The sequence below is a fragment of the Apium graveolens genome, chromosome 3 (assembly GCF_009905375.1).
Source record: "Apium graveolens cultivar Ventura chromosome 3, ASM990537v1, whole genome shotgun sequence".
NCBI lineage: Eukaryota > Viridiplantae > Streptophyta > Magnoliopsida > Apiales > Apiaceae > Apium > Apium graveolens.
In genome coordinates, this window is record NC_133649.1 from 39,323,272 (window position 1) to 39,395,360 (window position 72,089).

At 35.5% G+C, this 72,089-nt stretch overlaps 3 protein-coding genes across 3 annotated transcripts; 1 reads left to right on the plus strand and 2 right to left on the minus strand.

Moving 5' to 3' along the window:
* Window positions 1–30,294: 30,294 nt before the first annotated feature.
* Window positions 30,295–35,927, plus strand: LOC141712160 (kinesin-like protein NACK1). The gene is made up of 15 exons (XM_074514985.1): window positions 30,295–30,428; window positions 30,807–31,215; window positions 31,299–31,388; window positions 31,490–31,590; window positions 31,885–32,001; window positions 32,089–32,170; window positions 32,261–32,328; window positions 32,411–32,470; window positions 32,549–32,673; window positions 33,237–33,435; window positions 33,551–33,658; window positions 33,772–33,864; window positions 33,968–34,909; window positions 35,001–35,326; window positions 35,448–35,927. Exons 2-15 carry the CDS (start codon window positions 30,975–30,977, stop codon window positions 35,776–35,778), a joined length of 2,883 nt encoding a protein of 960 aa, XP_074371086.1. The 5' UTR covers window positions 30,295–30,428; window positions 30,807–30,974; the 3' UTR covers window positions 35,779–35,927.
* Window positions 35,928–36,046: 119 nt separating this feature from the next.
* Window positions 36,047–36,598, minus strand: LOC141712161 (non-specific lipid-transfer protein 2). Its single transcript, XM_074514986.1, has one exon. The coding sequence runs from the start codon at window positions 36,499–36,501 to the stop codon at window positions 36,220–36,222; it is 282 nt and encodes a 93-aa protein (XP_074371087.1). The 5' UTR covers window positions 36,502–36,598; the 3' UTR covers window positions 36,047–36,219.
* A 13,037-nt stretch (window positions 36,599–49,635) lies between these two features.
* LOC141714141 (uncharacterized) lies at window positions 49,636–50,631 on the minus strand. Its single transcript, XM_074517678.1, has 2 exons — window positions 50,125–50,631; window positions 49,636–50,046 (listed from the first exon to the last, which is right to left on the minus strand). Exons 1-2 carry the CDS (start codon window positions 50,629–50,631, stop codon window positions 49,636–49,638), a joined length of 918 nt encoding a protein of 305 aa, XP_074373779.1.
* Between the last annotated feature and the right edge of the window lie 21,458 nt (window positions 50,632–72,089).

Below are 72,089 nucleotides of genomic sequence, written 5' to 3' on the forward strand. Positions count from 1 at the left end.
GGAATCAACTATTTGACTATAGGATAACTGTTGACAAAATTCCAATATTTTGTGACAATACAAGTGCCATTTCCATTACTGAAAATCCAGTGCAGCACTCAAGAACCAAGCACATTGACATCAAGTACCACTTCATAAGGGAACATGTGATGAATGGTACAGTGGAACTTCATTTTGTTCCAAGTGAAAAGCAGATTGCAGACATATTTACCAAGTCACTTGATGAATCAACATTCACAAGATCAGTAAGTGAGCTAGGTATGCTTAATTATTCATAAATTCATGTCTTTATTATAATCTGTATTGGAGCCTGAAATGAATTTGCTGCAAGAACAAAGTTGGCTTTTAGTAAAGATTATTCTATCAATGGATATTCCCTATCCGTTGAAATCCAAAATTGTTCTATCAACGGATGTTCATTATCCGTTGAAAGACAAATACATTTCTGGTAATTTTATCCTTCAACGGATAAATCTGTGTTAATCTTCAACGGATAACTATTTACCTCATCCGCTGAAGTGTCACATCAGTTGTTTTGAGTAAGTCACAACCGTTGATGCTTTTACTTAACCGTTGATACATATATATACACAGTTGTATGTATTTGTATTAAAGGCAGTTTTTAGAATACATACAGTTTTCTTTATTCTCAAACGGCTGTAATTTACTTAAAAGTATTATTTAATCATTCTTCTTACGTTTTAATTCGAGAAAGTATAAAAGCCTTTTGAATTCTTATTTTCACTTTACGCTTTCTTGCAATCTTTCAAAAGCTTTTACTCTCTTTCTCTCCCAAAACACCCAACTTTTCTCTGCAACCTCTACTCACTACAATGGCACCAGTAGTAAAGATAATATCCCAGTCTGGATTTGTCTATGAGAAGAACAATTTCGTAGCCTTGGTGGAAAAGAATGAAGCTCACTCAGATTATCACAAGATGATGGACTTCATCGAAAATTGCAAACTAAGCTATGCAATGCTGGAAGCCCCAACTATTTACTGTGAGGTAATTGAGGAGATTTGGACAACTGCAGAGTTCAATCCCACAGATATTACCATCACTTTCTCTCTCAAAGGTAAAGATTAATGTATTAACTGTGATGATATACAGTCTTATTTCAAACTACCTGAGAACAATACCATGACAACACACTGATAATGATGTATCTAGCATGTTAGATTCCATAGGCTATTCTTTTGATTCTGCTAGTTTAGGGAGCATTAGAAAAAAAGGCCTTAGGAAATAATGGAGTTTTCTTGGTGATGCCTTTATCAAGGTTTTCTCGGGGAAAATTAGTAATTTCGATGCAATAACTTCATCTCTAGTTAATATGCTCTATATGCTAGTTTCTGATAGGTATTTTAATTTTAGCAACTATGTCATGCTAGAATTAGGTACTAGGCTAGGTAACAAAGCTAATAGACCCCATAACATCTACTATGCTAGATTCTTTATGTTATTGGCTAACCATGTTGCTGAAGGATTGGGCATAACCAATGAGAGTAACAAACTCAAATGCTGGGCACAAGAGAAAAGGGTTCTTTCAGACCTTTTGAGAATAAACCTCAACAATCAGGTGCCATTGGTTTATTTGCCAATAATGAATGCACCTCAGGTAAGTAAGGTAAATTCTTCTTCAACTCCTACTACTTTTAACCCCATTATTTCTTTGCCTTCAAGTGTGGCCATGGAATCTGTGTCTTTGTCACAACAGATTCCTACCAAAGCCACCAAACCTAAAGTTTCAAGAACAAGTCAAAGAAAGCCACCTCTGTTGTGTCTCAAAAGACAACAGTTGTAACAACTACCATAAACCCTGAGGGGAGTGAACAGGGTGTGAGTGGTGAGGGGAGGGGTGAACATCAAGAAACCCCCCAGGATAAGGTAGGAGAGGTGAGTGGTACCCCAACTATCCAAGCCACAGTTTCTCAAAAGACTGTGGTGGTTGAACAGGATTCAAACTCATCCCTAGTTGCATCCTCCCAAAAGGGTGCAGCTATTGAAAATAGTCCTCAACCAGGGACACAGAACAAAAAAGGGAGGGACACTGAAGCCACACACTCACCTGTAAAAGCCTTCACAAGAAGAAAGAAGGTTAAAACCTTAGTTTCCACACAGGGTGCACACACTGCATAGATACACCCACCTGTATCTATGTCTTCTCAAATTCAGCTTGATGTGACTCCAACAAAAATGGAGTCACAGCCCCATTCTCTCAAAATAGACACACATCAATCACCAAATTCTCCATCACCATCTCTGAATGTGGACATGATATTCACATCAATTCCTGATTCTCCCTCTTTACAACTCAGGGAGGAGCCCCACTCAAATACTGGTGATCATCATCTCTTAGATGATTTGTTGGGTCATCAGCCAATTCTTTCAGATTTGGTTGAAGAATCTGTGTCCCCTAAATTAAAATCAGTCCACACAGATTCAACAATCATGTCACTTTCAATTTCTACTTCTTTTCCTTCTTCAACGGATATTTCTCATATGTTGACAAGTGGTTGTTCTTCGACGGATAATCTTAACAGCAGTTATCCGTTGATATCATCAGTTCCTACTTCAATGGATACTCCCTATCCGTTGATAGTCTCTACACAAATAACTGAATCAATTCCAAGTGTAGAAGACATGGTTACTGTACAATCACTTCTAGGATTGAGGGAAGGGAGTGAAAATTTGAGTGAGAGGTTGGGTTACTCCCAGGCAAAAGGAGAGCTTGAGAGTCTAAATATGCATTCTATTTCTTCCAGCATGGCAAAAGAAAGTGAGAGGAGTGCCACCTCAGTAGGTGAGGGTGAGGGTGTGAGGTGTGTGAGCCAGGGGGAGCCCCTGATGCAAGAATATAGATAAATTGAGAGAAAAGCAGGTACAGGAGGTATAAGGGTAAATCCAGCCATTGCTAATGAGTCAATGATTGTGGATGATGCTGATAAGGAAAGATAATTTCAGCAACATTACAAAGCTGTAATTGATAACATTTCCTTGGATGCTGAAACTTTTACTCATCCTGTGTCAGCCTATCAACTGTTGGCTGCTCAGGGCAATGTGGAGGCAGAACAGACTTTGAACCTAGTACACACTTCAGAATCTCTATAAAGAGATAAAACTGCTGTCAATAGGATGCCTTCTCAAGCTGGTGAGCCATCTAAAGAATTTGGAGTACATTCTAATGATGATGACTCTGTCTCATTTGATGGAAGTATGAACTTAGGGGGAGATGAAGGCCCTAGTTCAATTCCAGATTTACCTGAATTGGCCTTGACTAAGGAATCTACACCAGGGCATTTCAATGTCTCCTTGGTCAAACAAGTTATGGTTATTCAAAAGGCCCTTAAGGAAACTTCAGATGCTGGTACCAAGGCTATTCTTCAAGCCCACCTAGATTCTCTACATCTCATAAAACTACAGCAACTAAGACAGAATCTGAGTGTGAATGAACTCAAGAAGAATATAGCAGACTTGAAGTCCTACAATTCTGAGAAGCTGGATTCAGTCATGCCCTATGGTACCATACAGGACTTGTTACTGAGATTAAGAAGAGAATCAGATGCTGAAAAGAGGCTGGCCAAGTTGGAAGACAGAGTTCAAGTCATTGAAAATTCTGTGGTCACTATTCTTCAAAATCATCAGTCTCAAACAAGTCTACTTATGCAGCTAGCAAAAGCACAAGGCTTGACCCCTCTCCTTGATGATAAAAAAAGGGGGAGAATAGAAGGGAAGGGGAAGGAGAGCCATCTACAAACATTCAAATATCCAAAGTACTAGTTCCTGCCATCACTAGTTCTCCAACACCTCAAATCAAAGGAAAACTTGATGGAATTGATCTAATCCAGCTAGCAGCAGCTGAGATGCAGGTAAAAGAGCAACGGAGGATAATTGATGAAAGGATGTAACAAGTGTTTGGCTCTACAACAACAAAATCCTTATCTGTGAAACATAGCACAAAGGTTGAGCCAATCACTATGGAATACAAGCCAGTAAGGAGGAATAAAGTTGGAGAAACTTCCTTCAAGAACTTCAAGCCTGTGGTACTCAAGCCCAACACTAGACTTAACAAGGACTCTACAAAGAATCCCCTTAACTTTGCTCAATTGAAAGAAGTGGAGTTTCCTCTTCCAAAGTCTGATGAAGACAAAGTTTTGGGTGGCAGCATCATAAAGCACAAAGAGACCAATGATGTACTGGAAAGAATGAATATGGCTATCATTTATAGAGAGGGAAATAGTATCAATTTGGTGCAAGGATATCCCAAATTCTTAAAAGCCAAGAGGGAAGAGACCAAAAGGCTGAAGGAAGAAGCTGAAAAGCTAAGGGCTGACAAAAGAGCACAAGCAAAGCTTAAAAAATAGCTAAAGTCAAGTCAAATTGAAGAAAAGAAAGAAATTAAAGACAAAGGTGAAGATGAAGGTATGGGGAACATGGTTAGTGAGGATGTGGAAGAAAGAAGTGAGGAAATAAAGGGATGGCAGAAAGGGAACAGAAGGAAGGCCAATGCAAAAAGGAAGATTGTAGATAACACTGAAGAAACCCAATCAAAATTCAAACCACTACCTTCTATTCCTGAACCCATTGTGCCTGATCCCTATTTAAATATCCATGGTGAAACAATCATTCCTAAGGAGGAACCCATTGATTGGGACACCATCAAATTGCCCACCTTCTTAAATACTTCTCCACCACCAAAGAAATAGAAAAGAAAAACCAAATCAACACATCCCCTAACCTCAAGAAAATTCACTCAGAAACCTAAGCCTAAGCCACAAGCCTCAAAGGATGATTATGTTCACATTTGTGACATAAAGGAACAGACAGACATTGAACTCTACGTGGATGAGCTGGAGGAAGTAAGGGGAATAGATGCCTACAGACAACTACCAGAAAGATTAGTGTTCAAGTACAAAGGAAATGGGGAAAGGACTTGGCCCCTTTATAGAATTCTGGATGAAAGCTATTCTACCTTGATTAGAGTCTACTCAACTATAAAAAGGGATTCTGGCTTTACCAGGACTGCCAAAACTGAGATTCTCAACAAGATTGCCAGCATAAGAAAAACTTGATGGGAGCCCAATTCCTTGCCTAGAACATTACTCATCCCTGAGCATGGAATTACAATTCATAAATCACCTCATTGGCTGATGGAGTTCAGAGACAATAAAGGAGTCAGAAGATTCTTCAGACTTGAAGACCAGCTTAAAATTGCCAGTAATGAAACTCTCAAGGACATGCAATCTAAGTTGGATATCAGTGAAGAAGATGAAGCTGAATTCTACAGACAACTTCAACTCCAAGTAGAGAAAAATGACAGGAGGCTAGGGAAGAAAACAAGGGATCAAAGGAAAAGAAATTAATCTGCTAAGCCTAAAAGAGCATCCTTAGAAACAATATAATCCTTCAGTTCTATCTCAGTACATACACTTTTGCAGCACTTTTGAATTTCTACTTGATTTCAATTCATATATTTGTTAAGTGTTTTTTTATCAAGTTAAACCCAAATTTATGCCTACAATTCTAGTAGATATAAATAGGGGGAGATTGTTAGGAATATGTGTATTAGTTTGATGATAAGTTAAACAAAACACTTAAGTAGGAATCCAGTGTCTGTAGCCTCAACGGATAAGACCATTCTGGCTACCCATTGATGGAGTAGGGGAGATTGTTAGGAATATGTGTATTAGGAAATAAGTTTAGTATTGTAGCACATTTCAGTTTCTGTATTCAAGTTATGATTCTTAGATATTGTGGGAAATTATAAGTCATGTTGACTACTAGTGGATATGCAAATAGGAGGGCTAACTGTAAATATTTCATGCCTTGTAATTTTGTATAAGTGAAGTAGTATCAACTGATAGGTTAAAGGCCTTCAACGGATAAGAAAAAAAGCTTCAACGGATGTCTCTAAAGCTTCAACGGATAACATCCATCAACGGATGAGTGCATCAACGGATGAAGCTTCAACTGCTAATGCATCAACGGATAAAGCCATCAACGGATGAAAGCTTTAATGGATGCTAAGTTCAATAGCAGTTGACAGTGACAATTCATAAGCTGACAGAGGCACATGGGTTGACAGAGATAATTGGAATGTGGCAGCCTCTTGGAGGAATCAAGAAAATGCAGCATTTCCATTCTGGTGCAAACAAGAAAGTATTCAAAGATTCACAGATTATCCTAGATTGCATTGGATAGAGAAATGAAGAAGAAACATGTGAAGAATCTTTTCAATTATATTTTATATTTTTGTCTTCACTTGTAAACTTGGTGATATATAAATCAAGTTACAGCTAGTAATTAGAGTGTGAATTTTCCAGAGCTGTTTAGAAAAACATTGAGAGAAAATCATCTAGTTTGTACAAGGATGCAGCTGTGATCAATTCTTTGAATCATAGATTTTCTGAAATAACGCATCTCTGGTGGAACAACAAATCCACCAGAAAAGTTTTTAAGTCTTTTGTGCTCTTTACATTTGTGTTTGAATATATATTTGTCTGCATTAGCTCAAAGCAATTCACACACACTTGTTCATCAAAACACATAGCCTTTGAAACTGCTCAAAACTTGAAAAAGTTTTGAGATTTAAATTCAACCCCCTTCTGTAAATCTCATTATTAGTTCCTTGGGAATAATAATTGGTATCAGAGCAAGCTCTTAACTTACAAAGAGTTTAAAGATCTATTCTACTAACATCATGAGTAAGAAGGATATTGGTGTAAAGATTCCAATCCTGGAAAGAGATAATTATCATCACTGGAAAATGAAGATGCATCTACATCTTCTCTCTCAAGATGAAAGCTACATCAACTGCATTGAAAATGGTCCTCACATCCCTCACAAGGTGGCTACAACTGCAACTGCCACAGTTGCTATTGGACAGTCTATTCCCAAGCCAAAAGCAGAATGGACTGATGAAGATATTGAAGAGGTTCACAAGGACAAGAAAGCCATGAACATTCTATTCAATGGTTTAGATCAAGATATGTTTGATAATGTCATTAACAGCCAAACTGCTAAGGAAATTTGGGATACTGTGCAACTTATCTATGAAGGTACTGAACAAGTTAGAGAAAACAAAATGCAGCTTCTCATTCAACAGTATGAGTACTTTCACTTTGAAGAAGGAGAATCACTGAATGATACCTTCAATAGATTTCAGAAACTGTTGAATGGATTGAAGCTGTATAGCAGAGTGTACCAAGTCAAGGACTCCAACTTAAAATTTCTGAGTTATCCAACTCATGTGTGTCTGAGTTAGTCTCAGTTGCTTTCACAACTTTGACTGGAACTTTCAACACACTTGACTTGGAAACAACCTTCTCATTAGCATGATCTTCAGCACGTATTTCTTCCTGAATAACAGAAGAGGTCGCATCAAATGGTTCAGCAATTGATGGTTTATAGAGGGGTTCATCAACACCCTTAAGCACATGTGGTACTTCCCTCCCTTTAGCACAGACACGAGGAGGGGAGTTTATGCCTAATTCTCCAATAGCAACATTGTAATCATAACCTATTCCAGATGTTTGATTAACAGATTGCTTATTGTAGAACTCTTTATCCTTCGAACAAGAATTGAAGTAGGCTCTAACCTTAGTCTCAAGACCGGTGATCTTGTCTTTGAGAATAGTTTCGAGTTTTCTATAACAGTCAACTCTATTCTCTAGAAAAGATACTTGTTCTTTTAATTTGTCTTGATTAATGTGCATAAGTCTTAATTCATTGACCTCTTTCTCAAGGTATGTGATCTGTAAACTTAACAGTTCATTATCACGACGTGCACAATCTAAGTTACCTCTTAGATGATAAACCATTTCAGCATCAGAAAGTTTTACCTCTATTCTTGACGATGAAGCTTTTCCATCAATAGCCATAAGAGCAAGATTTCCTTCAACTTCATCTTCACTGTCAGTATCATCCCAGCTTCTTCCCTTTGCCAGATAAGCCCTTTCAAAGTTCTTTCTTACTTGCTTTGGCTTCCTACATTCTATGGCAAAGTGTCCCAACTCATTGCAGTTATAGCATCTGATGGTGCTCCGATCAACCATCCCTGTTTTGTATCCACCACTACTGGTGTTAGAGGATGAAGATCCACCTGTCTGGAATCTGTTGTAGTTGGACTTGTACTTGAACTTGGGATTTCTCTTGAATCTGACATTGGAGAATCTCTTGACAATTTGGGCCATTGACTCGTCTTCCAATTGCTCCAGCTCTTCCAAGGAATAAAAATCATCACTTGATTGATTTGTAGTAGGAGGATCATATTCTGCTACTAACATATTTTCCTCAGCCTTGGAACACTGTACCATTCTCTCCAATTGTTGAGATTGCTGTTGTTGTTGACCTTCAGCTACAAGTGCAGTAGATGTGCTGACCATTCTATCCTTCCCGTAGACTTCCTTCTGTTGAATCTGCTCCAATTCATAGGTTTTTAACACTCCATAGAGCCTGTCCAAAGAAATCTCACTCAGATCTCTAGCTTCTCTAATGGCAGTGATTCTATGTTCAAGATGAGTTGGCAGTGTTAAAAGGAACTTTTTGTTGACCTCCCTGATTGAATAATATTTCCCATTTATGTTCAGGTTGTTGATCAACGCATTGTACCTCTCAAACACTTCAGTAATTCCTTCTCCTTGATTTGATTTAAAATATTCATACTCAGAGGTTAGGATCTCCAACTTGTTCTCCCTAACTTCCTCTGTGCCTTCATTAATCACCTCAATAGTTTCCCACATGTGTTTGGAATTTTTACAGTTCATCACATGTCTGTTCATCAAGGGATCAAGGGAATCAATTAATATTAATTGAAGGCTTGCATCCAAGGAGGCTTCTTCCTTCTCAGCAGGAGTAAAATCTTCAGGCTCTTTTGGATATGTTCTAGCTTTGGTAATCACAACATCATCTACTATCACCTCTGGTTCAATAACCATCGGAGTTTTTATCCCCTTCTTTAACAAGTTTGAATATTTGGGATTTGCCACTTGTAAAAATAAGAGCATCTTTTTCTTCCACATAATATAATTCTCTTTATCAAATTGTGGAATTTTAACGGTTCCAACTTTTTGTGAAGTCATTATGAATTTTTGAATGAATAAAAATTCAAGGAGTTGAAAAATCACAAAACTCTAGGATCTTGATTTGTTCGTTAATCAGAAGGCTCTGATACCAATTGTTAGGTCCCAATGTGTTTGTAGAAGGGGGGTTGAATACAAACAGTACCGAATAATCGAATTAAATGCGGAATAAAAAATGTGAAACAAAATTCAAGTTAAATAAAAATATTATTAAACTTGAAAGGTGTTACAACAACTGTATCGATTACAAGGAATTAATCTCAAATTAATTATCACAAATCTAGAATAAATTCGACATGAACTTTTTCTATTTTTGTAATAAAAAGATTCAAATGCTAAACGCAATTTGAGATTAAGTTCTAGGGATTTTGATCCGCTAGATTGTTACACAAGAACAAGATAAAGATTTCTAGTTGATTGGATTTAACTTTACAATCTAGAAATTGATCTTGAAGTTGCAGATGAGATGAAATATTTGTGTCTGCTTCTTTTTCTTTGTTCTCGAGTTCTGTGTTCTTGATTGGATGATTATTTTTCTTTTTGCTGCTTCTATGTCTTTTTAATTCATTCAACAGAATTGAATTGAACTGGAATGACAATCCTATAGCTGGCAAGACTTTCGGTAGGACAATGGATTGAACTAGCAAGACAATCTGATTGAACTACAATGACTTTTGGTATGACAATCAGTTGAACTAGCAAGACTATCTCCTTCCTAGTAGAACTTTCGGTAGGACAATTGAAATGACTTGGCATGACAATCGGTATGACAATCCTGATTGTCATGCTAGTTCATTTTCAATTGTCTTGCTGATTTAAGACTGTTTTTAATCCAATTTAAATTCTGAAAATCCTTAATATTAATTCTGATTAATTAATCAATTAATTTAATTAATCAAATAAATTAATCTTTGCAGATATAATTTATTTTCTTAATTAAATTATATGACTTAATTAATTAATAGAGAATTAATACTAACCCTGAGCAGCAACCAATCTTCTGAATATCTTCTGAAAATCACTGAGAATTATGAATCAATTCCACCACTTCAACATTGACACTCGATGTACTGTCTGGTTCATGAGTGACTAACTTCCGTGACGTTTCTTCATGTCTTGACTTTGATACTTTGATTTTCTTCAGATTAAATCCTTATAATTAATGATACTCTGACGAGATCTCTGTCACTTGATTAAATCCACACTCTTGATTTATATCACTAAGGCATGATCAATTTCTTGAACTTCTTCCAGTGAATTAATTCCTCAAGTTTGTAGATGAACCTTGTTTCTGAATACTTTGACAGATATTACTCTATGAGATCTCTTTTGACGGTAGATCCACTATTTACTTATTACATTCTTATTTGAGTTGAGTTGAATCCTCGAATATACAAATAGGCTATGACATATGACATACATGTAAGGTAATTGAGCTTGAAAAGATTAAAATCAAATGCTTAACTATTGAGAGTGAACTAGAAGAATCTGTTAAGAAAGTAGAAATTCTTTCTAAACAACTAGAACGTGAGCAAGAGGTAATCAAGGCCTGGAAAACATCTAGGGATGTGAGTGCTCAGATTGTCAAGGTTCAGGGAATTGAATCACTCTGTGAGAATGCCTGGAAGAGAAACAAAAAGGAAGTAGAATTAATTGATGGATTATCAACGGATGTGGAATCAACGGATGATGAAAGTTATCAGTTCAAGGAAGAAAAGGAGCATCCGTTGAAGGCTCATCAATTAAAACAGGCAACTGATTCTAAAAAGAACAATTTGAAAAATCTCAATAAGAAGTTTGGTTCAACTTCCAAGAACTTTGTCAAAGAAGAAGCTAGCACATCCAAAGATGCCAGTAAGGTGAATATAGGACACATGACTTTAGATCAGTTGAAAAATAGGCTTAAGATGGTTGAGGATAAAAAGGAAACTAAAAGAAAATCAAATAGAAATGGGAAGGTAGGGATTAACAAACACAACAACTACACACCTGATAAATTTTCTCCTAGAAAAAGTTGTGTGCATTGCAAAAGTGTTAATCATCTATCTGCTAACTACAAGTCAGTTAAGAATGCTCCCATGCCTTTAACTCCTTCCATGCCAAACATGTCTATGTCACCTCTGCATGCTATGTCTGTTGTGTCTCAACAGAATCCTCATGCACATTTTGCAAACATGTCATATGTTAATAATCCTTATTTTGCTGCATTCAGTATGCCTCAAATGCCATACAATATGCCTATATGGAATAATATGTTTGCACAATCTATGCCTTATCATATTTAACCAAATGTGCTAAATGATTCTGTAACTAACCCTACACTTCAACCAACTACATCTGAGACCAAGGTTGACCCAAAGATACCTAAGTCAAAAGATGCATGAGGTATGAAGTCTAGGAAAAAGACTAACAAGGCTGGACCCAAGGAAACTTGGGTACCAAAATCAACTTGATTGATTTTGTTGTGTGCAGGGAAAAAGAAGGAATCTATGGTACTTGGACAGTGGTTGTTCAAGGAACATGACATGAGATTTCACCCTGCTCACAGAGTTCAAGGAGAGAGCTGGCCCTAGCATAACCTTTGGAGATGACAGCAAAGGGTTCACTATGGGATATGGCTTGATTTCAAAAGAAAATGTCATCATTGATGAAGTTGCATTAGTTGATGGTCTCAAACACAATCTATTGAGCATCAGTCAACTATGTGACAGAGGGAATACTGTTTCCTTCTATTGTGAAGCCTGTGTTGTCACAAGTAAGAAGGACGACAAAGTGGTTCTAACTGGAGTTAGAAAAGGAAATGTGTACTTGGCTGACTTCAACTCTACAGATGCAGAATTAATTACTTATCTTTTCAGCAAAGCAAGTCCAGATGAAAGTTGGCTATGGCACAAGAAGTTGTCCCATTTGAATTTCAAGACAATGAATGATCTAGTCAAAAAGGACTTAGTTAAAGGAATGCCTCTAGTGGAATTCTCAAGGGATGGACTGTGTGATGCCTGTCAAAAAGGAAAGCAAAAGAGAGCATCATTCAGTAAGAAGCTTGAATCAGTAATTGATGAACCATTACAACTGCTACACATGGATCTTTTTGGACCAGTCAATGTATTGTCAATTTCAAGGAAAAGATATTGCCTAGTGATTGTAGATGATTTCTCAAAGTTTTCATGGACCTACTTTCTTGGATCAAAGGATGAAGCTAGTGAAATCATCATCAATAATATCAAGCAAGTCAACAATCATCCAGATTTCAAGGTAAGGAATATCAGGAGTGACAATGGAATTGAGTTCAGGAATTCTACCATGAGGTTGTTCTGTGAAGAAAATGGGATCATGCATGAGTTCTCGGCTCCAAGGACTCCACAATAGAATGGTGTGGTGGAAAGGAAAAATAGATCATTAATTGAAGCTGCAGGAACAATGCTTGAAGAGTCAAAACTCCCAACATACTTTTGGGCTGAGGCTGTTAACTGTGCATGTTACACTCAGAATATTTCTCTAATCAATCAGGCAAAAGGCATGAATCCCTATCAATTGTTCAAGAGAAGAAAACCAACTTTAAACTTTCTTCATGTCTTTGGTTGCAAATGCTACATTCTAAGGAATCAACCTGATCACAAAGGGAAGTTTGATACAAAGGCTGATGAAGGAATATTTGTTGGTTATTCTGCTGGAAAATCATATAGGGTCTACAATCTAACAACCAACATTGTCATGGAATCTGTGCATGTTGTGTTTGATGATAAAAAGATTGAGAATCATGAAGGACTCAAATTTGACAACATTGAGATATATTGTGATGATAGTGAAGATGAGAATGATGGAGAAGGCACCTCGAAAAGAATTCAAAATCTGCCTTTGGATAATGCACAAAGTGCTGCATCAGTTGAAAGTCACAATTCAGCATCCGTTGAAAGAAGTACTGCAGTATCCGTTGAAAGACAAAGTGCATCATCCGTTGAAGTACATAATGAAGCATCTGTTGATCATAGTCTGTCAACGGATAATCAATTCACTTCATCAGTTGATAGAACTCCTAGTTCCTTTCAAAGGTTCAGTAACTCAGGGGGAGTTTCAGCCAATCAACACTCTATCTCACATCATGACAATACTGAGGCAACCTAAACTAGAGCTAATCTACCACCTCAAAGGAAATGGACCAAGAATCACCTTTTTAAATTGATCATTGGTGATGCAACATCTAAAGTGCAAACTAGAAGGGCTACTCAAGATGAATGTCTATATAGTAGTTTTCTATCACAGGAGGAACCTAAGAGAGTGGAAGAAGCTCTATTGGATCCAGATTGGATTTTAGCAATGCAAGAGGAGCTAAACCAATTTGAGAGGAACAAGGTATGGAAGCTGGTACCCAAGCCAAAGAACAAGAGCTCTATTGACACAAAATGGGTATTCAAGAACAAGATGGATGAAAATGGCATTGTCATAAGGAATAAAACCAGATTGGTTGCCAAGGGCTATTCTCAACAAGAGAGAATAGATTTTGATGAGACTTTTGCTCCAGTTGCAAGACTTGAAGCCATCAGAATCTTTCTAGCCTATGCAGCCCATGCCAATTTCAAAGTCTATCAAATGGATGTCAAGACTGCATTTCTGAATGGAGAATTGGAGGAAGAAGTTTATGTAAGCCAACCTCCAGGATTTGAAGATCCAAATTTTCCAGACTATGTATATTATCTGTTGAAAGCACTCTATGGACTGAAGCAAGCACCTAGAGCCTGGTATGAGACTTTGTCAAAATTTCTTCTAGATAATCACTTCACAAGAGGTACTGTTGACAAAACTTTTTTCTTTAGAAATGTTAATGGCTCTACAATACTTGTTCAAATCTATGTAGATGATATTATATTTGGCTCTACAGATGATAAGCTTTGTAAAAAGTTCGCTAAGTTAATGTAAAGTAATTATGAAATGAGCATGATGGGAGAGCTAACTTATTTTCTTGGTTTACAAGTTAAACAAGTTAGTGGTGGAATTTTCATTAGTCAAACTAAATATATTTATGATCTTTTTAAGAAGTTTGACTTAATGGATTGTTCATCTGCAAAAACTCCCATGGCCACTGCCACCAAGCTTGAATTAAACAAGGCTGAAAAGTCTGTGGATATTACAAGCTATAGAGACATGGTTGGCTCACTTCTATATTTAACTGCTAGTAGACCTGATATAATGTTTTCTACATGTCTCTGTGCTAGATTTCAAGCTGACCCTAAAGAATCTCACTTAGTGGCTATTAAAAGAATTTTCAGATATCTCAAAGGGACTCCAAATCTAGGAATTTGGTATCCTAGAGAGTCTGGTTTTGATCTAATTGGCTACTCAGATACAGATTATGCAGGTTGCAAAATAGACAGGAAAAGTACAACTGGCACCTATCAATTTCTAAGGAATAAGCTTGTGTCATGGTTCAGCAAGAAGCAAAATTCTGTTTCTACATCAACAGCTGAAGCAGAGTACATTGCTGCTGGTGGTTGCTGTGCACAGATACTTTGGATGAGGAATCAACTATTTGACTATGGGATAACTGTTGATAAAATTCCAATATTCTGTGACAACACAAGTGCCATTGCCATTACTGAAAATCCAGTGCAACACTCAAGAATGAGGCACATTGACATTAAGTACCGCTTCATAAGGGAACATGTGATGAATGGTATAGTGGAACTTCATTTTGTTCCAAGTGAAAAGCAGATTGCAGACATATTTACCAAGCCACTTGATGAATCAACATTCACAAGATTAGTAAGTGAGCTAGGTATGCTTCATTATTCATAAATTCATGTCCTTATTATAATCTGTTTTGAAGCCTGAAATGAATTTGCTGCAAGAACAAAGTTGGCTTTAAGTAAAGATTATTCTATCAATGGATATTCCCTATCCTTTGAAAGCCAAAATTGTTCTATCAACGGATGTTCATTATCCGTTGACAGACAAATACATTTCTGGTAATTTTATCCTTCAACGGATAAAACTGTGTTAATCTTCAACGGATAACTATTTACCTTATCCGTTGAAGTATCACATCAGTTGTTTTAAGTAAGTCACAACCGTTGATTCTTTTACTTAACCGTTGATACATATATATATACACAGTTGTATGTATTTGTATTAAAGGCAGTTTTTAGAATACATACAGTTTTCTTTATTCTCAAACGGCTATAATTTACTTAAAAATATTATTTAATCATTCTTCTTACGTTTTAATTCGAGAAAGTATAAAAGCCTTTTGAATTCTTATTTTCACTTTACGCTTTCTTGCAATCTTTCAAAAGCTTTTACTCTCTTTCTCTCCCAAAACTCTCAACTTCTCTCTGCAACCTCTACTCACTACAATGGCACCAGTAGTAAAGATAATGTCCTAGTCTGGATTTGTCTATGAGAAAAATAATTTCGTAGCTTTGGTGGAAAAGAATGAAGCCCACTCAGATTATCACAAGATGATGAACTTCATCAAAAACTGCAAACTAAGCTATGCAATGTTGGAAGCCCCAACTATTTACTGTGAGGTAATTGAGGAGATTTGGACAACTGCAGAGTTCAATCCCACAGATATTACCATCACTTTCTCTCTCAAAGGTAAAGATTAATGTATTAACTGTGATGATATACAGTCTTGTTTCAAACTACCTGAGAACAATACCATGACACAACACATTGATATTGATGTATCTAGCATGTTAGATTCCATAGGCTATTCTATTGATTCTGCTAGTTTAGGGAGCATTAGAAGAAAAGGCCTTAGGAAAGAATGGAGTTTTCTTGGTGATGCCTTTATCAAGGTTTTCTCTGGGAAAATTAGTAATTTTGATGCCATAACTTCATCTCTTGTTAATATGCTCTATATGCTAGTTTCTGATAGGTACTTTAATTTTAGCAACTATGTCATGCTAGAATTAAGTTCCAGGTTAGGTAACAAAGCTAATAGACCTCATAACATCTACTATGTTATATTCTTTATGTTATTGGCTAACCATGTTGCTGAAGGTTTGGTGATAAACAATGGGAGTAATAAACTCAAGTGCTAGGCATAAGAGAAAAGGGTCCTTGCAGACCTTTTGAGAATTAACCTCAACAGTCAGGTGCCATTGGTATATTAGCCAATAATGAATGCACCTCAGGTAAGTGAGGTAAATACTTCTTCAACTCCCGCTACTTCCAACCCCATTATTTCTTTGCCTTCAAGTGTGGCCATGGAATCTGTGTCTTTGTCCCAACAGATTCCTACCAAAGCCATCAAACCTAAAGTTTCAAGAACAAAGTCAAAGAAAGCCACCTCTGTTGTTTCTCAAAAGATAACAGTTGTAACAACTACCATCAACCCTGAGGGGAGTGAACGGGGTGTGAGTGGTGAGGGGAGGGGTGAACATCAAGAAACCCCCCAGGATAAGGGAGGAGAGGTGAGTGGTACCCCAGCTAGCCAAGCCACAGTTTCTCAAAAGACTGTGGTGGTTGAAAGGATTCAAACTCATCCCTAGTTGCATCCTCTCAAAAGGGTGCAGCTATTGAAAATAGTCCCCAACCAGGGACACAGAACAAAAGAGGGAGGGACACTGAAGCCACACACTCATCTGTAAAAGCCTTTACAAGAAAAAAGAAGGTTAAAACCTTAATTTCCACACAGGGTGCACACACTGCACAGATACACCTACCTGTATCCATGCCTTCTCAAATTCAGCTTGATGTGACTCCAACAAATGTGGATTCACAGCCCCATTCTCTCAAAATTGACACACATCAATCACCAAATTCTCCATCACCATATCTGGATGTGGACTTGATATTCACATCAATTCCTGATTTTCCCTCTTTACAACTCAGGGAGGAGCCCCACTCAAATACTGGTGATCATCATCTTTTAGATGATTTGTTAGATCATCAGCCAATTCTTTCAGACTTGGTTGAAGAATCTGTGTCTCCTAAATTAAAATCAATCCACACAGATTCAACAATCATGTCCCTTTCAATTTCAACTTATTTTCCTTCATCAACGGATATTACACATCCGTTGACAAGTGGTTGTTCTTCGACGGATAAGCTTAACAGCAGTTATCCATTGATATCATCAGTTCCTACTTCAACTCCCTATCCGTTGATAGTCTCTACACAAATAACTGAATCAATTCCAAGTGTAGAAGACATGGTTACTGTACAATCACTTCTAGGATTGAGGGAAGGGAGTGAAAATTTGAGTGAGAGGCTGGGTTGTTCCCAGGCAAAAGGAGAGCTTAAGAGTCTAAATATGCATGCTATTTCTTCCAGCATGGCAAAAGAAAGTGAGAGGAGTGCCACCTTAGTAGGTGAGGGTGAGGGTGTGAGGTGTGTGAGCCAGGGGGAACCCCTGATGCAAGAATATAGAGAAATTGAGAGAAAAGCAGGTACAGAAGGTATAAGGGTGGATCCGGCCATTGCTAGTGAGTCAATGATTGTGGATGATGCTGAAAAGGAAAGACAATTTCAGCAACATTACAAAGCTGTAATTGATAACATTTCCTTGGATGCTGACACCTTTACTCATCCTGTGTTAGCCTATCAACTGTTGGCTGCTCAGGGCAATGTGGAGGCAGAACAGACTTTGAACCTAGTACACACTTCAGAATCTCTACAAAGGGATAAAGCTGCTGTCAATAGGATGACTTCTCAAGCTGGTGAGCCATCTGAAGAATTTGGAGTAAATTCTAATGATGATGACTCTATCTCATTTGATGGAAGCATAAACTTAGGGGGAGATGCAGGCCCTAGTTCAGTTCCAAATCTATCTGAATGGGTCTTGACTAAGGAATCTACACCGGGACAGTTCAGTGTCTCCTTGATCAAACAAGTTATGGTTATTCAAAAGGCCCTTCAGGAAACTTCAGATGCTGGTACCAAGGCTATTCTTCAAGCCCACCTAGATTCTCTACATCTCATGAAGCTACAGCAACTAAGACAGAATCTGAGTGTGGATGAATTCAAGAAGGATATAGCTGACTTGAAGTCTTACAATTCTGAGAAGCTGAATTCAGTCATGCCCTATGGTACCATGCAGGACTTGTTACTAAGATTGAGAAGAGAATCAGATGCTGAAAAGAGGCTGACCAAGTTGGAAGACAGAGTTCAAGTCATTGAAAACTCTGTGGTCACCATTCTTCAGAATCAACAGTCTCAAACAAGTCTACTCATGCAGCTGGCAAAAGCACAAGGCTTGACCCATCTCCTTGGTGATAACAAAAATGGGGAGAATAAAGGGGAAGGGGAAGGAGAGCCATCTACAAACATCCAAATATCCAAAGTGTTAGTTCCTGCCATCACTACTTCTCCAACACTTCAAATTAAAGGAAAGCTTGATGGAATTGATCTAATCTAGCTAGCAACAGCTGAGATGAAGGTTAAGGAGCAGAGGAGAAAAATTGATGAAAGGATGCAACAGGTGTTTGGCTCTACAACTTCAAAATCATTATCTGTGAAACATAGCACAAAGGTTGAGCCAATCATTATGGAGCACAAGTCAGTAAGGAGAATAAGGTTGGAGAGACTTACTTAAGGAATTTGAAACCCATGGTACTCAATCTATCCACTAGACTCAACAGGGACTCTACTAAGAACCCTCAAAATTTTAGTCAGTCAAAAGAAGTAGATTTTCCTCTTCCAAAACCTGATGAAGACAAAGTTTTGGGTGGCAGCATCATAAAGCACAAAGAGACCAATGATGTAGTGGAAAGAATGAATATGGCTATCATTTATAGAGAGGGAAAGAGTATCTGTGTGATGCAAGGACATCCCAAATTCTCTAAAGCCAAGAGGTAAGAAACCATGAGGTTAAAGGAAGAAGTTAAAAGGCTGAAGGCTGACAAAAGAGCACAAGCAAAGCTTGAAAAACAGCTAGAGTCAAGTCAGACTGAAGAAAGAGAGAAGATTGAAGACAAGAGTGAAGAAAGCAATATTGAAAGCAAAAATGTGGATATGGGGAATGTGGTAGGTGAGAGGGTAGAGGAAAGAAAGGAATGGCAGAAAGAGAACAGAAAGAAGGCCAATGCAAAAAGGAAGAGTGGAGATGACACTGAAGAAACCCAATCTAAATCTAAACCACTACCTTCTATTCCTGAACCCATTGTGCCTGATCCCTATTTAAATATCCATGGGGAAACAATCATTCCTAAGGAGGAACCCATTGATTGGGACACCATCAAATTGCCCACCTTCTTAAATACTTCTCCACCACCAAAGAAACAGAAAAGAAAAACCAAATCAACACCTCCCCTAACCTCAAGAAAATTCACTCAGAAACCCAAGCCTAAGCCACAAGCCTCAAAGGATGATTATGTTCACATTTGTGACATAAAGGAATAGATAGATATTGAACTCTACCTGGATGAGCTGGAGGAAGTAAAGGGAATAGATGCCTACAGATAGCTACCAGAAAGATTAGTGTTCAAGTACAAAGGAAATTGGGAAAGGACTTGGCCCCTTTACAGAATTCTGGATGAAGGCTATTCTACCTTGGTTAGAGTCTACTTAGCTATCAAAAGGGATTCTGGCTTTACCAGGATTGCCAAAACTGAGATTCTCAACAAGATTTCCAGCATAAGGAAAACTTGGTGGACGCCCAATTCCTTGCCTAGAACATTACTCATCCCTGAGCATCGAATTACAATTCACAAATCACCTCATTGGCTGATGGAGTTTAGAGACAATAAAGGAGTCAGAAGATTCTTCAGACTTGAAGACCAACTTAAAATTGCCAGTAATGAAACTCTCAAGGACATGCAATCTAAGTTGGACATCAGTGAAGAAGAAGAAGCTGAATTCTACACACAACTCCAACTCCAAGTAGAGGAAAATGACAGGAGGCTAGGGAAGAAAACAAGGGATCAAAGGAAAAGAAAATAATATGCTCAACCTAAAGGAGCATCCTTGGAAACAATGTATTCCTTCAATTATATCTCAGTACATACACTTTTGCAGCACTTTTGAATTTCTACTTGATTTCAATTCATATATTTGTTAAGTGTTTCGTTATCATCAAGTTAAACCCAAATTTATGCCTACAATTCTAGTAGACATAAATAGGGGGAGATTGTTAGGAATATGTGTATTAGTTTGATGATAAGTTAAACAAAACACTTAAGTAGAAATATGGTGTTTGTAGCCTCAACGGATAAGACCATTCTGGCTATCCGTTGATGGAGTAGCTTTACTTAGAAATATGTTTAGTATTGTAGCACATTTCAGTTTTGTATTCAAGTTATAATTCTTAGATATTGTGGGAAATTATAAGTCATGTTGACTACTAGTGGATATGCAAATAGGAGGGCTAACTGTAAATATTTCATGCCTTGTAATTCTGTATAAGTGAAGTAGTATCAACTGATAAGTTAAAGGTCTTCAACGGATAAGAAACAAAGCTTCAACGGATGTCTCTAAAGCTTCAACGGATAACATCCATCAACGGATGAGGGCATCAACGGATAAAGCTTCAACTGCTAATGCATCAACTGATAAAGCTTCAACTGCTAATGCATCAACGGATAAAGCCATCAACGGATGAAAGCTTCAATGGATGCTAAGTTCAATAGCAGTTGACAGTGACAATTCATAAGCTGACAGAGGCACATGGGTTGACAGAGACAATTGGAATGTGGCAGCCTCTTGGAGGAATCAAGAAAATGCAGCATTTCCATTCTGGTGCAAATAAGGAAGTATTCAAAGATTCACATATTATCCTAGATTGCATTGGATAGAGAAATGAAGAAGAAACATGTGAAGAATCTTTTCAATTGTATTTTATATTTTTGTCTTCACTTGTAAACTTGGTGATATATAAACCAAGTTGCAGCTAGTAATTAGAGTGTGAATTTTCCAGTGCTGTTTAGAAAAACATTGAGAGAAAATCATCTAGTTTGTACTAGGACGCAGCTGTGATCAATTCTTTGAATCACAGATTTTATGAAATAACACATCTCTGGTGGAATAACAAATCCATCAGAAAAGTTTTTAAGTCTTTTATGTTCTTTACATTTGTATTTGAATATATATCTGTCTGCATTAGCTCAAAGCAATTTACACACACTTGTTCATCAAAACACATAGCCTTTGAAACTGCTCAAAACTTGAAAAAGTTTTGAGATTTACATTCAACCCCCCTTCTGTAAATCTCATTGTTAGTTCCTTGAGAATAACAATTGGTATCAGAGCAAGCTCTTAACTTACAAAGAGTTTAAAGATCTATTCTACTAACATCATGAGTAAGAAGGATATTGGTGTAAAGATTCCAATCCTGGAAAGAGATAATTATCATCACTGGAAAGTGAAGATGCATCTACATCTTCTCTCTTAAGATGAAAGCTACATCAACTGCATTGAAAATGGTCCTCACATCCCTCACAAGGTGGCCACAGCTACAACTGCCATACTTGCTATTGGACATTCTATTCCCAAGCCAAAAGCAGAATGGACTGATGAAGATATTGAAGAGGTTCACAAGGACATGAAAGCCATGAACATTCTATTCAATGGTTTAGATCAAGATATGTTTGATAATGTCATTAACAGCCAAACTGCTAAGGAAATTTGGGATACTGTGCAACTTATCTGTGAAGGTACTGAACAAGTTAGAGAAAATGAAATGCAGCTTCTCATTCAATAGTATGAGTACTTTCACTTTGAAGAAGGAAAATCACTGAATGATGCCTTCAATAGATTTCAGAAACTGTTGAATGGATTGAAGTTGTATGGCAGAGTGTACCAAGTCAAGGACTCCAACTTAAAATTTCCGAGGTCTCTACCAAAGAAATGGAAGCCTATGACTGTTTCACTAAGGAATTCTCAAGATTATAAGGACTTCACACTTGAAAGATTATATGGAATTTTGAAGACCTATGAACTTGAGATGGAGCAAGATGAGTTGTGGGAAAAGGGAAGGAGAAAAGGTGGATCAGTTGCACTTGTAACTGACAATGAGAAGACTGAAGCCAGGAATGAAGAAAAGACAATGCCAAGTCTCAAAATTGGCACAAGCAAGTCAGAATCAAGTAAGGGAAAGGAGCAAGTAGCTGAGGTTGAAGATAATTCCAGTCAAGATGACTCTGATGATGTTGATGAACATCTGGCCTTTCTGTCCAGGAGGTTTGCAAAGATGAAATTCAAGAAAAATGTTAAATTCACTAAGTCAAACAAGAACATGGTGGACAAATCTAAGTTCAAATGTTATAACTGTGGCATAAGTGGACACTTTGCAAATGAGTGTAGAAAGCCAACCTCTGATAAGAAGAAATTTGAGCAAGTTGATTACAAAAAGAAATATTTCGATTTGCTCAAACAAAAGGAAAGAGCTTTTCTGACTCAAGATGACTGGGCAGCAGATGGAGCCAATGAAGATGATGATATGGAATATGTCAACCTAGCCCTGATGGCTAATTCTGATGAAAATGAAACTAGTTCATCAAGCAACCAGGTAATTACTACTAACCTCTCTCAGCTTTCTAAGATTGAATGCAATGAAGCCATAAATGATATGTCCAATGAATTATATCATTTGCGTGTTTCTCTTAAATCACTAGCTAAAGAAAACACGAGAATCAAAGAGAATAATCTGTTTTTAAGTGATAGGAATGTTGTGTTAGAGGGTAAGGTAATTGAGCTTGAAAAGATTAAAATCAAATGATTAACTGTTGAGAGTGAACTAGAAGAATCTGTTAAGAAAGTAGAAATTCTTTCGAAACAACTAGAACGTGAGCAAGAGGTAATCAAGGCCTGGAAAATATCTAGGGATGTGAGTGCTCAGATTGTCAAGGTTCAGGGAATTGAATCACTCTGTGAGAATGCCTGGAAGAGAAACAAAAAGGAAGTAGAATTAATTGATGGATTATCAACGGATGTGGAATCAACGGATGATGAAAGTTATCCGTTGAAGGAATCAAAGGAGCTCTGAATTTTCCAGAGCTGTTTAGAAAAATATTGAGAGAAAATCATCTAGTTTGTACTAGGAAGCAGCTGTGATCAATTTCTTGAATCACAGATTTTCTGAAATGACACATCTCTGGTGGAACAACAAATCCACCAGAAAAGTTCTTAAGTCTTTTGTGTTCCTTACATTTGTATTTGAATATATATCTGTCTGCACCAGCTCAAAGCAATTCACACACAATTGTTCATCAAAACACACAGCCTTTGAAACTGCTCAAAACTTGAAAAAGTTTTGAGATTTACATTCAACCCCCTTCTGTAAATCTCATTGTTAGTTCCTTGGGAATAACAAATATCAATAAGAGCCGCTAGGTTACAATGTATAATCTTCTCGATAATGATAACACATATAGTGTAATAACCCCAATTTTTGGAATTTTTGAAACCCTTATGAATAGTGATTTTGCTGATTATGCTGATTATGCTGAATAAGAAAACTTTTCATACCACACTATGTAGGGGTTCTTTTATTATTATTCTGAGATCTTATTAGCACTCTATATGATATATAAGTGTATGTAAAGATCTTCAGAATCCAAATTCAAACACTTTGATTTTTCCCGAAAATCCACCAGATACCGAAAGAATTGAGTATAAGGTAACAGGATAAAAAGGATTTAAATTCAAGGATATTAAGAGAGGATCATAAAAGGAATATAATTTATTGAGAAAGGTTAAGGAAACCCAAGTAATAAGATCCCAGGTATGATCCCTCAAACGATAAACGAAAACGAAAGTTAAGCGAACCGTATAACAGATCAGCGGTCATTAGCCAAGTAATTAGAAGCTAATCAAAGAGGTTAGTGAGGATGATGTCATCAAACCAATAAGAAGAGGACAAGTGTGGGAGGATGACATAACAAGGTGACATAAGCATGACAAAAAGGAAGTGTGTTGTTGGTTGATTCTTGGCCATGCAAAAGTTACCATGGTTAAAAGGTAATTAAGCAAAACAAAACAAAACAACCAAGCAAAACAAATCACAAATCACAAAACACAAAGTTGACTTCATTATTCAAGAAGAAGCTCTTGGCCTCTTTTCATTTTCAAAGGAAAGAAAAATCCAAAACCAAGATCCAAGCTTTGTTAAATCATGAGGTAATTATCCAAGGTTCCTTATGCATAGATATAGCTATCCTATAAGTTTGAGCTTCAAATTCATTCACAATCTCTTCCTAAAAATCATGGAAGAAGAGGGTGAATAGTGTTTTTCAAGAACTTAAATTTTTGTTCTTGAGTTTTTGTTTAGATTAAGCTTGGATAAGGACTTTTAAGGGTGATTCCAAGCTAATTACTTGATTCTCCACTCTCCAAGGAAGGTATAACCCCTCCAAACCCTAACTTTACTTTGAGTAATAGGTTTAGTTTTGTTGTTATGGTTCATGAGAAGCATGATTCTTGTAGACTTAGAGTGTGGTTGGTTTTGTAATGAGTTGGAGTTGTAATTCTTGGATTATTGATTAATGAACTTAAGTATAGTTTTAATTCATGTTTGATAATAATATAAATTGGAGAACTTGAGGTGTTGGGGCTGTTGTAGTATGATATGGATGGATTTTGGTTGTATGAATGAATTGTGGTTGATTGGTGGTTGGTTTGGAGTAGAATAAAAATTGGTAATCGCGTAAACATAGCCGTCGTAATGTCCGATTTACTTTAGACTGTTTTTGTTCTTAACATCAGGACCCGAGAACTCACTGCTAGGTTTTGACCATTGCGATTATTAGATAGTTCATGTTACGAGCTTCGTTTTGATATGTGGTTCGTTTGAATCCGATGTACGGTTTAGGAGAAACGACCGTTTTAAGTAACGGCGTTTCGCGACCGAACCATTACCCCTCGCCTTAATTTGAAACCTTGGTTGAGGACTTTAAATGACTAATTGGGGTATGAAACAATTAGGTTAAGTGGATTAGGCAGTTGGTAAGGTACTCGCGAAAGAATCGCTTTAAAATTCTTAATGGTTAATTTATTAAAAATGGTGGAGCCGAGGGTACTCGAGCGACGTAAGTGAATCGTTAAGCGCAAAAGCAAACGTTAGGGTTCAATTGGTTAAAGTCTAGTTTCTTAAGCGACCGGGGTTTAATTCCGACTTATGTTGTTGTTCATAGGTTATCGGACCCACTCTAAGCTTAAGTCTATCCGGGAGCACTCAGGCAAGTTTTCTACCCGTTATACTGTTGTTGTGATGTATACATATGTATATGCATTATCTTGTGATAGATGCATGATGGTTAATTAGCAAATATTGCGATATATTGGAGCATGTGATATGGTTTATATGCATGTCTGTTTTGTAATCTGGTTATCTATCTGTTGATTTCAATGCTTATAGTTGTGTAATACCTATGCTAGAAATAAGCAGTAGTTGCGTATACCCTTAGTATAGGGGACCCAAAGGTGAACATATTTTCTAAACCGGGAGTCGATGTTCCCGAGTATATTATATATATATATATATATATATATATATATATTGATATAGTTTCAAAACTATTAATCGAATAAGGTTTATTCGATAGCTTTATTTTATTTAATGAATATTAGTTTGAATATTCATTCGAGTACTTATGACTCGGTTTATTTTATTTAATGAATATTACTTTGAATATTCATTTGAGGACTTATGACTCCGCTTATTTATTAAATAATATTCTTTATTTTATTAAAGAATAATGTTTCGATAAACAAACTTATTTTCGATTATTCAAATAAAGATAGTACTTTCGTATAAGTATATCTTTGGTTATTTAATATTCATTTCAAGTATGAGTTGTAAAACTTCTACTTCAAATTATTTATATAGAGATTATCCTTATGGGAATATTATTTAAATAATAATATTCAGATATTTTCTAATATATCGGGACTGATTTATTTCATTAAATCAACATTACTCCAAACATTCTTAAAAATGTTTTCGAGTCTTCAAAATGATTTTTAAAAGTTAGAGCGGATCCCAAAACTCATTTATATATTTAAGATCTTCCTTTGGAAGGGGATTTAAATACTCGCTCAAAACCTGAGGGATCCGGCTCAGTGGTGTATTTTACATTCGCAATGAGGTTGCTGTTTTGAGAAACATCTTGATTATTTGCCCATCGTTCGGGAAGTAAGTTCATCTATTTGAGTCGGCATAAGCAACATGGGCTCAGTGGGCGTCCATGAAAGTGTAAGTGGCTCAGTGGGAGTCCATCAAATGCGTAAGTGGCTGAGTGGCAGTCCAGCATAAGGTCCTATTGTGGCCAGGGTGATGACCAATGGGGAATTCGTCCATCTACTAGTAGAAAAGGTTACTTATTGGTATTTTTTCCTGATCAGCAAGATATCAGGTTTATGCCAAGGTTTTCTCCTTTCCAAATTCATTGGATATTGCAACTCTGTTTATAATTTTCATAACAGAGGTTTTCAAGGAGTGTATGAAATGTATATATATAGGTGTATATATATATCGGGACTTAATGAAGTACCTCGTAACTTCATTATTTATAATGATATTCAAAAATTGAATCTATTCAAATCTTGTCTTGTAGTCTCATCAGTGTGATGAACTTTTGAAACTGATTATAACTTGAACGGTGGTAGTTCAAGTAGTATTTGGAAAAGATATAAGTATATTGGAGTATCTTGTAACTTCATCTTTTAAACTTATATCTGGTTAATGATTATCTTATGCATGACAAAGATTTTCACAAAAACGTTGAGACAAGGTTAGATATATGAGATCACCTTGCAGCGATATTTTTATACAGTTATAAACTGGAACTCTGTGTATATTAGGAATGGAAGAGGACTTCCAAGATTTTTAAAAGTATATAAGTATATATACTGAATATTTTGCGACTTCGTCGCATTAAGATATCAAACTTGGTTCATTTCTTCTTGACCAAGACTTTCATGAGTACTATGAGAATGCTCATATATTGTTAATTATTATACATATTATTTCGGTGGGCTTGTTGCTCACCATTTCTTTCTTCTTTCATCACACAACAACAGATAGAAAAGATGAACAGGACCAAGCTCCCGATTCGCAAGCGGTTAAGAAATGTTCCGCAGTTTCCTGTAGGCGTTGATGCCGTTATAGCCGAGGTAGGATCTACCAATAGGCTAGGCTTTCAACTTTTGATGTACCAGACTTATGTATATTTATGAATTGTAATAATGGCAAGGAAATGTAAATTTTTTCAAAAACCCTTTTAAGGTGTAACGGTTTATAATTGTGGAATAAAATGACTTGTGTTATTTTTGGTATTCATCTCTGAGACTATAACTTGTGGTGTGTGTGTGTGTATATTGTGGGGTCACAGTACGCAGTAGTTGGTTGACTGTTAAGATTAAGTATTGATAAGGAAAATGGAACTAGTGACAACCCGAATCCCCGACCCCGGATTAGGGGGTGTTACATATAGTGTAAACCCTAAGTCTGTGTTTATATAGTACACAGTTACAAGATAACTTCTAATTGATATGGAATACAATTCTGTCTCCTAAAATATATCAATTAAATATCTTCTACAAGTCTTCCAGTCTTCTAACTCTTTCCATGCATATCTTCTTTTATTTTAGTCTTGATCTTCTATTGTAAATCAGCTTCTTTCCTTATATGAAAGTCTTCCCGCACTTAAGTTCTGATATGACCTTAAGTTCTGATATTAAGTTCTGACTTCCCGTAAGTCCTGATTTCAGTAAGTCCCGATATGTCCTGTTTGTTAAGATCTGAAAACTAAACATGAATCATATTAGACATGACATCTCAAATATATCTAATAAACAAGCTCGGCGAGAATATCTTACCAATAGTGTGAAATTTTATAATATCTTATGTTAATATAAATTAATGTGTTTGAGGTCTTTATATGATCAAGTCAATTGATTATTTATATTAAAATTACTAACTTCACTGGTAACGCATTATTATTTTTGGGATTTGTCCCGATTTTAAGAATATTTGAAATTTGAATTGAGATCTTACTAGATTTGTTAAAGCTACGATGATATATTAAATCGATTTATTTTTCATTTTTCACTTTAAAAAACTAACTTTTTAAAAAAGAATTCTTTTAGATCAGCAATATTCATTGAACAAGATAATATTGTACAAATATTTTGAATTATTTTAATATTTTGAATTATTCAAATAAAAGTTATATATATACTATATTGTAACATTTGATTCAATGCATTTTATATTATTTAAGGAAAAAAAATATGTTGTTCAATAATTTGAAGGAATTAACCAGTTCAACTGATATTTATAAAACTTTATCGAACTGAAAATTTTTAATTTTAGAAGAATAGTATAAAATCTTATCAAATTATTATATGAAGAAATATTAGAGCTGTAATGAAAGAAACTTAAAAACGGTTAAAATAACGATATAAATACAGTTTTTCTTTCGAATTCTTGAAAAAATCATGAATATCAATAATAAGTCTTAAAAATATATAATTCATTTTTATGTTACAACCATGATTGATACTCGGTTGCGTAAAAATTAGATATGGATTGTTTGTTAGTGATAATGTGAATACCATATATAAATTATAGCAATTTATTTTTTACATAATTTTAATTCTTAAATAATTATAAATGCATGTTATTTTAGTAATCAATTATCTAACTAGTTGTTAATAATGATTATACATGTACATAAATCAGATATTTAGCATATAAATAATTGAAACCATCATAATTTACTAAGAGATGTAACATACAATAATTTGCATGCTAACACACATACATATAACTTAATTTTACTTTGTTAACAGTAGTGTAAATAAAAAACTAACATTTTCCCATACATATGTACGGTGAATTTCAAAAATTAATATTTTTCATTAAAATCAACTTTAATATTAACAATAACGTAAATTTACATTATTGTATATTATGATTGCAAGTCATTCTGACTTTAGTTATGCATTTTTTATCTTTTTAAATTGAGTAAGTTAATTGTAAGTTAGTAGTGAACTCACTAATAATATAGAGCAGTACATATAGTTTATTTAAATAAAATTCAAGATTTTGGTCAACTCTGTATTCAACTTATATGTTAATTTGTAATTTTTTATTTGTAAACATATTAACGGCATTTGATAGATTAAGTTTAATCGTTTAGTTTTAAACGTACACTTACTACCCTATTTATATTCATTCATTAAATATACAATAACGGGTAAGAAAAATATAATATAATAATAGTTGAGGGGATATTCACTCCTAAAAGTGAGGAAGCATTCGAAACTCTTAATGTTATAGGGGGACATGGAGCTTGATGGAGAAAAATTCAATCTCCATTTCTTCAAAATTTGACTCAAGAGCCTATATAAGGATATTGTTGGAGTTGCTCTACAAATATTATAATTGCATGATGCATAAAAAAAACTCTAAAAAATGACTCGTATCTCGCACGGGTTATTATGCTAGTTCTTTAACAGATGATAAACACATGACTAAATATGTCATTTCACGAAAATAAAATGTGTTACTAATATTATAGGCGTGTTGAGCTATTATATATAAATAAAAGAGATTTCCTTCTTCTTCGAAATAGGGCGCAATTTACATAAATCTTAATTACTCCAAACCTTGGTTTAAGCGGATGTACATAGTATGTTGGGTCTATTTTATAGGATAAAAGTGATGTGATTTTAGTCCATGGAAAGCGAATCAAAATAAACACCTCCCAAATTTAGATTATAAATATTTAGTTAATAACTTTTAATATTTTATCACGCCAATTTAGAGGTAAAAATTATGTAATTATATTTGAAAAGTTATTATTTTATAATTAAATAAAAACTTAAATTTCAAATTTAATATGTTACATAAATTGATCACAACTATCCATATTTCCCTTTTAAATGTGCATATAATAATTTAAAAGAAAAATAATGTTTAGAATTGATGAGACAAATTATAACTGCAATGATTTGTGATTTGTATTTGAATTTAACATTTTTTGCAAGTCCATATTCACAAACTGGCCTCGAAAAAGCACAATCTCAACTTTTTAACAAGTTCACCGGAAACAGTTTGCAAGAAAAAACCAAAAAAAACAACGGAAACAAATAGAGAGAGAAATTTTAAAGTAAAAACACATATTTCCAAAATCCAACTACATAACCGTTCATTACAGCTTTACATTACACACACAAATTTACCAAAATACCCCCAACATAATAATGAACTAGCCGTTGGATAATTAATCGAATTTCAAAAGATAATAGTATTACCTTGTCACTCTAATTACTAGACCTTCTTTATTCTTATTCAAATTTTGTTCTCGCTCTACAAATTTCCATCTTTAAACGCTCTTCAATCACTTTCTCTCTCCACATACATAAGTTAATAGTGCATGTGTGTATCTATCTGTTCCCAGTTTCTGTAAGTATTTTCTTTTTTGTAGAAAGTAGTTTCAATTCATTTAGCTAGTATTTTGTTATCCAATTATATGTTATTGGGTTTTTACGAAGCCTTTTGAATTCCTGGTTCCGTCACTGTTAGTATGTAGTAATTTATTTTTTTCTTATTGCTCCTTTATTAAAATGGAAAGTATACTGGATCTGTTACTGTTAATTGAAACAAATGAATATAGAGCTTAAAATTACGCCATAATTTGTTTCATTTTATTTTCGGGACAAAATCTATTTTTGCGGGATTATTAAGTGCTTAAGGCATCTTGTTCTCGAACTAGTGATAATTACATTAATTAGTAGCCGAAAGCCTAATTGTAGACACTAATTTGTATTTTGTATCGTGCAGATAGTTATTTAATTGAGGGCAGCTATATTGGTTAGGCTTCTTTTGTTTTGTGCTTCTGTGAGGCCTTTATTCCGGTGCCAATAATTTTCTAGAGTTCTGTTTTGAAAGACTGTTGATTGAATTTTAGAGCAATTTTTTAAAATTAATTAATTTGTTTATACGATCGAGATGACTGTTAGAACCCCTGGAACACCAGTTTCGAAAATAGATAGGACACCTGTATCCACTCCTGGAGGGACCAAAAGTAGAGAAGAGAAAATAGTTGTAACAGTAAGGTTGAGGCCATTGAATAAAAGGGAGCAATCAGCAAAGGATCATGTGGCGTGGGAATGCGTTGAAGATCAAACTATTGTTTACAAGCCATTGGCTAATGAGCGCGTAGCTCATCAGCCTGCCTCATTCACATTCGGTAACTAGAAGCTTGTTCTTTTGTTGAAGTTTTGATTTTAGATCAACTGAACCTCTGAGGAGTAACCATTTTTCGTTTTTCAGATAAAGTCTTCGGTCCTGCTTCTTTTACTGAAACAGTGTATGAGGAGGGAGTAAAGAATGTTGCGTTGTCTGCTCTAATGGGGATTAATGGTAAAAAATTGTTTTCTAAAGTTTCTAGCTAGGCCGTGTCTATGTACCTTCTGTTTCTTATTTGCTGTTTCATGACATTGATCTGTATCTGTATTCTGCAGCAACTATTTTTGCATATGGTCAAACTAGCAGTGGAAAGACATATACAATGAGAGGAATTACGGAGAGAGCTGTTTATGATATTTACAGGCATATACTCGATGTAAGCTTCATTACGATTTTTTGTAGTGCTGACTTGCACCGTTGATGACTGTCAATATGATGTCTGCTGAAAGAAAAAATAAACATGAAATTTACAGTGATTATAAGCAGATTTGTTGCGAAGTACTGTCAAGCCCTTACCTCATAAAAGGCAACTACATAAGCGTGTTATACATGTTGCTTTAATTTACCGTGTTTCTGCATAAAATCAGAAACACAAGAAACGTTTAATCAGAATATGTGACAATAAAAAAAATGCCTGAACTTGACTTCTACGGTTTCTTTGTCAAAACAGAATCCAGAGAGAGATTTCCGAATAAAAATTTCAGGAATTGAAATCTATAATGAGAATGTCAGGGACTTGTTAAATTCTGAGTCTGGGCGCAATCTAAAGCTTCTAGATGATCCAGAGGTAAAACTTCATCCCGCTTATTTGGGAATAAATTTTGTTCTGTTTGACATAGTACCTAACATAGGTCTTTTAATTATTTGAATGCAGAAAGGAACTGTGGTTGAGAAGTTAGTAGAGGAAACAGCAAAAGATGACCAACATTTAAGAAATTTGATCAGCATTTGTGAGGGTAAGACCTGATTTTTTTTAATTTGAATTGGCAAGGATTTCAATTTAAAAGATATATTCTTCTGTGGTTTGTTTATTGTACATTTTGCAGCTCAGAGGCAAGTAGGTGAAACTGCCCTTAATGATACTAGCTCCAGGTCACACCAGATAATAAGGCTGGTTAGTTATTTTTAAGGTGTTATTTGATGAAAGATAATGGAAATGTAGCAACTCATTATAACTTTATTTTGTTTACATGCAGACAATTGAAAGCACACTTCGTGCAAATTCAGATTGTGTTAGATCTTATGTTGCGAGTTTGGTAAATAAACAAACTTATTTCTATGTACATAAATATTTAAAATTGGATTCAGCTGACAATGGCAATATTTTTATACAGAACTTTGTAGACTTAGCCGGAAGTGAAAGAGCCTCACAGACAAATTCAGATGGGGTTCGGCTCAGAGAAGGATGCCATATTAACCTCAGTTTGATGACTCTTACAACAGTAATCAGAAAGCTTAGGTACATATTTGAATAATTTGATGACTCTTCACTGATAGCTAAAAACATATTATTATTAGTCCAAACCAAAAATTTTTAAAAAAAATCCCTTGATAGTATTTGCTTTATGTTTCTAACTAATTGTGTAGTTCCTTCCACTGTTAAGTGTTTTATTTGAGTTGAAAAATATGTACACTTTTACTTTGAAATCTGAGGTGTTTCAAGATATGCTAAAAACATATTATTTGTGAGAAAGAAATTTAGATACTTTGTCGTGTTATGTTTTATAACAAAGGTTTTAGGAACTCCTAAGAACTTAAGATCACTTCTTAGGGATGAGTCAATCGGACTCTATAAACTCACTCTAATCTACAGAAATTAGAGATCTTCCTGTTTATTCATTAGAAAATTGGAATTCTAACCTTAATCTTGATTGCAGTACGAAAATAGATAATAACAAAGTTGAAGTCCATATGCATTTCTGTGATGATTCCTTCAAGAAAAAATTCACCAAAATTCCTTTAAGTAGTGTCTTTATGCAAATTGTTTAACTTATTCAACTGGTTATCAATTGTTTTTTGTAGTGTTGGAAAACGAAGCGGTCATATACCATACCGAGACTCAAAGCTCACACGAATATTGCAGCACTCACTTGGTGGTAATGCACGCACTGCTATCATTTGCACTTTGAGTCCAGCATCCAGCCACGTGGAGCAATCCCGAAACACACTCTACTTTGCCACCCGAGCTAAGGAAGTGGTAAACAATGCCCAAGTAAACATGGTATGTACAAACAAAAAAATTCAATTCAGGACACTAGTTACAGACTGCTCATTCTAATTTTTTTTTTTTGGAAAAGGCTTGCTTAACCAGTTCCATGATTATTTTTTTATATTAGGTTGTCTCAGACAAGCAACTAATTAAGCATTTACAGAAGGAAGTAGCCAGACTAGAAGCTGTGCACACACCAGATCTACCAACTGAAAAAGATTACAAAATCCAGCAGGTACTTACCATTTTGTGTCCAGAGTTTGTGGGAAAATGAATTAAAACTGACTATTCATGTGTTCTATGATTTTATGTTATATTTGGCTAAATGTGTTCTATGTTGTTTATTAGATGGAGAAAGAAATAGAGGAATTGAGGATTCAAAGAGATCTCGCACAGTCTCAAGTTGATGAGTTGCGCCGAAAACTTCAGGAAGAACCACAGGTCTCTTTCTGAGACACAAATACATTTGAAACTCCCTGAAATTATAAATTTACAGTTCGATTAATTTTTTTCTAATTTGGATTGTGTTAATGACTTGACTTAGGTTTTAAAGCCAGCTGGGTCACGCAGTCCAACTGTAAAAAAGTGCCTCTCATTTTCTGGGACCTTGTCGCCCAACCTTGCTGGCAAAGAACCGGGACATTCTGAAAAGATGAGAAATACAACCGGAAGACAGACAATGAGGCAATCATCCACTGCTCCTTTCACACTTATGCATGAGATTAAAAAACTTGAGCACCTTCAGGAACAGCTTGGAGAGGAAGCAAATCGCGCACTAGAAGTACTTCAGAAAGAGGTTGCTTGTCATAGACAAGGTAACCAGGATGCTGCAGAGACAATTGCCAAGCTACAAGCTGAAATAAAGGATATGTGTGCTGTTCGACCAGCCCCTAAAGTTAAAGTTGAAAATAACAAAAGTATCAGTGCCAACCTAAAGGATGAAATAACTAGACTTCACTCGCAAGGAAGTAATATTGCAGGTCTGGAGGAGCAGCTAGAAAACGTTCAGAAGTCTATTGACAAATTAGTAATGTCTCTTCCAAGCAATGCAGACCAACAGTGTACCGCTGAAACATCTTTGAAAACCAAAAATCATTCTAAAAAGAAGAAGTTGCTTCCTCTAGCATCAACCAACACAACAAATCGACAGAACTTCATAAGATCTCCATGTTCACCATTGTCATCAATGAAACAAGTGTTTGATTCTGAGACCGAAAACAGAGCTCCAGAATATGATGACAATTTGTCCAATGGAACTCCATTAGTTTCGGGAAAAGATACTCCAACAAAAAGTGAGGATGGTGGCGATGTCTCATCAAAAGAAGGTACTCCATATCGGCGTACAAGTTCTGTCAACATGAGGAAAATGCAGAAGATGTTTCAAAATGCAGCAGAAGAGAATGTTAGAAGTATAAGAGAATATGTTACACAGCTTAAAGAACGTGTTGCCAAACTCCAGTATCAAAAGCAATTACTTGTTTGCCAGGTAGATTATCTTTTCAAATGAAACTCCTTATATATTCAGATTTGTTTATTTTCATATATGTTAAGTATTTAATTCAATTATCTGCCACCAGGTGCTTGAGCTGGAGGCAAATGAAGAAGCAGGGTATGACTTGGAGAATGATGAGAACATGCCTGAAATACAAGAAGAGTCCCCAATATCATGGACTGTAACTTTTAGGGAACAAAGGAAGCAAATCATTGATCTATGGGATGTTTGTTTTGTCTCTATTATTCACAGGACTCAGTTCTACTTGTTATTTAAAGGAGACCCTTCAGATCAGATATATATGGAAGTAGAACTTAGGCGATTAAATTGGCTGCAGCAGCACTTGGCTGAAATTGGTAATGCGACCCCAGCTTGTACAGGAGATGAGCCCACAATCTCAGTTTCTTCAAGGTTTTAATTCACTCCCTCTACTTATATTCAACTTATTAAGAATAGTTTCCTAATTTTGGGCATTGCTTATTGCAATGTATGCTCGCTAATTATGCCATTAATTAATCATATCTACATGTAGTCTTAGAGCATTGAAGCGCGAAAGAGAGTTTCTTGCAAAAAGATTGAGTGTTCGTCTCAGTATGGAGGAAAGAGAAGCTTTGTACATAAAATGGGAAGTTCCATTAGAAGGGAAGCACAGGAAGCTGCAGTTCATAAACAAGCTTTGGACAGATCCTCATGATGACAGGCATGTCCAGGAGAGTGCTGAGATAGTGGCAAACCTTGTAGGTTTCCGTCAGAGTGGAAACTTGTCCAAGGAGATGTTTGAACTGAACTTTGTACTTCCATCTGACAAAAAACCGTGGATAATGGGTTGGACCAACCCTATCTCAAATCTTCTCCATTTGTGAGGATTCAACTTTTTTTTAAACATTCTTTGCTGTATATGATGCTTTCTTATTCCAAGTAGTTCTTGTCTTGAGTACAATTATTTAAGCATACTATGCTTGCTTCATGATATATAAGATAATTGTCCTTGTTCTCAACCCCTCAAAAATAGTTGTCTGTTTGAAAATTTGATCCAAGTTTTTTGATCTTTGTTATCATTTTGTAAAAATTTGTTCAATTTGAAAGCGAGAGAGACTTTAAATCAAATTATAAGCAAGAAAGACTTGAAAAAACTCAACAATAAGTTGTACAGTAAATATAGCCCAGACCTGGGATAGTGTAGCAGTCACTCCCAATGCATCTAGCATGTAGAGAGCCTAATTATTTTAATCAGAATCGATGAACACACATAAAAAAAATACATTAAACATACATATAATTGTAGAAATAATATTTCCCGATCTCTAGCACCTGGGGTAAGCAACCTTACAGGTGCTAGCAATTTTCCTAGCATTGGGAGAGCTGACAAACTTCTTGAGATTCGGATTCTTAAGGTACTGGCATAGGCAAGGCCTCTGTTGAGTAATCCTGACGCAGCAAAGTCTTGACGGAGGTTTGTCAGATGTGATGGCGCTTGAACAAGGGGCCAGCTGAGATGGGTTGCATGTCACAGCTACCGCAATCTGTGCTTCACACACAAGAAGCACTAGCACAGCACACACTGCAATGCATGAAAATGCCTTCATTCTCACTGGAAAGATAGATATTGGTTAAGGAAGTTTTAATGTAATGAAATAAGTTGCGGTGTTTGTTGAGTAAGTATCATCTCAATTTATACAAAACCCGAAAAGAGGGGCTATGTGAACAGGTGCCATTTTTACAGGACCTTTACATAGGCACTCGTTTGACATTTACATTTGGCATCTTCATGGTGTTTGTTTTGTGGCTTGAAGATATTCATGAATAGGAGCTAGAGAATGATTATGCATTCCATTATAAAATATCATTGACACAGCCCCCGGCCGTGAACCACCGCACACGCACGAGTAATGATCAACTTGAGATGAATCGTAGCATCCAACTAGGAACAATTAAAGTGGGCTAAGGACTAAGGAGCATTCACACTTCAAAATTCTGAGCACAACTTTGCGCTGAACAAGTATCACTTTGCCTCCGTTATAATTTTTTTGAAGAGAAAAAAGTGGTAATTTTTTAAATTATGCATATTTTGAAATATAATATATAAAAATAAAATTTTTGAAAAAATTTGATGGTAAAATTGATAGTTACTTCTTGCAAAAGGTGAAAATAGTTTTTTGGGACATGTTTTTGCTTCAACTTTTAGATCACAATCGTTTTTTTAGACAGCAGTTTTCAGAATTTACCAAATAGCTTTAGGACAATTTTTCAAGTCTACAACAGCAATATCAAACGGGACCTTAAAATGAATTCCTAATTTGTTTCCGAATAATAATTATCATGTTTTAATTTACAGGGCTTATATCTAATTTATACCCGAATAACAATTACATATTTTAATTGACGAGACTTCATATTAATATACCCTAGATTCAATTAATTTATAAGAGATTATACAATGACAGTAGGTTATCAAAATCGCTCAATAAAATATTATGAGACTACAGAAACTAGGCAGTAGGTTTAGAAGATTTCGAGAATGTTATAATGTCCAAATCCTTGGCGTGCCAAAAATCATTATGAGCCACTATAGATCACACACTTTGTTTAATATGCGATTTGAATCTTTAAGAAATCTTTTTTCTCGTCACCGAGGGATGAACTTTGATCAAAACAAAAGTGTAAAGTAAATCTTATTATTATTTCTTTTTTTATTATTACTAATTAACTAGTATCTTGTCCGTGCTACGCACTCAGAAACAAATTCATTCATTTTTTATTAAAATTATAATATTTTAAACAAATCATTAAGTAAACCGTAAATTTAAAGAGACACGTGAGTGTGCGTATATAATAAAATGTATTGTACCAGTACTAAAAACTAGGGGTGTACAGATGAATTGCTCAACCGCGTCCAACCGCTCAACCGCTCGCAACACATCGCATTTTGCGGATAATCGCGAAACGCGGGTTGGTTGTGAATTTAAATTTTAAAAACCGCTCATTCGCGGTTTGGATGCGGTTTTAAATTCTTGAAAATCGCAACCGCAACCGCAAATCGCAACATATATTTATAATAAAATATATTTTCAAAAATATAGTTGATATCATATAAATTAATAAGTATACACATTTATTAAATAATTTTAGGTTAATGTTAGGACTTCGTTTATAGGATTTACAATCATTATAAGATATATAACCAAACAAATGGAAAATGTAATCAACGTGTAATTTTTTTTATGCTTTTTTTTTCTTTTCTCTCGCCTCCATATTTTTGTATATTTTTAATATTCTTGCTCCATACATAACATTAGTTTGTATTTTATTTTTGAATGTAAATTTATCACGTAACTTAAACTTGAATTTATTAATATTCCGAATTTATTTTTTTACAAATTATTAATTATTTTAAAATAAGTGGTTGAACTGCAAACCGATCCGTAATAACCGCAAATTCGCAACCGCAATTGACGCGGTTAACCGCAACCGCATTTTCGGTTGCGGATGACAATTTTCTAAAACCGCTCTTCGCGGTTTGGTTCGACTTTCACCCCAAAACCGATCTGATCCGAACCGCGTACATCCCTACTAAAAAGTAATAGAATATAATAAACATTTATGAACTTGATAATTTTTAGGGAATTTGTTCTATATACTACTTTTTTATTCTTATTTCTATTTTTACTACCCCAATTTATATGTTTTTTACCATTACTACTTTTCTAACACGCACAAACTTTTATTGCTGTATATACGGTCCACTAGGTTTCGTTTTTCAAAAATACGATAGTGGAGTTAGAGTACTGGAGTTTCGAGTAGTGATTGGGGGTTCAGGTGCTCAGACTCTGTAATAACCCCAAAATTTTGAACTTTTTTTGTAACCCTTATGAATAGTATTTTTGCTGATATTGCTGAATAAGAAAACTTTTCATGCCACACTATGTAGGGGTTCTTTTATTGTTATTTTAAGATCTTATTAGCACTCTATATGATATATAAGTGTATGTAAAGATCGTCAGAATCCAAATTCAAACACTTTATTTTTTTTCCGAAAATTCACTAGATACCGAAAGAATTGAGTATAAGGTAACAAGATAAAAATGATTTAAATTCAAGGATTATAAGAGAGGATCATAAAAAGGATTTAAATTCAAGGATTAAGGAAACCCAAGTAATAAGATCCCGGGTATGATCCCTCAAACGATAAACGAAAACGAAAGTTAAGCGAACCGTATAACAGATCAGCAGTCATTAGCCAAGTAATTAGAAGCTAATCAAAGAGGTTAGTGAGGATGATGTCATCAAACCAATAAGAAGAGGACAAGGGTGGGAGGATGACATTACATTATGACCTAAACATGACCAAATAGAAGTGTGTTGTTGGTTGATTAAGAACCACACAAAATTCACCATGGTTAAAAGTAATAAATCAAAAACAAAAGCAAGCAACCAAGCAAAACAAATCACAAAAACACAAAAAACACAAAGTTGACTTCATTTCTTCAAGAAAGCTCTCGGCCTTTCTCTTTTTTTCAAGAAGAAAAATCCAAAATCCAAGATCCAAGCCTTGTTAATTAGTGAGGTAATTATCTAATACTCCTTATGCATAGATATAGCTATCTTATAAGTTTGAGCTTCAAATTCATTCACAATCTCATCCTAAAATTCATGGAAGAAGAGAGTGAATAGTGTTTTTCAAGAACTTAAATTTTTGTTCTTGAGTTTTTGTTTAGATTAAGCTTGGGTAAGGACTTTCAAGGGTGATTCCAAGCTAATTAGTTACTCCCACTCACAAGGAAGGTATAATCTCTTAACCTAGCTTTGTTATTGAATGTTAAGAGCTTAATATGAGTATTATAGTTCATAAGAGGCTTGATTGTTGTGTGTGTAGAGATTAGTTGGTTTTGTGATGTTTTTGGAGTTGTAAATCTTGGTTATTAGTTAAAGAACTTAAGAATAGTTTTAGTTCATGTTTAAGATTAATATAAATTGGAAAAACTTGAGGTGTTGGGGCTGTTGTAGTGAGGTATGGATGGAGTTTGGTTGTATGGTTGAATTGTGGTTGGTTTGTGGTTGAATTGGAGTAGAATAAAAATTGGTAATCGCGTAAACATAGCCGTCGTAATGTCCGATTTACTTTAGACTGTTTTTTCTCTTAACATCAGGACCCGAGAACTCACTGTTAGGTTTTGACCATTGCCATGATTAGATAGTTTATGTTACGAGCTTCGTTTTTATATGCGGTTCGTTTGAATCCGATATACGGTTTAGGAGAAACGACCGTTTTAAGTAACGGCGTTTCGCGAACGAACCGTTACCACTCGCCTTACTTTGAAACATAGGTTAAAGACCTTAAATGACTAATTGGAGTAAGAAACATTTATGTGAAGTGTATTATGCAGTTGGTAAGGCACTCGCGAAATAATCGCCTTAAAACCCTTAATGGTTAATTTATTAAAAATGGTGGAGCCGAGGGTACTCGAGCGACTTAAGTGAATCGTTAAGCGCAAAAGCGAACGTTAGGGTCTAATTGATTAAAGTATAGATTCATAAGCGACTTTGGTTTAATTCCAACTTATATGTTGTTTATAGGTTACCAGACTCGTCCCAAGCCATTTATCACCCCAGTCGCTCAGGCAAGTTTTCTACCCGTTATACTGTTGTTGTGATGTATACATATGTATATGCATTATCTTGTGATAGATGCGTGATGGTTAATTAGCAAATCTTGCGATATATTGGAGCATGTGATATGGTATATATGCATGTCTGTTTCGTAATCTTGATATATATCTGTTGATTCAAATGCTTATAGTTGCATAATACCTGTGCTAGAGATAAGCAGTAGTTGCGTATACCCTTAGTATAGGGGATTCAAAGGTGGACATTTTTCTAAAAACCAGGAGTCGATGTTCCCGAGTATATTATATATATTTATATATATATAGATATAGTTTTCAAAACTATGAATCGAATAAAGTTTATTCGATAACTTTATTTTATTAATGAATATTATTTTGAATATTCATTCGAGAGCTTATGACTCCGTTTATTTTCAATGAATATGACTTTGAATATTCATTCGAGGACTTATGACTCGTTTATTTTATTTAATGAATATTATATTGAATATTCATTCGAGGACTTATGACTCGGTTTATTTTATTTAATGAATATTATTTTGAATATTCATTCGAGGACTTATGACTCCGATTATTTACTAAATAATATTCTTTATTTTATTAAAGAATAATGTTTCGATAATCAAACTTATTTTCGATTATTCAAATAAAGATAGTATTTTCGTATAAGTATATCTTTGGTTATTTAATATTCATTTCAAGTATGAGTTTTAAAACTTCTACTTCAAATTATTTATATAGAGATTATCCTTATGGGAATATTATTTAAATAATAATATTCAGATATTATCTAATATATCGGGACTGATTTATGTCATTAAATCAGCATTACTCCAAACATTCTTAAAAGTGTTTTCGAGTCTTCAAAATGATTTTAAAAGTTAGAGCGGATCCCAAAACTCATTTTTATATTTAAGATCTTCCTTTCGAAGGGGATTTAAATACTCGCTCAAAACCTGAGGGATCCGGCTCAGTGGTGTATTTTACATTCGCAACGAGGTTGCTATTTTGAGAAAACATCTTGATTACTTGCCCATCGTTCGGGAAGTAAGTTCATCTATTTGAGTCGGCATAAGCAACATGGGCTTAGTGGGCGTCCATGAAAGTGTAAGTGGCTCAGTGGGAGTCCATCAAATGCGTAAGTGGCTGAGTGGCAGTCCAGCATAAGGTCATATTGCGGCCAGGGTGATGACCAGTGGGGAATTCGTCCATCTACTAGTAGAAAAGGTTACTTATTGGTATCTTTGCCTGATCAGCAAGATATCGGGTTTATGCCAAAATTCTTTTCCTTTCCAAAATTTATTGGATGTTACAAACTCTGTTCATACTTTACATAACAGAGGTTTCCAGGAAATGTATAAAAGATATATATGTGGATATATATATCGGGACTGAATAAAGTATCTCGTAACTTCATTTCATTCAATAATATATCAAAGCTTGAATCTATTCAAGTCTTAATTTGTGGTCTCATCTATGGGATGACCTTTTGAAACCTATAATACTTTGAACAATGGTAGTTCAAGTAGCTTTATAAAATGGTATAAGTATAGAGAAGTAATTGGTAACTTCATCTTCCTTTAAGCTTATATCCAGTAAGTATCTACCTTACACTTGATAAAGGTTTCCAGTAAGATGTCCATTTAGATACTTGCATTATTGTTTACACTATATATTATCTTGCGAGCTGTAATGCTCACTCTTGCTTCATTTCTTCATCGCACAACAACAGTTAGGAAAGATGGCCAGACTCAAGCAGACCCAGCGCAAGCGCGTCGGAAGCGTCCCGCGTCTTTCCATTGATGTTGTAGCTGCTATAGCTGCAGAGGTAGATCTATTGGTAGATCAGGCATTCTACTTTTGGGAACCAAATATTGTATAATTATAACTTGTGGCAGATAATGGAAAATAACTGTAAACTTATCAAGTAATCATTTTGGGTTATAATAACTTTTAAATTGTGGATTCAAGGACTTGTACTTATTTTAATTTCATCTCCGAGACTATAACGGGTTGTGGTGTGCGTTAGTGTGGGGTCACAGCATGAGGTTATTTATTATTAATTAAGTTAAGTGATATTGTGGAAAGAAAGACCGTGACGACCCGGATCCCCGACCCCGGATCTGGGGGTGTTACAGACTCACTGTTTCATTGCTTGCAACCAAACCTCTCATCAGCGAAGCTCATCAGTGAAGCTCTTGCTCTAGCGAAGCTCTATCGTTCTCACTCCTGCTCTGTTTTGCTAGTAAATCATGTGAAGTGTTATGAATCCCTAAATACCTCTGATTTGTTCAATTTTTATTTTTTAAAACCCTAAATACCTTAATTTCGGATAATATGTTGCTTTATAGCTTGTTAGGTTTAAATGAAGTTGCATGTGTATACCTTAATTTCTGATTTTGCTTGTTAAGTTTTGTTGATTTGGAACTGTAGAATGGGTAGTATATTAAGTAACATATCTGTTTATATCATGTGATGTTGAATATGAGGTTTGTAAGTTGTAGAGGAAGTTGCATTTTAGGTGAATATTTCTAGTGTTGAGGCTACTGATTTAGGATTTAATTGCTTTTGGTTAAGTGACCCCGCAGGGGCACTCATTGAAGTTGCAATCAGGATTTAGAAATATTTTGGGAGGATTTTAGAAAGATTATTGTTAAAATGTATTAAATTGATCATAAGGTTGCATATTAGAATATAAAGTTGCATATAATGTTGCTAATGTTTAAGCCACATATAATGTAACTTAATTAACTGTTTGTCATAAGTTATTTATGCAGACACGAGACCATTCTGAAATATGTGAATGACATGTTTAGGATCTATAGTCAGTTGGTGTATAAAAGATGTGATACATTGCAGGGCACATTGAAAAAATGGATGAAAGAACCCTGGAAGAATTGACTGTTTCTCAGTGCATTACAGGGATATTTATTTGGGATGTTGCAAACCCTCTATATTTCAGGGTAGTAAGGCATCTACAAAGGCCATTTAACATGAATCTGGATCTTATAGAAATCCAGATTCGTTTTAATAATAGTCTGCGAAGAGCTCTAAGAATCCATAAATGCTGGATCAATTTCACCTTCTGGACGTCTTTAACACCTTCGGTTGAGGGATTTAGATCTAGATTTAGGTTTCATGTAATGGATCATCTAGATCAATTAGGAGTTATTTCAATTAGCAATGTAATTAGTGCAGCTTGATATTTTAATGTTAGATATGAAAGACATATTATACAAGTTGTGCAAAAAGAATCAATACATTTTATGGTTTAAGTATATTGTAATTGTTGAGCTTTATCTGTGTTAAAAATTATTGAGATTTTGCCTCTTTTAAGTTACATTTACGACTATAAGTGGGTACTAAGTTACATGTAATGTTGTAAATGATAGTATTATGTTGCATGTGTTGTGGCATTGTAGGTTTATAATGGTGCATACGAGGTTCTCTTCGGTGTCTAGGTCTTCTTCGGAGTGTGCTTCTGCTTCAAAGGGGAAATCTAATATGAGTTCAAAGGAAGTTGCAATGAAAAAGTCGAAGTTAAAGGGGAAAGGGAAGAAGGTGAACTTTACAATTCAAGATAACATGATTCCACCTCCTAAGGTACTGCATTTTTTTCGCATACTGGTATGATGTTGATTATATATATGTATTCATTATTTTCTATTTTACAGGGGATGCAGTATGTTATTCCTGTTAAAGAGCATGGGACAACGAAAATCAACACCAATAATAAGTATGATATAATTAGTGATTTACCGAAAACATTATCTGTAAAGCAGCTTGACGATCTTCGTGCTTCCTTTTTTGGACATTTTACCTATTTAAGATCTTTTAAAATCCAATACCAACTTATCCATAACCTCTTGCTTAGACAGTTGAAACAACCAAACCCTCTTGAAATCTAGATTGGTATTGTTGGGACAAAGCTTCATTTTGGCATATGTGAATTTGCGCTTATCACTGGTTTGGATTGCGTTGGTGCTTTAGATAAGAAAAGGTTTTTTAGGTCTGAGAATCAATTTGTCAAGCAATACTATCGTGGTGCTAATAGTAAAACCAAGAGTCGTGTCAAACAGTCCTTTTTTCAAAGGAATGGAAAACTGATGAGGATGCAATTAAGTTTGCAAAATTGTATTTACTTCACCATTTTCGTCTTAGCTCCAGTAGTGATTCTGTGATTTCTAAAGGTGACCTTGATATGATGGATAGTGGAGATTTTGATCAGTTTCCATGGGGTAGGGAAATTTATAAGACAACCTTAGAGTCACTGAAATGTAATGCAAGAACAGGTTCCAAAGACAACTATTATCGTTTGAATGGTTTTCCCTATGCTTTTTAACTGTGGTTCTACGAGTGTTGTCCATATTTGAATGGAAAGTACTGTGATGCAAATAGTGGATGTATTCCACGTATGCTTAGCTGGTCAAATGATGGTAATGTGAAGTTTGAGGATGTGTATACTACACTGTCATTGAGCGCAAAAGAGGTATAACTACTAAATTTATCTTGCTCTCGTTTTAATTATATAGTAATTTTTATTCATTTATTTTTATATGTGCAGCTGGAATTGAGAAACTTAATTACTATTGCAAGTGAGATTAAGGAACTTAAGTTGGAGGAATTGTTTCCAACTTCCAATCAGTGGAGTGTTAAGGAGAAGGACAATAGCGATGATGACTTTGTCAACCCCCCAACCCCGCTTTTGAGGTTGTCTTCTTCACATGCAAATGCACATGAAGATAACATGTCTCTCGTTGAAATGCAAAGGAAACTTTGCACATTTGAAACTCATCAGAATAATCTTACTATTGAGGTTAATTCTTTGAAGACAACTATGACCGAGATGCGTTTATATTTTGAATCGGTCTTCTCAAACTTGTAAGAAACTATCATGAAAGAAGTACGTATCTTGTTTTTTTAGTTTCAGTAACCTTTTTTAAATCAATATAGTTGATCCTTTATATTAATTTGGAGTACTTTTTTTGATTCAAAAACTCTACTAATGATGATATTTTATGCAAAACTAATTAAATTTCTCAGGTTATGAGGTAGAATGAAAATGATGATGATGTTCTTTTTGATAATTAAACTGGAGATGATTTGTCCAATCCCATACATGAATCATTTTGTCGTGCTAGCTTTCCTGAAAAATATGCTCCAATTACAAAGGATTTTGATCAGGTTTGCATTATTGATTTCTTTTATTCCTATTGAATTATTGTGATATTATATAAGTGCATGATTATGTTATACATTATGTCATGCAGGATACAAGAGGATGGGACCCTTGGCCCCAAAAAATGGTTGCAAGAGAGGTTGTTGCAAATGAAGATGCCTTAGTTAAGGTTGCAGAGGTTGCAGTACAGGTTGCTACAGTTGACACAGAGGTTGTAGATAAGGTTGTAACATCTTATTTTTTTCTTTCTATTGAATTATTGTGATATTATATAAGTGCATGATTATGTTATACATTATGTCATGCAGGATACAAGAGGATGGGACCCTTGGCCCCAAAATGTGGTTGCAAGAGAGGTTGTTGTAAATGAAGATGCCTCAATTAAGGTTGCAGAGGTTGCATCTAAGGTTGCTATAGTTGACACAGAGGTTGCAGCAGTTGATGGAGAAGTTACAGCGGACCCTGTAAAGACTGCAGAGAAGGATAAAAATGTTGCAATAGGAGATTCAAAAGATGCAGGAGTTGACGGAGCCGATGATGATTTTTTTGGTAACCTCTTTGACAAAGAATTGGCTGATTTGGAGTTGGTTGTGCAAAGTGCCAGCAAAATAGGGAATCCCATATTGGTAAATGTTAATAAATTTGTCCACTGTAAATATTTCTATTTTATGTATAATCCTGTGAAATCAGTAAATTTTATTTAATTTGTTATAGGGAACTTCTACTGAACCTATTCATCCAACTCCTGCTAATCCTAAACGGATGGTTAAGCTCCCTTCGTATTTGCAGTCTCCTTTTTTGCAATATTTTGGTTCGCCATCGGGGAAAAGTACTGACTCCTTAGCTATTCAAGAAGTGTTCAAGACTGTTAAAGGATAATCTGCATTGGATGGTAAGATTGGAGAATTGCCAGACTTTAATATTACTGGAGAGTTCATGGAATGGTTGGATCATGGCATGATTACAAAGAAAAAGTAAGGCTTTTATAGTTATTTCTGTATATGTAAATTGAGTTTTAGGTTGATTTTAATGTTTGTGTCTTTTATATATTTGTAGTGCGACAACATTCTATTCAAAACAAGACAACAAGATCAACCTGGCTCTGAATTTAGGGGTTGATTTAGTATCCCAGAAAACTTGGTTTCATATTTGGGAGTACGGTATCAAAGGTCTCACGAACTCTGTAAGTTCTAATGATTGTTGAATATGAGGTTGCATTGCTCAAATTGTACTACAATATTCATGTCTATATTGATAAAATGTCCTTTTATTCTTTTGTGCAGCATGTTGATGTGTTCTTTTACCATTTAAGGATGAAGGTTAAGGAAAATTTTGAACTTCTTTCAACGGATTCCACCTTTCAGAATAGAATTTCTACTATGTATGATGCATGTGTCAAGAATAACAATTTTACTTTCAAGCAAGAGATTGCTAGAGTTATGATGGGCGATGGCATTCATTACAATACTCATTGGGCTTTGGTTGCTGATGTCCAGTTTCATATATTCATTCGAGAGCAAAAACATTGGCTTCTTGAAAGACTTAGTTTTGCAAATAGGAAAGTTCATGTGTATAATACCTTAAAATGTGATGGCGTGAGGGAGATTCTTATAAAAAATCTGCGTCCATTTTGCAAGTTACTGCCTTACTATATGAGGATTACTGGCTTCCACGAATGTGATGATATTGACTTCTCATCCAAGGCTTATTTGAACAAGTCAAATGTTGATCCTCTTGGACTGGTATTGCATCATGACTGCGTTAAGTCATCATTTATGTAAGTCGTATGACTTTTTAAGTTTTTTAAATTTTGTAGAACTTGTATAATTATATTATGTTATGTTTGTTGTAGTGATAGTGGTATATACATGGTTTCGTTTGCTGAGTATCTTGCTGATAAGAAGGAAATTCCCCAAGCAGACTTGGATATTGGCGCTCATAGAAGCAGACTTGCTTTCCTATTTTACTCATATGGCATGGCTAAGTAGATATATAATTACGAGAGTGAGGAAGAGGATACAAAAGGAGATGAGAAGGTGATAAAGACTCCAACGAAGAAGAGAAAAAAGAGATCTATGAAATAAATTGCTTGTGTTAATTTTGTTTTGCGCCACTAAGTACTTGAAACGAACTGTGTAATAGTGGTTAGGGATTGTTATTCCCTGACAATACAACAAGAATTACAGAAGGGGGGTTGAATGTAATTCTGGCTACTTTTTCAAATTTAAAGAATGTTCTAACTTGATAAATATAACAGTGTTTGATTAGCAATGGTGCGGAATAAAAGAGTGATAGAAATCAAAATACTAAGTAATAAAAAATACAAGCTTTTAAAACTTTCTTGTGGATTTGAAAGTATCCACTAGATATATATATATATATATATGTAAATATATATCAAATGAGAACCATGTGAAGCTTTGAATAGCTCGCAGCTGCTTTACAAGTTTGAACAAACAAAATTACAGAGAAATGCTTGCAGAATACAGCTTGATATGTTTCTCTAAAATTAAGCTTGCTTAGTTAATTCTTCTACTTGCTACACTTGGTTTATATATCACCAAGTTTACATGATAATAAGACAAGATAATAAAACAAAACATATCTAGTCTAACTCCATGCTGCTTCACTACTATATTCCAGCATCTTTGAATATCTTCACAATTGCATGGAAATTGTAGTGCTTCTTTGTTCTCAAATTCCTGCTTAACAGGATGCCACATTTTTTTTGCAAACACCCAACACATGTGACTGTGTTGTCACTGTCAACAGCTATTTGAATTTGATCATATGTCGGGACTATGTTTGTCATCCGTCGGGAGCTTTGTTGATCATTCGTCGGGAGTCTTGTAGATCATCTGTCGGGAGTCTATCTGCCACTTTACTCTATTTCACTTATACATAATTACAAGACATCTCATATTTACAATTAATCAACCTATTCTGCATATCAATCTAGTAGTCAACATGACTTACAGAACCCTGAGCAATCTACTTGACTAATACATGTTGTTTGCAGAAATGTGCTACAGTACTTATTTGTTACATAAGCTACTCACTCGATGGATGACAATTTGTCATCCGTCGGGACTATAAAGTTCATCCGTCGGGACTATATTAGATCATCCGTCGAGTGCTACAAAATTTACTAAGTTAAATCTATTAAGGTGTTTTATTTAACTTATTATCAAGTTCACAACATATTCCTAACAGGGATGTAACATGATTTGATATGATGGAATTAAGAATTATGTAAATGATATGGTTTGAAAACTTATGATTTTGTTTGTTTACGAATTATTTTGTTTGTATTCGGTTGTTAGTTGCATATCAGGCACTAAATTTCATATTAAAATCATAAATTGTCAAAGTTGCTGAAGTTGCATATTTATTTACTAAGTTGTATATGATGTTGGATATTGGATTATGAAGTTGCATAATAGCAACTTCAACAATTTACGACTGTAAGTGGGTATTTAGTTGCATATAATGTTGCATGTGTTGTTGCATTGTAGATTTATACATTCTTATAAGGATTATCATGCACTGGCATGATAAGATTGAATTCATTTGGATAGTGGCCCCGCAGGGGCTCTTAATGAAGCTACACTTAAATTTTAGAAATAGAGTAAAGTTTATCACAAGGTTGTAAATTAGGTGATATTTGCATATAGTGCAGCATTCACTGTTGTTAATGTTTAGCAGACATTATAATTCTAATATGCAACAAAAATCAACTTCAAATGCAACTGAAAGTCACTTAATACCTAAACCTCAAAGTCAAATATATAAAACTAGTAGTTCTATTATGTGTACTATAAAACGATAATTATGTCTTTGTTTGAGAAAAAACAATCAATGTAATCATATAAAGTAACTAATTCAAGCAAGTCTGAGTGGAGGATTTTGACAAGTTCTCATATATGTCCATATTGATTGCAACTCCCGTATTTGACTTGTTCACGTTGTTTTGCATTCATCTCCCAAGAAGCTTTGTATCTTCTTTTTTTTGGTCTGCCCACTCTTACTCGTCCTTGTGGAGGATATAGTGCCATTGACTTGATATTTTCGGGTACTTCCCACGTGTCTTTGTGACCAACAGGGAACAATGTCTCTTCATATGCATGAATCATTGCTTCCTTTGTGAAATTTGGTGAACAATAATCATATGGATCATGATTAGCCTTTTGTAAAACAGTAATTACATGGGCACAAGGAAGTTGGTCCAGTTGAAATCTATTGCATGTGCAGGTTCTTAAACCAATATCAACTATAGCTTTTCTATCATCATTGTGAACTTTAAATAAAACATTATTTATCGGATGCACCTGTACACATATGAATAGATAAGTCACTGCTTCTCAATACTCAATATATTAAAAAAACTCTAAAATTTAAAATCTTACCGTCAAATTAATGGAGTATAGGTAATTATCTTTCAAGATATCTTCAAACTTATTGGTCAGTCTTGTCAAGGTTGCATTTGCTATATTTCTATTGCTCCAACTCCATTTTTGGATCAAAGCACGCAAACTCTCTAGCATAGTACAAATTGGGAGTTCTCGAATTGCTATGATTACAGAATTTAAAGATTCAGTAATGCTGGATGTTAAGTTTGAGTACCTGTTATTTGGTGAATGAACTCTTGCCCATTTGTCATACCCAACTTCTTCCAAAAATGTTCTTATTCTGCTGTCAACCTTATCAAGTTCTCTCATGTGATACTCAAACTTTTTAATAGTGTATGCATTTTCCGCTGAGAAGAAAGACTCTTTAACCTTTTTTAAGTTCTTCTTGAACTTACTTTTAATGTTGCTCAGGAGATGAAAGATGCAAAATCCATGTGGTATCTCCGGATACACTTTGCTGACAGCTTTTATTATGCTCTCATGATGATCAGATATTATAGTCATGTCTCATCTCAATCCATAAGCATGTCTGAACTTGTCAAAAAACCAGTCCCAAGAATCATCATTTTCTGAATTTACTACAGCGAATGTCAATGGAAAGATCTTACCCCCTGCGTCCTGAGTTACTGCCACCAATAATGTACCTCTATAGGCTGATTTTAGAAAGGTACCATCAACAATGACAACCTGTGTGCAATGAGGCCATCCTTTCATTGAAGCATTCAATGCAATAAAGACGTATAAGAAACACCCATCGTCTCCCACTTTAAAACTAACATTTGATCCGGGATTTGTTTAATACAACATATACAAATAAGACACCAGTTGAGAATAAGATTCGGTTGCGTTGCCTCTAACAATTTCTTGCGTTTTTTCCTTGGATCTCCAAGCTTTGACGTACTTCACTTGCACTTTATGAAGGGTTTTTAGCACATAAACGCAGCGAAAACGTAAATTTAAATCTTAAAAAACCGAAACCCTCCGCAGGATCCATGCAAAAAATAATATTTAATTCATAATTCAGTATGTTTACCTTAAGAAGCTTTACGTTAATGGAAAGATGGAGGTCTTTAATGGTGATCCAAAAACGATGAACGGAGATCCTTAGCAGCTGCTCCTCAAGTGTGAAGCACTCCACCGGTATCCACCAAGAAAACGATGTAATGAAGGAGGAGGAAATGGAGAGAATTAGGGTTTTGTAAATCTTTTTGGTTGAGGGAAAATTAGGGTCTATAATAGTATATTTATAGGCAAAATTTTCAGCTGAAAATTTTCCCATAAAATATTATTATTATTAACCCTTTATTATTCTCACTAATAATTAAAACATCTTTTAATTATTAATCCTTTTTCTAAACTCTTTAGAAATAATTTTCTCACTTGATTTAATTTCCAAAAATTAAATTCTTAATTAATAATATTAAGAACCTTTTCTTAATTAATTTATAATCAATTAAATCTCATTTAATCAATTATCAAATTTCCCAATTAATTATTTATTTCATAAATAACTAATTATCAGCCATTATTAATTAATTCCTCCACCATTAAATCATTCTCTTTTATGGTGTGACCCTGTAGGTTCAATATTAAGCCGGTAGTAGAAATAAATAATAATAAAACAATTTTATCATTATTTATATAAATTCTCTAATTCATTAAATATGATTAATTAATTAATCATATTTATTCTACATTGTGAGGGATACTTCTCAGCATATCGCGACTATCCGGATAATACGAATTCACTGCTTAGAATACCAAGAATCTATTCAGTGAGTAGTTACCGTACAATTAATTCCTTCTACCCTGCAATGTCACGATTAAATACAAGGCATGGAACTTGTGTCAAGCCTATCTTATTTAATCACTTGTTTTCTCATTCACTATGCTTAGTTCTATTTAATGTAAATTAGAAACTCCTTTCTAATTTATTCACTCTGGCCAGAGATTCCTGAACTAACATAAGTGGATCAGCATTGAAATTCTCTTCCTACACTGGAAGGGGTAGATCCTTTATTGATCATACACTATATTCGTGTACAAATTCTTATACCCAGTAGAGCCCTTATAATTGTCCCTTGAGACTAAGAACTAAACCAAAGCATAGTTCAGTGTACACAAGATGACTATGATGACCTCAAGTCTAAGGATACTTGTACAACTATCACTATGTGAACAACTGCTGACACGTGAGTGAACTCCATCAGTTGTTCAGCTGTGTGAGTCATGTTCAGTGAACTTATTCTATAATAAGCACCTACATACTAGCTATAGTGTCACCACACAAATGTCTATGAGAACAAACATCCTTCATAATGAAGCAAGCATAGTATGTACCGATCTTTGCGGATTATTAATTATCAGTTAGTAATCCTATGACCGGGAACTATTTAAGTTTAGAGTTATCATCTTTTAGGTCTCATTATTATGATCTCATCACAATCCATAAAAAGCTTTACTCTAAACTGTGGTATATCTTATTTAAACATTTAAATAGATAGAGCCTGCAATAAAACAAAACAAGTCTTTTATTAATATCAATGAAATCAAAACAGATTACATAAAAGTTATTCCTAAATCCTCATACATGATTGGACTTAGGACATATCTCTTTCACTTTATAATCATGCTTCATGTCTCTTATTATATCCGCAACTGTGTATTTTGTTTTGATATTGGTGTATTTGTTTTTTATGATGTCTGCAATGACGGTTGCAGTGGTTTGCCTTTGATCTTTAAATCTCAACTCCAGATCACAGGTGTGAGTGTCAACCAACTTCCGTATTATGAACTGACTTGTTTGTCTATTTCGTGATGCTAGCATCATCCAGCTGTAGTTTTTGTCAAGGCAAGCAACCAAATACTACTTCTGGCAAGACTTTTTTACATGAAACTGAAAATTGTTGCGAATGGCATAATGACTCATAACTATCTTCAGTGTTTCTCTGTCTTTGTATATTTGATCCAATTCAATAAGTTCATGTTGCTTGTTGCTAATGACAAACTTCTTCTCAATGTGAGTTGCATCTCCAATATTTTCAAACTCATTTGAGATATCCACAAGTTGACCAGATATGAGTTCTGCATAGTCAATATAATCTGCAATCATTTCGCCATCCATTTCAGTAAGTGAACTTGATGTTGCAACTCCAGGTTGTACGGCTTCAATACACACATAATCACTTGTTGTTCCACTCCTGGGTGACGTAATAGTTTCTTGGGCATTACTTTCTCCGATTGTCAAACACAAAAGATATCTTGTAAAGTCTGGTTCTCTTTTCTTCTACTCAATATAAAACATAAGTTGACAATCATTAGAAATATCAAATGGAGGATAACTATCTCTAACTTGATACTCGATTTTTGTTGTAGATGATTCTGGAGACAACATCGCGGTTCATTGAGAATAAGTCCTAGCAAGTTATTATAAGTGCAGTTGCTTGGAATCAACAATCCGCAGATTTTAAAGTTGATGTAGTTCTGATTTTCATTCCATTGGCCACCATGTTGTATTATGACCGTGATATTTTTCATTTATCCTTTAGAAAATAATACCAAAAATAATAGCCAATTGCAACTGCAATCAACCAAATTCAACAATATACTACAAATAATGTATTTCATAATGGTCTCGTGTGTGCATAAAGAATTATAATGTTGATTAAAAATTAGCAACTATATGCAACTTAGCATCCTAATATCCAACCTTCTGATCAACTTAATCAATTTTAACAATGATCCTTCTAAAAGCCTCCAAAAATATTTCGAAATCCTGATTGCAACTTCAATGAGTGCCCCTGCGGGGGCCACCTAACCAAAAGCAACTAAATCAACTTTAGAAACCTCAATTACAACTGAAATCAACCGATTTGCAACTAGCAACTAAATACAACAATGGACAATAAAATTCAATAGCAACTATATACAACAATGATGAATCTAATCAGAATAAACTTCAATTGCAACTCAGAGTAACATTCGAATAAACATATATGCAACACAAACTTTAAAATCAACAACATCTACAAAACTATTGTAATCTCAAAACTGAAAATTATACTGAAATCTGAAATCGTAAGCAATACATAACTTGAATCTACAAATCAAATCAAATCAAATCTACAAAATCGAATTAACTAAATGCAACTAGAATTGAAATTTTAAAAGCCGAGATTATACCTTGTTAAAGCGTTTAGATGCTAATTGATGATGACGGAGGGTTAGTTACTGATGATGGAGTGCGGGAGTAAGGAAGAACAGTCGCTGAGATCGGAGCGCGGGAGTGCAGCGGGAGTGCAGCGGGAATGGGCATCAATTGGGCTCAAACAGAAATAACGTATTTTTAAAAATGGAGAGAGAAATAAGATATATTTGTAAATAAAATTTATCTTTACATTATTTGTGAAATATATATATAACATATATATGTATAAAAAACCCTAATTTTTATTATCCAATAAAAGTGCAAGTGTTAATTCTTTGCCTTCTTGAGCATGGCTAGGAACATTTTTCCGCCTAAAATAAAAAAATATATTATATGACATGATAATTGAGTTATTTAAATTTAACACAATCATTATATATATATATTATCATATTTGTTATTCCCTAACAATACAACAAGAATTACAGAAGGGGGGGTTGAATGTAATTCTGGCTCCGTTTTAGATTTATGAAAAATGGTTCTAACTCAATTTATATCTAACTGTTTGATTTGCAAAGTACGAAATAAAGAGTTAAGTAAATCACACACAAAATAATAAAAACTCAGGTCTTTAAAACTTTCTGGTGGATTTAAATGTATCCGCCAGATATATATATATATACATATATATATAGTGAGAACCCTGCGAAGCTTTAATAGCTCACAGCTGCTTACAAATATAAATAACTAAACTTACAGAGAACTGCTACAGGATTCAGCTTACAAATATTTCTCTGAGAATGTATTTGCTTCGTCTAGTTAGTCGTTCTACTTGCTACACTTGGTTTATATATCACCAAGTTTACATGATAATAAGATAAGATAATAAAACAAAACCTATCAAGTCTAACTCCATGTTGCTTCACTACTCTATTCTAGCATCTTTGAATATCTTCATAATAGCATGGAAATGGCAATGCTTCTTTGTTCTCAAAAACCCTGTTAAACAGCCTGCCACATTCCTTTTACAAATATTTGAATTGATCATCCGTCGGGTACATGCTTGTTATCCGTCTGTAGCCTTGTTGATCATCCGTCGGGTAGACTTGTTGATCATCTGTCGGGTAGCCATTTATCACTTGACTCCATTTCATTTGTGCAGAATTACAAGACATCTTATATTTACATTTAATCAACCTATTTTGCACATCTACTAGCAGTCTACATGATTCATAAGCTACTACAGAATCTATACAAAGTTGTTTGCAGAAATGTGCTACAGTACTTATTGTTACATAAGCTACTCACCCGATGGATATCAGTTAGTCATCCGTCGGGACTATATTGAATCATCCGTCGGGACTATAATTGATCATCCGTCGGGTGCTACAAAATTCACTAAGTTAAATCTACTAAGGTGTTTTATTTAGCTTATCATCAAGTACACAACATATTCCTAACAATCTCCCCCAATTTATGTCTATTGGAATTGTAGCCATAACTTAAGAGAAACTTGATGATAATAAAACATCCTAAAGATACAGATTGAAAAATAGTAGATAAAACTGATGAGTGCTACAAATTTTTACTGAAAATTGAACAAAGCAAAGTTTATAAAGAGTTCTCATAATCAGTTTTCAAGGTGCTTCTCTAGTCTGAGCAGATAAGTTTATTTCCTTGAATGTCTGGATTTCTTCCCAAGTCTTCTGTTGTTTTCCTCTATTTGATTCCGGAGTTGTCTGTGGAATTCAAGTTCATCAGCTTCTGAGAGATTTAGCATTTCTTGCATTTCCAAAAGAGTCTCATTGCTAGAGATACTCAACTGTTCCTCCAATCTGAAGAATCTTCTAACTCCTTTGTTGTCCATGAATTCCATCAGCCAATAAGGCCTCAGATGCACTCTCTTTCCTGTGAAGGGAATTGATGAGTTTTTGGAAGTGCATTTTTAGCTCTATCACTCCTCATCTCCTCAATCTTCTTAAGAACTATTCTCTTTGCAGTCACATTGTATCCAAAATTCTTTTTGAAGGATGAGTAGACTTTAACCAGAACAGATTGGCTTTCTTGGAGAATCATGTGAAGAGGCCATGTTATCTCTTTCCATCCCTTGTATTTAAATACTAGTCTTTCAGGAAGGTGTCTATAAGCATCAATTCCTCTTACTTCTTCCAGTTCATCCAAGTAGAGATCAAGTCTGAAAACTCTTTAATATCACAAATGTACATGAGATCTCTCTTGTTGACTGTGGGTTGGGATTTGGTTAAGATCTTGGATTTGAGAAACACTGGTTTTACTTTCTTGATTGCTCTTGACTTTGTCTTCTTTGCCTTGAAGATAGGAAAGTTCTGCTCGGGAATTGGCAAACTATCCCAGTCTACTGGTTCATCCTTAGGAATTATGGGCTCACCATTGATATTCCTTGTTGGATTCACCACTTTGAATTCTTCAAATACCACAGAGGGTTTTGATGTTTGAGTTGTATTTGTAGGCTTCCTGGGAATAGAGTCTTCCTTTTCCTCATCACTGAAGTCCAATTTTCTCTTGATTCTTTGCTTGTATCTTGGTTTCTTTGTCTGTTGAGGTTCAGCTTGCACCTTTAGATCTTGAGATTCAGCAATTTCAGATGGTTGTGCAGAAGTTTCTGTTGTGGTTTTTACAGCTTGAAGCTTTGCCAAGATAGCATCTTGCTCCTTCTTTTGTCTATGCTTCTTAGCATCCAAGACAACTTGCTTCTTTTCTAGCCTGATTCTTTCTTTCTTTTCCTTCTTAGCTTTCACAAACAGTGGGTGTCCAACCACCATACAAATCTCCTTACCATTTCTGTAAATTTTAGCAATTCTCTTTTAAGTGTTAAATCTGCTGGATCCTTGTAAAATGTAATTGACCTTGTCAACAGCTTCTTCTCATCTGGCCTAGGTGTCTCTTACATAGTATCCATAGGATTCTTGTTTGAAAACTTTGGATAGTTTCTTTTAGGCTTCATGATTAAATCTACTTTTGGAGATTTGATGCAAGAAGTTTGACCCTTTTCCAGATAGTTCATACTTATGTCATTCACAAAAATTTTCATGACTTGAGAGTGATGAATAAAGACTTTATATGGTTTCTGAATTGGCCCAAACTTTTGTTGAATCATTGCATCTATCTTTCTCCACTTTTCTTTCAATTCATTCTCAGCTGATATATCAATCTTTAGCAGTTTATCATCTATATTCAGTTTTGCTGCTGCCAGATTTATGATATCAATGATGTCCGGGGCTGGTGGTTTTGTGAAAGCAATTGTTGGCACAATCACTTTGCTGACTTCTATGGTTAGCTGTGACTCCCCCTCACTTGCACCTTTCTCCCCCTTACTTGAGCTTTTCTCCCCCTTTTTGTTAGCATCAAGTGGTTGAATGGAGGGGAGTTGAGCAGCCACCAGCTGTTGGAGTAGAGAAGTTTAAGTTTCTTGATTGGTAAGTATCTTAGCCATTGACTTCTCTACATCAGATAATCTTGAGTCCATGGCTTCAACTTTTCTACTGAGATCAGTTTCCTTCCTTAGCTTATGAGCTATTTTAGTCATGGTAGTTCCAGGCATTCTAGCATCCAACCTTGCTATCAAATCTTATTTTACTTCAGAAATTTCTTGTTTGATTTCATCTACACTCTGACTGTGATGAAGAGCTTGGATTTTGTGTAGTTGAAGTGCTTCAAGGTGAGCTGTAAGTAGCTTCTTTATGCTAGCATTATGAGATGAATGAATTGCTGCTTGGGTGTCATGGATCAGCTTGAATAGTGTTGATTGGAGATGGGAGTAGGAACACTCTTTTGTTATCATCCAGGCTGGAGTGTCTGCATCTCCCCCTATGCTCATGCTGTCTTCCTCATCATCCCCACCAGATTCTCCAAATGAATCTTCAGCCAATTCAAAATCACTACCAGTATTGAAAGGCATAGCAGTGATTGTATCTTTTGCTCTTTGTAAAGATTGTGTAGTGTGCACCAATTGTAGCATCCTTTCAGCCTCCTCATTGCCCTGTACAGCTAGAGTTTGGTAAGCTGTAGCAGGGTGAGTAAATGTCTCAGCATGGAAATAGAGTCTATAGCAACTTGATAGTTTTGCTGAAATAGTCTTTTCCTTTCTACTTCATTGACACTCATTGACTCACTTGCAATGATTTCCATCCTTATCACTCATGTGCCTGCTTTTCTCTCATGATCTCTCTATTTTTACATTAAGGGCTCCCCTTGGCTTCCCACCCTCACACCTTCACCTTCACCATCTAAGGTGGGACTCCTCTCACTCACTTTTGCCAGTCCTAAAGAAATGGACTGCATTTGTTCACTCTGTTTCTCTCTTTTTTCCTGGGAGCAACCCAGACTCTCACTCAATTCACTCCCTTCCCTCTGTCCTAAGAGTGGTTGTACTACTACTACGTCCTTTGCACTTGTAAGAATTAATGAAATTTGAAGTTGTGCAGAGACACCCGGTGGATAAGGAATATCCATCGGGTTAGCAGTTTGACTATCCAAAGGATGACTGCTGTTAAGCTTATCCGTCGGGATACAATCACTACTCGATGGATGATGAATATCCATCGGGATAGTAGAAATGAAAGAGTTTGAAGTGGAGACTATTGTGGACTCTGTGCAGATTGATGAAAATTTTGGCACAGATGTCTCAACAGTATCAGAAAGGAATGGTAAATGAGCCAACAAATCATCTAAAAGATGATGTTCATTTACTTGGATTTTTGGCTTCTCCAAGAGAGTTGAAGATGGAGAATTTGGAAGTGATGTATTGATCATGTCAACATCCAGTGAGTGTGTGGGAGAATTTGGTGTTTCAGGTGCTTCAATTATGAGAGATTTTGGCTGTGACTCCACATTTATTGGAGCCACATCAACCTGACTTTGAGAAGGTGCAGTGACTGTGTCTTTAGCACCAGTTTGCACAGTGTGTGAGCCTTGTACATCCCCAAGGGTTTTTGATCTTTTCTTTCTAGCATAAGTTTATGGTGAGCTAGTGTCCCTACCCTTCTTGTTTTGTGCTCCTGGTTGGGAGCTTGTTTCAATGGTAACATCCTTTTGGAAGGATGAAACCAGTGATGAGCTAATTTCCTTATTAACAACAACAGTTTGTTGGGAAACTGTGGCGTGGCTAGGTTTGGGTACACTCTTTTCACCAGCCTTATCCTTAGGGCTTCTTTGATTTTCACATTGTTCCTCACCTTTCTTACCCTCCTTCACACTCCCCTATTTAGGTTTAGTAGATTTTACAACTGATTTCTTTTGAAAAAAATCAGAGGGGGCTTTCTTAGCTTTGGATTTAGAAACTTTTGTTGGTTTGGTAGCTTGGGTAGGCATATGTTTGGTCATTGGCACAGATACCATAGCTACACTAGAAGGCAAAGAAATGTGTGAGGTTGGAAGAGTACAGACAGTAGAATTTACCTGACTTACCTGAGGTCCCTCCATTACTGGAAAGTAGTACAGGGGCACCTCCTTGTGATGATATGCTCTATTTAAATCTGCAATAATCCTTCTTTCTGGAACCCAACAATTCAGCTTGTTGGTTGTGTTAGATGTATTTAATAATGTCATGACTAATGTGATTTATGTTTAGTTTTCAGATCTTACTTGAACAGGACAAATCAGTACTTAACTGAAATCAGCACTTATACTGAAGTCAGAACTTAAGTCATCAGTACTTAAGGTTCGGGAGATATTTATCAAAAGATAATTGTTAGGTCACACACACACTGTAGAGGGGGTGAATACAGTGTAAAGTACAATTAAATCGAACTTTAATAACTCAAGTAAGAGAAAACAAACTTTATTGAAACAATAAACTCTGTTATAGTATGGAACTGTTACCTCTCAGTGATGAACAAATATCACGAGAGCTGCTAGGGTTACAATGAATAATCTTCTCGAATATAATAACACTTATAATGTAAACCCTATGTCTGTGTTTATATACTACACAGTTACAAGATAATCGCTAATTGATATGGAATATAATTCTGCATCCTAAAATATATCAAGCAGATATCTTTTCTTCCAAGTATTCTATTCTTCATAGAATTCCTTCTTCATGTATATCTCTTCTTATGTTTGTCTCGATCTTCTTTCCTTTAATCAGCTGCTGTCCTTATCTGAACGTCCTTCAGTACTTAAGTTCTGATATCCATCTTCTGATGATTATCTCCTGATAATATAAGTACTGATATCCTTAAGTCCTGACTTCCAGTAAGTACTGATTTATCCTGTTTAAGTAAGATCTGAAAACTAAACATAAATTATATTAGCCATGACATTATCAAATATATCTAACAATCTCCCCCAACTTGTAAATTAGCATAATATACAAGTTTAACAGATATTTGATGATGTTAAAAACATTAAGTACAAATGCATGAGAATTAGACTAGATAACTACAACTTACAGTCCTTAAAGCTTTACCAATCTTTAACTTCTGATAACAGCTTCAGTCTGTACAAATATCAGAATTTAATCAGTTGTAGATCTTGACTTGGCTTCATCTTCTGATCTCTTTGATGTCAGGAGTTGTTCTGAGATAGTTCTTCAACAAACATCTCTCAGCATATCTGAGTTCATCAATCATCCTCCTTTTAGCATCTTTAAGTTCTGCATTATCTTCACCAATTTGAAAGATTGCAGCCCTGAGATCATTAATCTTAGCTTTTCTTATATCCTGATCCAATCTGATCAAATATGCCTTATCAGACTCAAGATTGAATTCCACAGCCCTGTAACCCAGAAAGGTAGTTATAATTTTAGCAGTGTTGGGCTTCATTTCAACTATATCACCCTTGTGATCTCTATACTTTGGAAGATATGTGATGTCAGACTTAACAGAATAAAGCCTATTCTGTCTCTGAATCTGATCCTTCAAATAGTTTGCAGCACTTTCTGTTAATCTGTCATTCACTTGAAGTAAGAACAGTACATGCTCCAGTTCTTCAAAATACTTCAATGGAATGGCATTTTGCCTTATATGATAAACCCTACCATTTGTCATGAAGTACAACAAGATGTGTTCTTTCAAGTAGGTATGGTAAACCATTTGTACAGATTCCAGTTGATTCAATCTCTCAGGAGTTGCTCCAATACCTGGTCCACTCAAGGAAGTTGGATCATTGGTAGTGTTCTGTATTCTTCTTTCATCAGCACTTCCCAATCCAGTTTTATCTCTTGCTTCCTTTCCAGTAACTACTCTTGCTTCAAAACCACTTGCAGCAGTCTTCAAAGGTTGAGTCTGTTTTGCTTTAGTGAATCCTCGTAGGAGTGTCTTTGATTTATCTTCTGATATCAAGTTAACTTGAGCTATGTCAGAGGTTACTTGCTTCTTCGGAATATCAGAACTTACTGTCTCTTGACTATGAACAACTTGAGCCATGTCAGAGGTTGTCTTAAAAACTTTTCTTGAAGTCAGAGCAAGATCATCCTTTTCATCAGTGATTTCTTCATTCTTAGGAGGCACATAAACCTTGATAGGTTCACCAACTTTTTCTTTACCCTTGGATCTTGGATCTATCTGCGGTTGTGATTTAGCCAATGTTGCTTCAGTATTTGTCCTTTCTTTTATCACAATGCCTTTGAGTTTTGGAAGTGTCTTTTTACCAGAAGCTTCAGATTTAGATGTGACTTTTTCTGATTTAAGTATGGCTTCTTCTTCCATTAAACTCTCCAAGTCCATGCCTGGATTTTCCTTAAGAAATAACTGTCTTGACATTTCTTCATCAAGATCTAAAAGTTCATCAGAACTTATCCTTTTACCAGTAGCAGAACTAATTCTTTTTCCAGTATCAGAACTTGTCCTGTGACTTGTGATTTCAACTTTTCTTGATGAGAGGCCTCTACCTTGACTATGACCTCTACCCATTTCAGGGTTTCCTTGATCATCCTTTTCATCATCCTTCCCCTTCAGTGTCTTATCAGTTTTGCATTTGGACTTAATGACTTTCTCCCCCTTTTTGGCATCAGCAGGTAAGAGAAGAGCGACAAGCAATTCCACTGAGGCTTGGATTTCATTAAGTTGAGATTGCTGAGAAGCTTGATTTTTCAGAATATCATCAATCTGAGCTTGTTGGTTCTCTTGAGTCTTCTCACTATAAGCAACTCTGTCAAGGGTAGGTTGGAAGAACTTTTTCTTATCAATCTTCTGAACTTGTTCTTTCTTTATGAATTCTTCCCGTAAGTGATGTAACTCTGCATGAGTAGTTGAATGGAGACCTTGTAAATGTTTAGTACTCAATACAGTGACTCTAAGCTGTGTTTTGAAATCATTAGTATTTAACATTTCATCAGCTTTTGTCAAGTGCTCATCCAGATGCTGTGCAGTTGGAGCACAGGTAACTGAGTTTCATTCCTTAGTCCACTCCTGTCCTGCAGGAGTTTCACTCCAAGGCACTGGTGCTTCTCTTGTAACAAACTCCTTAACAAGTTCAGATTTAAGAACAGTTTGTTGAGGGGCATGTCCTGAAGGACCTGCTTCATCAGCATCTGCATTTGGAGCAGCATCACCAGTATCTCCAGCATTTGCAGCATCAGAACTTACAGAATCAGTATCTTCTGATAAAACAACAGTATGAGTAGCAATGGAGACTTCAGGATCATCCTCTAATTGCTGATCTGGTTCCAAGTTCTGATCAACAGCCATATCCTGATGCTCACCTATATTCTGATCATCAGCATCTAGATGCAGAGAAGGTGTAGTAGATAATTCTGGAATTTGAGCAGCATCAGTAACAGGTGTTATTGATGGATTAGTTGTTGTTGGAGCTTCTAAGTAAAGTACTTCAGGCACAACCAAGTTCTGGATATCAATATCAGCATTTGTGCCTGAATTAACAGGGGATACAGTCTTAGGAGACATAGAAGGTGTGTTGGCCTTTTCAGTAACAGCTTCCTTAGTTGAAGTTAATGGAGAAGCAGTGGCCTTAGCAGATTATGGTTCTTGTGAGATCAGAGATTCCTGATCTCCTTCCTTAGCTGCTACTTCCTCATCATCTGAAACTGGCCTTTTTGCCCTCTATTTCTTGTATCTCTTTGAAGGTATAGATTCCTTGGGAGTTTCACCAACAGTCATTTTTCTAAGCTTTTTGAGAAGCTTAGATTCCCCAATTGTAGAATCCTTCTGAGAAGGAACTTTCTCAGCTTCTTTATCAAAGTAGAAACCTGTTCCTCACTATCAGATTCATCTCTCAAAACTATCCTCCTTCTCTTCTGAGGTGTTTGAGAAACAGTCTTTGTCCTCTTAGCCTTGGAAGATGAAGGCTTCACAGTAGGTGCTGAGGATGAAGGTTGAACTGTCTGTGAAGTGGAGAGATATGATTTGAGATATTGTCTGAGGGTAGGTTGAGTAGTATGAGTGGTAGGTGCTGATAGTTGTTGTGGTGTTTGAGATGTGGTGGTTGGTTGGACATCAGGATAAACAGATCTGTAGGTATCAGGATCAGCATTTACTAAGATATGTTTTACAGATTGAGGAATCTGCAAGGGTCTAACCACTTTTTTCTTAACATCAGCATTTACCAAATCATTAAAGGCTCGTTTTGCAATTTTAAAAGATGGAGTTAAGTCAGTGGTAGGTTGGGGGTTATCAGCACAACAATGGTTAAAAATAAGCTGACAAAATCTAGCAAAGTAGACAACATTCCTATCTTCTGTCATCCTATCCCCAATAAAACCTATCACAGCAGTTGCAAAATCAAAATGAGTTTGGTTAATGATAGCATACCCGATGTGCTGACTCATTATAGGAATAGCATCAAAGTTTGAACATTTATTCCCAAAAGCTTTAGTGATGCAGTCAAAGAAGAAGCTCCATTCCTTTCTGATATGAGCCCGTTTCAACTGCCCAAGCTTTGTCAAACTCTGCTCATACCCCAAACTAGCCATGAACTTTTTAAGAGCTGATTCCTCCGGGGTTGAAAAAGTACATCCTTCTGGTAGATGTAGGGCCTTGCGAATTGTACCAGGAGTTACCCCATATGTAGAATCATCCACTTCGAAAACAATACTAGGAGTACAATTCTGACCACCATTATCAAAGTTTCCAGTCCTCAAAAATGTCAGAACTTGTTGGCTCGAAAAGGTTGAAGGTTGGGTCAATGCATACCCGTATTCACTGTGTGCAAGAAGATCTTGTACAAAATGCAACTCAGACGGAGCTTCCGCATTATCAAGAATTGCAGCATAGTTATTTGGAATAAATTTGGCTCCATCAATGATCAAATCCTTAGGTGCCATGAAAATAATCGAGATTTAAGAGTGCTTGTTAGGTGTTTGATAGAATGTCTATATGAAAAACCAACGTCAGGAGAAGAAGGAGAGTAAAAGCAAATAGAGAGATAAAGTATAACAGTGAATAAAAGATTAAAAAATCCTCTCTCTGTCTTACTTATACTTTGAAAAAAAAATGTAATCGTTGGACACCTGTCAGACATGCAGTAATAATGAATAGTTAATGGGCACGGGAAAATAGTAATCATTACTTACCCACTTGCAGTTTTTCAAGGAAAAACCGTTCCACTTACCCAGTAATTCCATTAATCAAGGTAAATCAGTTTTAATTCAAAATTGAAACTGTTTCCACTTATTCAATTATTTTTCACTGCAACACCAATATTCTGAAAAAAACAAGTGAGAATGACCAAAATAAATCAATTAAACAAGTGCTGATATTGTAAGATCAGAACTTAATTTAAATTAAAATTGAAATGGTCATCAGAATATGAATATTTATCAGGATTTATCAATGCATTACAAAACATCTCAGAGACAAGAACTTGCAAAAAAAGGAATTTCATTAATATATTAAGAGAATACATTCATGAAATTTAAATTATATCAGAACTTTTACAAGATTATCCTAAGCTGCTAATCCTAACATCAACAGCCTTTGTCCTAGCTCAAGAAGCAGGGCAAGGCTGATGATGAAGAAAAATAGGAAGAAGAAAATAAATCATTTCTTCTTCCTACTCTCGATAAACAGAATAGCGAGTCGGATGATTCGCTCTTGCTGGCGGAGAGCTTCCAGCCTTTCCTCCTCCAATCGCTCCAGATGGCGATGGTAATCCATGTAGAAGAATAGGAGATGGGTGAGTACCTCCTAGGGAACTGAGTCCCATATCTCATCAGGAATGGAAGTGACGTGCCATTCCTGCTGCCAGGCTTTACAGCTCAGCTCCATATTGAATGTTTCATAGTTCAAAAACATATTGTAATTGACCATGGTGTTTTTTATATAAAGAGTATGAAGATGAGGTTGTGATAAAAGAGTTGATGTGAAGGCTGATATGAAGTGGATGTTTATATAGGCAAAAGAATGCCAGGAGACGCAAAGAAATTTAATGCTGGCAGGTAGAATTAATTCTACCTCATCTCCCTAGACTGGGAAGACAAAAAACAGTCATTGGAAGTGTAAGTCAGGGTTAATGCGCACAAGTAACAAGTAAAAATTACTGTACGTGTACGTGAACCACTATCCCTAATGATATTGACTGTTAATATTTTACCCAAACATAGTCTGATTTAAAATGAGACTGTTTTTAGATTTTATCCACAAATAAGTCAAGTAAAGAATCAGAATTTAATATCAGAACTTAGACTTATATCAGAACTTAACAGTTATCAGAACATGATTTCTTAACTCGAAAAATGAATGCCTATCTTAGTAAGTCCTCACACAAATTCTGATATAGATTCTTCAGAACTTAATCATCAGAACGTGCAATCAGAACTTGCCCTCAGAATTTGTGCAATATGACACAGAAACTGTTCATCTAAAATAACATAGATCACCACAGTAATTTTCATCATTCATATGGAGTGTTTAGTGTGTGCATTAAGCTAAATATCAGACAAAGAGTAAAGTCTGATTCACTTCAGTATATCTTAAAAATAAGGCATAACTAAAACTTTACTAAAAATCTGTCATTATTCTGAAACCTACTATTGAATGAGTTCATGCTTGAGTCCACCTCAACTATTTTGTGCTAATTTTGTGCATCTTTATAAATTCCATTTTACAGTGGCTTCTCAGTGTAAGTGAGTCACGACTGCTTATCAGAATTTATGCTATTATCAGAGTATTTCTCCAGTAATCATAGAGTGTGAAAAGTCACCAAGAAAATATTTTGCTTTTCTGATGCATATTTACTTAATACCAGCAATGCACTTGGGTCGTCCTTTCCACATTTGTACTCTAGATCTCAAAGGAGTACCTGAATTTTAATCCTTGATCCTTTTCTTGTTCTTTTGATAAGAGAGGTTTATCAGCACTTAGTACATTCAACAGATTTACTAGCATCAGAACTTAACAGATGAGAAGCATTATTCTAGTTTGTGACTTAGTAATAAGATAGACAAAGTAAACTCAACTAAGCTCAATATCAGAATTTGCTTGTGTCAATAGATTTCCACAGAAATAATTACTTCTTACATGGGATCCCTAGTTTATTAAAGACAACTAGGTCAGCATCTAGCACAGGTATCCTCATAGGATTGAATAGTTACATAAACAGACATATCATTTTCAGAGTTTAGAAACTTACATCAGACAACAGTCAGTACTTAAGCAAATTTTCAATTAAGCACAGAATACACAAAGAGAGTAATTTCTGTAAATACTGATCATAAAGTCTGATGTATTAGAACAAAACTAAGCATATTTAGAGAAAGAACCTGAAACCATTCCAAGTTCATTTACCAATCTTGTAAAAGTAGCTTCACACAGTGGTTTTGTGAAGATATCTGCTAGTTGTTGATCAGTTGGAACAAAGTACAATTCCACTGTACCTTCATCCACATGTTCCCTTATGAAGTGGTACCTGATGCTGATGTGCTTTGTCATAGAGTGTTGAACTGGATTACCTGTCATAGCAATAGCACTTTGATTATCACAGTAAATAGGGATTTTGAAATATGTTAACCCATAATCCAGTAACTGATTCTTCATCCAAAGAATCTGTGCACAACAGCTTCCTCCAGCAATGTACTCTGCTTCTACAGTTGATGTGGAAATTGACTTTTGTTTCTTGCTAAACCAAGAAACCAATCTGCCTCCAAGAAATTGACAGCTTCCACTTGTGTTTTTCCTGTCAATTTTGCAACCTGCAAAATCTGCATCTGAGTAACCTATTAGTTTAAAATCTGATTCTCTGGGATACCACAATCCCAGATCAGTTGTTCCCTTAAGATACCTGAAAATTCTTTTCACAGCTGTTAAGTGAGGTTCTCTTGGATCTGCTTGAAATCTTGCACAAAGACAGGTAGCATACATGATATCAGGTCTACTAGCAGTTAGATAGAGTAAAGAGCCAATCATACCTCTGTAATCAGTAATATCTACTGATTTATCAGTATCCTTGTCCAGTTTTGTTGCAGTGGCCATGGGAGTGGATGCACTTGAACAATCTTGCATTCCAAATTTCTTCAGCAAGTTTCTGGTATTCTTAGTTTGACAAATAAAAGTGCCTTCTTCATTCTGCTTGACTTGAAGGCCTAGAAAATAGCTAAGTTCCCCCATCATACTCATCTGATACCTTAACTACATCAGTTTGGCAAACTTCTTGCAAAGTCTGTAATTTGTAGACCCAAAAATGATATCATCAACATAAATCTGGACCAGAAGTAAGTCGTTTCCATGGTTGAGGTAGAACAGGGTTTTGTCTATAGTTCCTCTATTAAATCCACTTTCCAGAAGAAACTGAGCTAAAGTCTCATACCATGCTCTAGGAGCTTGCTTAAGTCCATAAAGTGCTTTCTCAAACCTGTAGACATAATCTGGATATTTGGAATCTACAAAGCCTGGAGGTTGTTCAACATATACTTCTTCCTCCAATTTTCCATTGAGAAAAGCACTTTTCACATCCATTTGAAAGATAATAAACTTTTTGTGAGCAGCATAAGCCAGAAATATCCTTATGGCTTCCGATCTAGCAACTGGTGAAAATGTTTCATCATAATCAATTCCCTCCTGTTGAGAATATCCTTTTGCAACCAGCCTTGCCTTATTCCTTGTAATTATGCCATCACTGTCAGTTTTATTTCTGAATACCCACTTTGTACTGACAACAGATCTATTCTTTGGTCTTGGCACTAGGGTTCAGACTTTGTTTCTTTCAAATTCATTTAACTCTTCCTGCATTGCTTGCACCCAATCAGCATCTTGAAGAGCTTCTTCCACTTTCTTTGGCTCAGTCTGAGAAAGAAAAGAATTGTAAAGACATTCATTTGAAGTACCTGTTCTAGTTCTGACACCTGCATCAGGATTTCCAATTATCAAATCAGGTGTATGTGATTTAGTCCACTTCAATGCAGATGGAAGGTTTTCTCTAGAACTGGATGCTCCCCCATGATCCATGCTATCTTCATTTTCATTTTTTGAAGCTCCCCCTGAAACTATGCTCTCTGAGTTGGATTCTTCAGAATTTAGATTTTCAGAACTATCGGAACTTGGCTTATCAGAACTTGACGAATCAGAACTTGAAGAGCCAGATATGTGTTCTGATGCTTCTTGAGATGTGGTAAGATCTTGAGTATGCTCCCCCTGCATAGGTGCATCTTCCTTTGGCGTAGTCACCACAGTTTCAATAATGTCAGAGTTTAATCCATCAGAGTTTGCAGTATCAGGACTTAGATTGTCAGGATTATCAGTATCAGAATTTGAGTTTTCATTTTCAAATCTCAGCTGATCATGATCAATAAAATCTTCAAGTCCAGTAATCTTCTTGTCATCAAAAGAGACATTGATAGACTCCATGACCACTCTTGTTCTCAAGTTATAGACTCTGAAGGCTTTTGTGGAAAGTGGATATCCAACAAAGATTCCTTCATCAGCTTTTAGATCAAATTTGGATAGCTGTTCAGGATGAGTCTTAAGAACAAAACACTTGCATCCAAATACATGAAAATACTTCATATTTGGCTTCTTTTTCTTCACCATCTCATATGGTGTCTTTCCTTGCTTGTTAATGAGTGTTGCATTTTTAGTAAAACAAGCAGTCTGCACAGCTTCAGCCCAGAAATAGGTTGGAAGCTTTGCTTCTTCAAGCATTGTACGTGCAGCTTCAATGAGAGTTCTATTCTTTCTTTCAACAACTCCATTTTGCTGTGGAGTTCCAGGAGCAGAGAATTCCTGCTTGATTCCATGGTTTTTGCAGAACTCTTCCATTATCAGATTCTTGAACTCAGTGCCATTATCACTCCTTATTGTCTTCACAGAATCTTTGACCAATTTATCCAGTTGTTTGACATGATCAATCAAGATAGATGCAGTTTCACTTTTTGTGTGCAAGAAATACACCCATGTGTATCTGGTGAACTCATCCACTATGACCATAGCATATTTCTTCTTTGCAATAGACATGACATTTACTGGACCAAATAGATCAACATGTAGTAGGTGATAAGGCTCAAGAATTGATGATTCAGTCTTGCTCTTGAATGAGGATTTTCTTTGTTTGGCCTTCTGACAAGAATCACAAAGGCCATCAGGAGCAAATACTGACTTTGGCAGTCCTCTCACAAGATCTTTCTTGACCAACTCATTTATATTGTTGAAATTTAAATGAGAGAGTTTCTTGTGCCAATTCCAGCTTTCTTCAATTGATGCTCTACTCATCAGACAGATTGCAGAACCATCAGTACTTGTTGAAAGCTTAGCTTCATAAATGTTACCACGCCTGATCCTTTCAGAACAACTTTGCCTGTAGATTTACTCATAACTTTACAGTGTTCTTCAAAGAAATCAACATGATAACCTCTGTCACAGATTTGACTTATACTCAGCAGATTGTGTTTAAGTCCTGAGACCAAAGCTACTTCTTTAATGATGACATTCCCAAGATTGATATTGCCATATCCCAATGTTTTTCCAATGTTGCCATCTCCATAAGAAACACTTGGACCAGCTTTCTCACAAAGTCTGATAGCAGGGCTTTATTTCCAGTCATATGTCCTGAACATCCATTATCCAGAACCAGGATGTTTTTCCTGTTGCCCTTTGATTCAGCAGCTTCAGAACTGCTTTCAGCACTTGCTTTATCAGCATTTGCCATCAAAGCATAATTCTCCTCACTTTCAGAGTCTGAGGTGTCTGTCCAGCTTTTCTTCTTTGTGACAAGAGTCTTGCCTTTGTCACTCTTCACTTTCTTGCAATCAGGAGATATGTGGCCTTTCTCACCACAGTTATAGCATTTGACATTGGTATAATCTCCTCTGTCAGACTTTCCTCCTCTTCCCTCAGATCTTCTGATATTCTTCTTATCAGAACTAGTGCCTTTCCTGGAAAACTTCTTTTCCTTCCTGAACTTCCTGTATGCAATCTTTGTGATCCCTTTCACCATAAGAGCACACAGCTTCATCATCTCCTCATCAGCATCAGTCTCAGGCAAGCTTTCAGATTCTGAGTCATCATCACTTTCAGAATTTGATGACTCAGTATCAGACTTTGTGAAAAGAGCTTTACCCTTGTCTTTCCTTGAGGTAGCTGCCTTGGGGGATTCTTCTTCAGCCTTAAGAGCAACTGTCCTTGACTTTCCTCATTTCCTCTTGCTTCTTTATTCCATCTCAAGTTCATGAGTCCTGAGCATTCCATAAATTTCATCAAGAGTTGTTTCATCAAGATTTTAGTTGTCTCTTATTGTTGTTGCCTTCAAATCCCAGCATTCAGGAAGAGCTAACAGGAATTTAAGGTTTGAATCTTCAAGATCATACTCCTTATTAACCAGTGACAAATCATTCAAGAGTTTGACAAATCTATCATATAAATCAGTCAATGACTCATTAGCCTTTGAGTCAAAGTGTTCATACTCTTAAGTGAGTATTGTCTTCCTGTTCTTCTTAATTGTATCAGTTCTCTGACACCTTATTTCCAGAGCATCCCATATCTCCTTTGCAGTCTTGCAGTTAATTACCCTGTTTGACATTACATTATCAATGGCACTATGCAGTAAGTGTCGTACCTTAGCATCCTTAGCAATTGATGCGATATCTTCAGTAGTGTAATCACTCTTCTCCTTTGGTACAGTCTTTGTTGCTTCACCTGCAACTGCAACGGCGAGCTTGGTTGGTTTGTGAGGTCCTTCCTTGATTCTATCAAGATATTCTGGATCTGTAGCTTCCAGAAACATGGTCATCCTCACCTTCCATATGGCATATTCAGATGGTCTCAATATGGGAACTCTGATGGTTTCATACCGACTTTGAATTTGTGTCTTTGGAGGTTCTTCAGTTTTGGTGGGCTTAGTTGGAGTTTCTGTGGCAGACATGATTGTGTTTGGATCTTAAACTGTTTGTGCGTTAACAGATAGGCTCTGATACCACTTGTTAGGTCACACACACACTGTAGAGGGGGTGAATACAGTGTAAAGTACAATCTAATCGAACTTTAATAACTCAAGTAACAGAAAACGAACTTTATTGAAATAATAAACTCTGTTACAATATGGAACTGTTACCTCTCAATGATGAACAAATATCACGAGAGCTTCTAGGGTTACAATGAATAATCTTCTCAAATATAATAACACTTATAGTGTAAACCCTATGTCTGTGTTTATATACTACACAGTTACAAGATAATCGCTAATTGATATGGAATATAATTCTGCTTCCTAAAATATATCAATCAGATATCTTTTCTTCCAAGTATTCTATTCTTCATAGAATTCCTTCTTCATGCATATCTCTTCTTATGTTTGTCTCGATCTTCTTTCCTTTAATCAGCTGTTGTCCTTATCTGAACGTCCTTCAGTACTTAAGTTCTGATATCCATCTTCTGATGATTATCTCCTGATA

Bases quoted from the DNA above. Each gene is read 5' to 3' on its own strand.
- LOC141712160 (XM_074514985.1), top strand. From the start codon at position 30,975: ATGACTGTTAGAACCCCTGGAACACCAGTTTCGAAAATAGATAGGACA. The intron at 31,591-31,884 runs GTAAGCTTCATT...TTGTCAAAACAG, and splicing joins TTTACAGGCATATACTCGAT to AATCCAGAGAGAGATTTCCG. The intron at 33,436-33,550 runs GTATGTACAAAC...TTTTTATATTAG, and splicing joins ACAATGCCCAAGTAAACATG to GTTGTCTCAGACAAGCAACT.
- LOC141714141 (XM_074517678.1), bottom strand. From the start codon at position 50,631: ATGACTATAATATCTGATCATCATGAGAGCATAATAAAAGCTGTCAGC. The intron at 50,047-50,124 runs GTAAGATTTTAA...ATATGTGTACAG, and splicing joins TATACTCCATTAATTTGACG to GTGCATCCGATAAATAATGT.
- LOC141712161 (XM_074514986.1), bottom strand. From the start codon at position 36,501: ATGAAGGCATTTTCATGCATTGCAGTGTGTGCTGTGCTAGTGCTTCTT.